This window comes from Spinacia oleracea, chromosome 4 (assembly GCF_020520425.1).
Source record: "Spinacia oleracea cultivar Varoflay chromosome 4, BTI_SOV_V1, whole genome shotgun sequence".
NCBI lineage: Eukaryota > Viridiplantae > Streptophyta > Magnoliopsida > Caryophyllales > Amaranthaceae > Spinacia > Spinacia oleracea.
The window spans coordinates 118,905,798-118,977,886 of NC_079490.1; the positions used below are offsets into that span (position 1 = coordinate 118,905,798).

Consider the following 72,089-nt stretch of genomic DNA (forward strand, 5'->3'; position numbering starts at 1 on the left):
AATAAAGAAATTTCCATGTTTAAAACCATGATCTACACTTACAAAAATCCTAGGTAGAGACATGATGCCTTACACAAACAAATTAAGCTCACATTTGTGACCATATAGCAAAGCAAGGACCTTTTCTTCACACAGGACAGGGAAAAATGAGAAATTACAATTGATACATATGAAGTATACAACTATTTTCTAATCCATTACATACATTTATACATCTGCCTACAATCGGAATATTAGGAAAACAATAATAATCTACAATGAATCAACAAATAAAGAGAACTAGCAACATAATAGCTCAGACGAAGTCTGTCACTTTACTCTGTAAACTTGTTTTCTAGATTACCCTCTTCTACTACACTAGAAACAATTTCAAATTGGAAAAGGCTAAGGACCATGAAAATTAGAGCTTTTATAGTTTAAACAGTAATGTACAATATGTAATGAGAGTTTTTTACGATTACTTCAAAAAGCAGTCAACGTATTTCAAGATTAGGCGTTCCATATAATTGCATGAGAACTAAAAGAAGAACCGTGCACCTGAATTAAAGAAAAGCATCTAAATAACAACATAAAAAATTATACATAATACTAACATCATATAACTTGCAGCTTTTTGAACAACTTCATTGTTAACCCTTGGGTAGGATTTTCTTGATGCACAGGTGCATAGGCAAAGAAGAAGTCATGAAAAAAATTGAAAAGAAGTTCGAACAAAAAAAAATTGTTGACAAACCCAGTACACATGTAAATTTAATAATGCATATAGATAATAATATCTAGCATAGATAATAATGCCTAGAATCAAATTAAACTCAAGAAGCACCAGATGTCTGGTGCCATTATTTCAAACAACTTCTCAGCAAACTGAGGACTAGTGGTTTCTATGATAAAAAAATATAAGTAATTAAAAAGAAACGCCATTGGTACTCACTTGTATATTACTAAGTTTGTGTGTGTGGGGGGGGGGGGGGGGGGGTAGCTTCTCATAACTAAAACCAAACTTCATATAATTTGGCTCTGTTTTAAGGTAAATTTAAGAACTAGTTTCATGTAACAAACAGAAAAATATGTTTGATCTATCTGTATTGATATTAACACGAGGAATAAGCCAAGTAGAAGGTTGTTGTAACATACTAGAAGATACAAGCTGCATATTTTTCCCTCTGGCACTACTACAAATCCCGCGTGTTAGAGACGCTTTTTTTTATCATATTACGACGCGTAAAAGCGTCGAGAAATTGGCCCTCGACACTTTCAAGAAGCGTCGAGAAAATTGAAGTCGAGAATATTCTCGACGCCTTTTTGCGTCTAGAACGACGACAATTTTTGCGGACCACAGTTTTTGTTCGCGACGCTTTTAAGCGTCTAGACTTTTGTTATTGGCGACGACAACATTATTTCCCGCTATCCCTATCTTTACTATTTAATTTTCCGACGCCTAAAAGCGTCGAGAAATTTGAGTTGTCTACGCTTACAAGCATCCAAAAATTTCTGTTGCCGTGAATTTTATTCTAATGAGCTTTATACACGACTCCAAAAAGCGTTCACATTTATTTGTATAAGCTGTTTTTCTCCACGTATTCGTGTATCGCATACAAGCTCTTTTTATTCTACGTACCTATTCCTGTATCGCATATATATATAATATATGTACATAATAAAATATTAACGTACCGTGTAAAGCATATAATTTAATGCAGTGTAGTTAAAGACACTTAAATAAAACAACATTTGGGGGTGATCAAAATAGAAAACATAATTGATCGAGTACAAAAGGCTGGCAAATGGGAATTCAGCTAAAGATTCTTCCCCATTTAGTATCTTTCTCAAAACTTTACTAGAGTCTGGGGCGTTGGAAGGTATACATCTTTTACTAGTTTCAGCATTCAAGGAAAATTCAAGGACTTTATCCAAAGCTGTAAAAGCAGCAGTACCAACACGAGTGGTTCTTCTGGAGCTTAACAAGGCCCTGACATAGTCCAGTACTAATGCATTCAGCACAACATCATTGCATCACTGTTTACAGATGACCCCATTTTATGTGACATAGTTGTTATTAGTATAGATGTCAGCTTGGCTTCCATGGCTTGAGCCACTGCGGCCTTGTCCACCATTAGAGTTCAACGAACCCCTTTTACTATAACTTGCAAGCAGAGATGCTCCCCTTCTAGCACAACATATTTGACAAAGTTTCTCCCACAATGAGAACACAACAAAGACCTTGAGGAATCTGCTGATGATTTCACGGTAGATATTTGCACTGCCTCCCCATTTTCAGCATGTACCGCACACACACCACCGACACAACTCTCTCCAAAACCAAAAACAACCAGAAATAAATGACATCATCGTCATTTTTCTCAAGACCAATTGATTTAGTAATTTTGTCTTCAAGAGCTACTTATCCCGCCATTGCAAGACTAGTTGTGATCCTGCACAATCTTATCATCTGTAGATCATCCAGCAACAGATTCAGATTTATAGAAGCAGGATCTGTGCCAACTGCCAATAGAGCCCTATCTCGCTCAACAGCAGAAATATTTATGCGGAGGCGTTCAATTTCCATTTTCATGGCTTCCATGTAATTTAGCCTTTGCCTCTGCCTCTGCATTAAGTAAATAAATGCTTCAGATTTCAGCCTAATAGACAATTATATAACTTTAAGAATTTTACAATCAGAAGAGAGACTTATGCGGTTATGCCTGTCTATTTTCTTCACTGAATATATATCAACATGAAAATGGTTTATCACTCTAAATAAATACTCGTGAAAGCTACTGGTGAGTAGTTAATCCCAGGACTATGACATTATTAATGTAAATAGATTGAAAATGTAGTAGTTTACTAATTTACACCTTCTGTCAAAAAGGGTATAAGTCACAATATGATCTACTGAATAGAAGTAGTCAATAAATCAATTCCGAATTGTTAACAAAGCTTCAGGCCTCACTTCCCTACTATGGGAAAAAAAATACATAAAAACTCCCTATCCTAATAATAGTTATAACGGATTAGTCTAACACCTACACGGATGCACTAGCTATCTCCTTCAGCAATTGGTCAAAATCTAAATCAGAACCCATAGAAGGCAGAATGCAGAAAGCAAAGTCAGAGTGAACAAATAAATCACATCTCATTTTCATAGAACTATTATATTATAAAGTACAAAGTATTACTAAATAGATTCTGAATATTGACACGGGTCTGCAAGAACTAATATATATACTAATGGAATAACAGATACATACCATTTGCGGACTAGTAAGGGACTTTAAGCACTCTATATACTGTTCAACGCCTTTATCAGATGGTTTCACATCCAGAGATGGGGTGGATTGAGAACCAGCCTAATCATCATTATGCTCATTCAAAGGGTTAGAGAACGGATTCAAATGAATTACATCTCCACTCAAAACATCTAACCAATCGTTGGATGAAGAGTTCGGTAGAGTCTTTGGTTGCACAATTTCACTAGATAACGAGGCACCACCAACAGCACTGGAATGAGGACCAGACAAGAAGGTATTCTGTTTCTGGCAAATGCGCGCTCAAGAAATCTTGCTCCATGGCTTTCATTTGTGAAAATGACTTTCCAAGGAAGTGACACTCCAAGAACCTCTACCTACAAAGAAATTATCATGCCACAGACAAGCAATGTAGTAAGTGTTTCTCAAACTATAATAAAGGGAGGCCAATATTAGAGAAAGAAACATCAATGATACAAAGAAGAATAAAATCAGAACACAATAGCGTGCAGTAAAGCAACGAAGTGAAAGCTCTTATAAAGCTTTCCTTACAAGCTCCTAAATTCTAGGAAGTTAGAGAAGCTAACATATGTCAGCATTGTAATAGTATAAAAAAATATTTTCTTCTTTAAAAATATTTTCTGTTGTAAGGCTTAACCTTCTTAGGTAGTATAAATTGGCTTAACCTAAATTCATATGTAACTAATTCATTTATTACAACATTCTTCTGGTTAGAGATTTTCTATCTCTATAATTCTCTCAATAAAACTAACTCATAAGCTAGTTTTGTCTTAAAGTTTTATGCATATTTTTCTTAAGATAATTCATCAAAGCTTGAACAAATTAATCCACCGTCCAAAACTTCACAGCAAAAAGCAAAGAAACCAGAGACATTTGATTAATTAACTGTAGTCCAGAGCCAAATAACAACCAACATTGACCCTATCACCCAATCACCCCAACGCTAAAATGAAATTAGATAGAATCATAGGTTATATGAAGACCGGATAAACTTAGTAGTAATATGAATAAGAGAATGAGGGAGATTTTCGTGACATTCATAAACAAAAAGATGACAATTTCTAAGAGAAACCTTCTAAAAGTTTTCTTCCATAACTTAAAAGCATATCGAAGCTTAAAATATATAGTTTAGTGAAGGTGACAGAACTTTCACATGAGAAATGTCTTCTAAGCTCGGGAAAAGGAATGCAGCATATCGCCATATTATCCCCTACAAGATATATGTGGTACATAAGATCATTGGCCAACTAGAGTCAAGTAGTAGATAGATAAACAATAATTCAAAAATCATTAGTAGTCAAAATTTAAGGAAGCCACCCTTCTACAATGAGGTCTCTCGCATCTAACGCAAATAATCTCAATGAGAGATGCAAGTCAGACAAGCAAGCATCTGTGCATAACAAAGAGTTTTTTTTTTTAAAAAAAAGGTCTTTCTTTTTGGCTTTAGGCCTACATTTGATTCAATTAACTGTAGTCCACACAGTTCACAACTTCACAATTACTTAATAGAAGCAAAAACTAAGACATAATTACCAGCAGAACTGCTTTGTACCTCACCAAGAGTTAATGGAGTTCTCCCAGAAGCAGCAGGATAGAAAGTAAGAACGACGACACGAGTAAGAAATTCCTACTCTCCCTCCCGTTCCTCAAAATCATACAACAGTGACAAGATTGATGCATCTGCACCATGAAGACGGACACCAGCTCCAGTCACAGCCATATCTTCTGAACTAACAGATCTAGGTAAAGATATTAAAATATTTGTCCCATTTTCACATTGAGGTATTGAAGCACCCTGAGAAGAATTCAAAACATTATGAGAAGAAAAACAAAAATCTTAGACATATCTACAACAGAAAGTATAGTTGCCTACAGGGAAAAAAAAACAACTCTGAATTAAAGATAAGAAAAGTAAAAAATAAAAAACTAACCTTAACTTCCAAAACCCCCCATCCTCAATCTACTATGAAATCCCAATAAAACCATTCTCACATCAACGTACTTATCTCCTTCGATTCCTAAAAGCATGAAACAATTTTTTGTTATTGTAAAATTCATTTAAATTGTCAGTTGTTTCTTCAATGTTTTGTTTTCCATAATTTGTTTTACACAGTTCATGATAAAGTAAAGTATTGTTTTATTTTAGGTAATAGATTGCAATGGTGTCGCAAGATGCAACTCTTGACAATGGTGGTATTCATGTACAAGCAGCTCTTGACTATTCAGCCTTGTCATACTGCAGGCATATGCTGAAATCTGGATTTCATGTTACTGCAATTAGACAACCAACTGTCCCTCCTAATTTATGCAAGTTTTCAGTTTTTTTCCTTTATTACTAACATTCTACATTCTGAGTTTCTGGATAACTTTTTAGTTCGAGTTCGCTCAGCAGTAAGTTGTGTTGTGTTGTTTATTTGTAGACTGTGAATAACTTTTAGCGTTGCTCATACAAGGAAGGATGTAAAGAAGCTTGTTGATGTGCTGTCCCGTTGCATAAACTTTCAAGATATTGATGTTGAAAGTACAAAGTTAGAGGCAAAGCTCTAGAATTTTTAACTCATACCCCATATTAGAGTAGATTGTTATGCATGAAAAAGAAAAAAAATAGGAGAGAAGATAATAGAATATGTTGTTAACTCAGACCCCATATTCTTTGGAAGACAACAAATTTTCTTATTGGTAAAAGATGTTAAAAAAATATATGACTTGTTATCTCGGAACAGTAGAAGTAGAGAAAACATGTTTAAACATACGGAAAAAAGGGGGAAAATAAGACATTTAAACTCCCTGGTTCCTCCCCTTCATTGTAGAAATCAGCAAACTATAATAGAAACAACAAGAAAGGGCACACTTGAACACCATTCCAACACTTCTACAAAAGCCTATAGGATTCTTGGAAAATTTCAACAGGAAACTATCACAATACCAGTCTACAGTAATTACTCCACTGACATGTAAAGATAATTATTCAGAATATAACCTATTCATAAGGATTGTCATCATCACCATGCTCGCACCCAAGTAACTAGGTATGAGATCCTAGCATCTTTTGTGAGTGGTAAACCAAGAATAAATTAAGAAGGTTGGATTGTAGGGAGTTAAAGAACACCTAGTGCCCCGCAATGACTCGGTTTTTTTGTACATATGTTGAGGATGTCGATCTCTAGAACATCTAATCGTTTATACACAGAAAACAAAAATACTCTGCATATCTAACAGATATAACAAACTATTCTACCCAATTTTAGCCCATAGCCAAACAACCAATTTCAAATTGAACTATACCAGTTGTAAGTTTCAAGTTTAATATTTCCAAAACGGAAATTTTATTCCAACTAAAAAGAATTTACTATTTAGTTTTCACATAAGTCAGAAATAACACAATCATGTTCTTTTTTATTTGGTTGATTTTCATGTTGGGAGATGTTTAATCATTTGATCATATCTTGATGTCTCATTCCTTGCAAATTAAATATCGACAGATAAATTATCAGATACCTTGCAAATTGAATATTGGCAAATTAAATATTATCAGATACCTTGCAAATTAAACAAGCCCTGTGAAACTTTCAGCAAATTGGAAATTGAAAGAAAATTGAAAGAAAGGTATAATAATACAACAATCATACCGAAATTTTCAAAGAAATTTGAAAGAAATGTATAATTTGATGAATATGAGAAATTCGTTTACCTTGGAAATTCAGCCCTTAAATTCGTTTATCTGATGGGATTTTCCGCCACAATGACTCGTGAGAGGATGAAGATGGATAAATTAGCAAACAATTGGAAATATTAGATTAAATTGACAAAAAAGAAAAACAAAAAACAGAGCAGATCGAGCAGCATATATAGGAATTGAATTGAAGGTTGACAAAGGGACGAACCTGAAGACAATGGCCGGCGAGAGGATTATGGCAGAAACCGATTTTTAGAGAAGAACGATTTACGGTTTAAACGTGGCTGGGAGGGCTGAGTAGTGGGAGCGCGATTTGGTTTTCCTCAAAACTGAAAGAAATAGCATCACGTGCTTTTCACGTGGTTTATCCACGCTTCTTGGACGCTTCAACACGTCCCCACATTGTTCGACTTCTACAAGCGTCGAGGCCACACGAAAATTTTCTTCCCCCCAAACTCACTACCTTTGGCATCGAGGACTAAGCGTCCAGAAAGGTCATGTTTTGTAGTAGTGTGGGGGAAAAATGAATGCTCAAGTTTTAATTTAAATTCAACTTTAGGTAGTCAAAATCAATGGCATTGGAGTTTACCTGCTGCTGGACGAACAGCTTGAGTCTAGGAAGAGATGCAGAGCTATCCTGGTGAGCAGTTGAGCTATGCCTGAATATGCCTGAGATACTTTCAGCAAAAGAAGCAGCTGAATTGATGTTAAAACAAGCGTCGACCCTAGTTTGATCCCCATACTGCTTCCTGAACTTTCCGTACATGCTGGAATGTATAGCACAATGAACCAAATAAATCAGCAAAGATATGACTCTTTTTCCTGGAACTTGAAGGAACATTATCACCATATCCTATTGCTATAATCTTTGATATCGTGTCTTCACCATGAAGCCAGGCACCGAAGTTGCTATACCTGATCGACATATGACAACAAGTGAAAGGATAGATTGACATATCTTTAAGGTAAAATAAAGTAGAAGAATGGCTTGATTTTGTGATCTGAATCAGAGCAGTATAAGTGTGGATAGCATGTCAAAATCCAGCAACTACAGTATAGGTTATTTTTACACATCAAATTTGCTTCTGGTAATGATCCCATGTCAATAAGAAAGAAAATTTCCCCATAACAAAATTTGTAAGAATGTTTGTTGAACACGTTCATCATAATCAGTACAAAGATTCCCCCCATTATGGCCACAGACAATTGAAGGATATGTTGTAGGTAGGGAAAAACTACCAACAAATAAGAAGGAAATGATAAAAATTAACGGTTACCAAACAAAAACCATGATAAAATCTAGAATTTAACATGAGAAAGGTTTTGAACAAGCCAGAAATGTACAGTTCATGACGATAATAAACCATTAAGACATGTAATTTTAACACATAAATAAACAATAAAAAGCTACAAAGATTAAGAGCACCAAAAAGGGCAACTAAACATAAAATAATTATGAACATAACATCTATATCAACCCAATTAAACATATTGGTTAATTGAACTAAGAGAAAACTTAAATTACGAATTGGTATTCTAGCCTATTTCAAAAAAAAAATTACAATTAGTGATAATTAGATGAACATAAAGACAGGCTAGAAATTGTTACCGTCAGACTTCTATTAAAGGACATGAAAAACTAGATGTGGAAAATTTTCGATTTGAGAGATATAATTATAGCACCCTGGAAAATTAGAACATGAGAGGAGATAAAAAAATAATTGATACATGAAGGACATATATTCTTCGAGCAAGGAAATTAACTCCATAATATGTAGATCCCAAAGTTTGGAAGCGGTAGAGCATTAGGTTGAACCCAAAAACGAGGGTTAGGGTTAAAGTTGAGAACAAACAATGAGAGTGAGAAGTTTTCTTTTTTATTATTATCATAAGTACTGACGAGACAAGCGGACTAAACAGTAGAACACGTGCAGGAAAAGTGGCCATTTACTAAGTTCTCGACGTGGAATACTGACGAGACATTAGTAGACAGTGAAAAGCGTCGCCAAAACGCGCTAATTGTTATTTTAATCTGACGGGTCAAGCCAGGTGTCGAGGGAGAATCGTCGAGAAAGCACACTATTTGTAGTAGTGTTTAAATTCATGGCTTAGAGTACTGCAAAAGAACTATACAAGGACTCTAATCATAATTAAGCCAATCAACAAATGAACTTAACACCTTCACTAATATATGTTTGTCAGACAACGTAGTTCCTAATAAGTAACGGCAGGGGCCTAGTTAGGGACGCAAACTTCATAACAGGAAGAGTACTACAAATATGCAATGTGTACCGAGTTATCGACATTACCAATCATATTTGTTACTCAAGGATTTATACATTCTGTTAAGATTTACTTTAATACTTGGTAAAATAATTCATTACTTCTGCATCAGTAAATACATATCTAAGTCAAAAGATCCCGGATATGCTTATATTGCCAAAAACAAACCAATATGTCAGACCAGAATTAGCAAGATCATTACAGTGAGCTATAGACAAAAATTTGGCATATGGCCGACCTAGTACAGAGGACCACAAAGCTAGTTCAGTACATTCAGAGCTGGGGTACACAATGGTTGTCCAAAATGTGCACCCATTCAGCTCTAAAAGTAGAGTTCCCTATCTAACTAGTACACTAAAACAACCAAATATATTAAACAATTAAACCAGTAACCTATATACCCGTTTATGTTGCATTGTCATGAATTTAGTATAAAAATTTTAGACAACATTACCGCGTAAAACTAAACTTTGTAGCATCCTTAGACAGACTTAATAGAAAAGTTGTCAACTATTAGAAAACTATGTAACCTGAAATTGAACTCACCGCGTTTCCTATACTAGAAAACTCCGTAACCTGAAATTTATAAAAGTCATCTTTTGGTCTAGGATTTCGTAATTGCAAGTACTCTGATAGTTAACAACTATGGTGTATTGTACAGTTTGCATCACATTTTAAGATGGTTCTGTAGATACCAAAAAAAAAATTGTGGTTGACCCGACCTCTTGTGGTCTATTGGATAGGAGATACATGACCAAATCAGCTTATCACGCCATCAGGAACTCCAAGGAAGAAACTTAGGGAAAGTTCTAGCACCTAACAAGCTACAAATACAAAATGCTAAACTGGAATTTTATTAACTCATTTTTCCAGTAGAGAGGATGCTTGAGCAAAAAATCATTTCTATCGGTCCTACTTAAACTGCATGCAGATTCTAAGATGAATAAAACCACAACACCTATTCACATAATGATGTAGTCTTTGAAAGTTCAATCTTCAATGACTAATGTTAATTCCTTTAAACAAAACTTCACTTAGTATGCAACCATAAAAGCATTTCAGATGCCGCTTGTAGAAAATCATAATAAAGGACATACTCCCTCCGTCCCTTAATACTCGCACCGGTTTGACCGGTGCGGAATTTAAGACAATTTAATTGACTTATTAATTTAATAGGTGTTAGTTGATAGTGGGGTATTCTTTTTAATGTAGTTAGTGGGAAATGTGTAAGGGGTGAAGATTGGTGAGTCGGGGGTGTGAATTTTTAAATGATTTTTTGTAGGAAATAGGGGTGTAGGTGGGTTAGTAGGTAAGTATGAGAAATAATATAATATTGGTAAATATTTCCATTTATAGAAGCGCTACAAGTATTAAGGGACGGCTCGAAAAGGAAAGCGGTGTGAGTATTAAGGGACGGAGGGAGTATATTCATTAGTTGGATCAGAACGACCTCATTAATCTGGAATCTAACAAGAACCCTAAAACCGACTTCTTACATTAAAAATCAGCTGCATGTAGAGAAGTTTATTGTTCACTAGATATCAGTAGCCTAATCCATCTAGGAAAACAAATTAGGATATTGGTTGCAAGGGGAAGTCTTCTTTCTTAGAGCCTTCTTACTCAATTGAAAAAGTGTATTATTATAGCTGAACAATCACAACCAAGAGAACAATGTCTTAAGCTCATCTCTTCTAAACTAAAAAACTGCCAAGTTCCGATATGAGGCATTAATCATGACATATAAGAAAATAGCAGTGACGCTATTGACAGTAGGAAAGTTTCACCAATAAGTAGTTACTGTTTTTTAGGAAGCACAGAGCCACAGACTGAGTTTCAGAGAGGAACTGAAAAACTTGGCAGTGAATGGAAACAAAAAGAAACATATATAACTAAGAAAGAACACACCAATCTTAAACTAAAGTGAGATATAGCCATGTAAAATATCATATTAATTTCTGTCAGTTTTTAATTTCTTCACACATATGAATATATAGCCATGTAACACGTCATAGTATTCTGTTGTCTTAGACCATGTTCAGCATCTGATGAATGTAGGGAGAGACAAAAAAGTCAAACTTAGCACAGAAACAACATATAACCGAGTACTATACTCCATAGTTGTTAACTTGAAACCCATCAGAACATAGGATTTAAGAGCATATACAAAGTACTATACTCTGTAGTTGTTAACTTGAAACCTATCAGAACACAGGATTTAAGATCATATACAAAGTAGTATACTCCGTACTTGTTAACTTGAAAGTTGAAACCCATCAGAATGCTAATGCTCATTAATTAACAGAATTTGCTACAGTTAAGAACATAAAGTACACAGGCTACTAATTTAACATACCAAGTACACACCCACAACTGTACTAATTAAAGTGAAGGCGCACAATTCAATTTTATTACGAAGCATCAAGATATACTTTGACAGACATACATAGAATTTAAGTGTGATAGGCAACATATTAAGCAATCCAATCAAGCCATTGTTTAGAACGAATTGAAGTGTAAGAAAAAGTAAAAAAAAAATGCAGAATCCAAGAAAAAAGAAAGGAGCAATTATGTATGCAATTCAAAGAACTTACACAAAAACAGAACATGTACCTCTAGCCCAGAAATTTCAGCAGACAATTGAGGATTATACGCTTCAACATCTCAGCAATTTCTAGCGAAATTCAGTCTTGTTCCCACCACTGTGACTCGTTGTGAAGAAGATAAAATTGAAAATATCAGATCAATGAAGAAAAAATTAAGAAAAACATAAACGGCAGAGAACATTAATTATCAGTCCACCGAATCACAATTTTTATCAACAACAAGAAATTAAAAAACACAACTCACACAATTAATCATGAACAAGAAATTTATTTTTTTAAAAAAAATAAGAAGAACATCAGAGAAGCAGAGAAACGGACAAACCTGAGCATCAATGGAGATTTCGGATTTGCAGATGGGAAGTAATTGAGTTTTAGATAATTTAATGTTTGCAATGACGGTTTCTCTCGAGCTGAGAGTTTTAGCGGAATAGGGATTGTAAGCGCTGAATTTATTTTTCTTCAGAATTTTAAGCGCTCAATTGTAATTTATTTCTTTTCTTTTTTTATTCAATTTTAGGACAACGCTCGGTAGAGTATAACACGTGCAAGGCACGCTTTTTCTCGACGTCTAAAGTCGTCGCCGAAACCCTCGACGAAGGAACGCGTCGAGAAAGCGTTGTCGTCAAAATTGTCGACTACTTTAGGCGTCGACGATACACGGAACTTAATTTCGCACCCAACGCCTACCCCCTGGCGTCGAGGCCACAGCGTCTTGAAACACCTTGTTTTGTAGTAGTGTGACAAGAGCCACGTACTGGGGGAGATTAGTTACCACTCAGAAAATCTGGTTAGGAAAGAAAGAAGATTAACAATTAAGGCTATGATATATGATATATACATGTGTGTCTACTGTAAGGCTATGATATTGTGTCTTTAAGGCTATGAGAATATTTTACCTAATTTATAATCATTCAAGCATTGTCCTCCATATTTATAACGCAGTAACGATGTCCCCATCTTATTGTCTCAATATCCAACTCCTCAACTTCCAAACAATAGATGTGAGTTTTCATCACCTGTAATTCCCTGTGATCAACTTAAGATAGCATCAAGAAGATTTTGTTTGATAAGTACGGAAAATGGAGCTGAAATAAACACAAAACAGAACATTTTTTTTTTAATTTCTTAATTTTATATCGTGTTTGATTTAGGAGACTAAAATTCATCGTTTTTTCCAACGGACATTGCGCGGTCCGGATCCTATTTTAGCAAAAGATCAATTATTTGTTCAAAGGCATCGGACTATGATGACTCACACTTTGTGGCTACGCCCAATTGGTGTTCTCCAACGAATTTTTAATCGGTTCAGTCTCTCGTTAGGAGATTGATACATCAACCCACCGGGTTGTTTAACCAGATAAGGTGGACAATCCATGTGGATATAAGGGGAAGATGTGGACATAGTTAAGATCAAGGTGGAATGAGAATGCATTTAATGAAGGTTGCAGCATTGAGGAGAATATTTCAAGTTACTAAACACATAAAAACATGGATAATTAATTATGTCGATTTTTCTTTCTTCAAAAACAATTCTCTTCGATCCCCTAATTAATTCTGAATGTTTTGGGGGAAAAAACGCTAGTACCTTCCAGAAAAAACAAAAAAAAACGCAAGTACTCTTCCACGGGAAGGGGAAAACCGAAAAACTCATGTTAAAGAGTTGTATTCTTGAGTGACGAAATTCTTTTGATGAAATTAAAGGGAGGCATTTTTTATGAAATAAAACCTTCTGTAACAATTTTGCTTTATTTTTTTATTTTTATAATGTTAATAGAAACAAAATTTTAATTGCAAATTGTTTGTTATTTAGGAAAAACAAAACGCGTATTATAATCATATATATATATATATATATATATATATATATATATATATATATATATATATATATATATATATATATATATATATACTACCTCCGTTCCTAAATGATCTTTACGGTTACTATTTGCACGGTAATTAAGGAATTTTGGTGAACATGTGATGGTGGGGTAACAAATGGAAAATGAGTGGCTATAAATTGTCCAATAATGTGAGTGGGTGGAAACTAATATTAAAGTATTGTGAGTGGGTAAGTTATGGTGGGCCAAATAAGAGTAAAATGGAATAAAGTAGGAGTGTAAAGAACTTTCAGGAACGGACTAAAACGGAAAGCGTAAAGAACTTTTAGGAACGGAGGTAGTATATATATATATATATATATATATATATATATATATATATAAAGGAGGCATATTTGCTGAAATATTAGATCGCCACCTAAGATTACTAATGGTTTCGGCCAATGAAAAATAAGATTTCTAATTTATTTTTGAATTAAAAAAATTGATTGCCACGTAGATAATTAGGTGCCATGTAGATAGTTTAATTAATTAATTGTTAATATATACCACTCCATCTAAAATCAATCACTCTAAAAATTAAAAAATAAATCTAAAATAAAATTCACCAAAATCAAACACTAATCTAAAATAAAATAAATAAAATTCAATTTAAAATCAACATTAATCGAATATTAGAGTGCCACGTAGGAAATATTATGGTTTATGCCAATGAAAAATAAGATTTCTAAATTAATTTTGAATTAAAAAATTCGAGTGCCACATAGATAAATAATTAATTGTCACGTAGAAATTTTTATCAATTAATTATTCTTAGTACGTATATACAATTTCATCCAATAACAAACACTCTCATAATTAAAAAAAAATCTAAAATGAAATTCAATGCAAAATCAAAAACTAATCTAATATACATATATAAAGGAGACATATTTGCTGAAAGATTAGAGCGCCACCTATGATTACTAATGGTTTCGGCCAATGAAAAATAAGATTTCTAATTTCTTTTTGAATTAAAAAATCAAGTGTCACGTAGATATTTAATTAGGTGTCACGTAGATATTTTAATTAATTAATTATTAATATATACAACTACATCAAAAATCAAACACTCTAATAATTAAAAAATAATCGATTGCCATAGATATTTTAATTAATTAATTAATCTAATATACATATATAAAGGAGGCATATTTGCTGAAATATTAGAGCGCCACCTAGGATTACTAATGGTTTCGGCCAATGAAAAATAAGATTTCTAATTTCTTTTTGAATTAAAAAAATCAAGTGCCACGTAGATATTTAATTAGGTGTCACGTAGATATTTTAATTAATTAATTATTAATATATACAACTCCATCGAAAATCAAACACTCTAATAATTAAAAAATAATTGATTGCCACGTAGATAATTAATTAGATGCCACATAAATATTTTAATTAATTAATTAATTACTAATATATACAACTCCATCTAAAATCAAACACTCTAATAATTAAAAAATAAATCTAAAATAAAATTCATCCAAAATTAAACAATAATCTAAAATAAAATAAATAAAATTCAATTTAAAATCAAACATTAATCCAATATTAGAGCGCCACGTAGAAAAATCTAATGGCTTCGGCCAATGGAGGAATATTTGCTGAAATATTAGAGCGCCGCCTACGATTACTAATGGTTTCGGCCAATGAAAAATAAGATTTCTAATTTCTTTTTGAATTAAAAAAATCAAGTGCCACGTAGATATTTAATTAGGTGTCACGTAGATATTTTAATTAATTAATTATTAATATATACAACTCCATCGGGAATCAAACACTCTAATAATTAAAAAATAATCGATTGGCACGTAGATAATTAATTAGGTGCCACATAGATATTTTAATTAATTAATTAATCTAATATATATATATAAAGGAGGCATATTTGCTGAAATATTAGAGCGCCACCTAGGATTAGTATTGGTTTCGGCCAATGAAAAATAAGATTTCTAATTTATTTTTAAATTATAAAAACCGAGTGCCATGTAGATAAATAATTAGGTGCCACGTAGATACTTTAATTAATTAATGATTAATATATACAACTCCATACAAAATCAAACACTCTAACAATTAAAAAATAAATCTAAAATAAAATTCATCCGAAATAAAACACCAATCTAAAAAATAAAATTCATCTAAAATTAAACACTAATCTAAAACAAATTCAATCCAAAATCAAACACTAATAATATTAGAGCACCACGTAGAAAATCAATGGTTTCGACCAATGAAAAATAAGATTTCAAAATTATTTTTGAATAAAAAATGTCGAGTGCCACGTAGATAAATAATTAGGTGATAAGTATATATTTTTATAAATTAATTATTAATATTACGCGTATACAATTTCATCCGAAGTCAAACACACTAATAATTAAAAATAAATATAAAATAAAATTTAATCCAAAATAAAAAAAACTAATCTAATATAATATATAAAATATAAAAGTTTGTATATATAAGAGTTTAATTTTAACTTAACATTTTAGTAGAATCCGTGCATCGCACGGGCTAAAATCTAGTCTAATCTAATACAAAGAATATAAAATTGGTATATACATAAGACTTTTATTTAAACATAACAATTTAATAGAATCCGTGCATCGCAGTGGCTAAAATCTAGTAAGAAAAAATAGGGACATGAAACATGTCATATCACAACTACATGTCTACATTATTCACATTAACTTATATAATTCCTCCATTCTTATTTATATAACACAACTAGTTAGTGGCCCGGACGATGCACGGAGTGTTGCACATAGTTTAATTTTTTTTTTTGTTCATTTCAAATTTATTTATAAATTTCTTTATATATGGAATTTGAGAATAATATGAATTTTATTATATATGCAGTTTAAGAATAAAATTGTTTAACAACAATTGTTGTACTAAATTTTTGAGTAACTTTTTATTTGTATAAAACTCTATTTTTTGTACTACTTTACTTACAACTTTTTTTTAAAAAAAAACTTATTACAATTTTATATTAAGTTACAAAGTCGAAACACAATTTAGATGAAAAAAAACATTTGATTGGTTTTAAAAAAGCGCAACATTTTTTTCCCTATTCTCTTCTCTGTAAATTCCATGGTTTTATGTTTGACCTAAATAAATTTTTAGTAAACATAAATATTTTGATTACTAAAAGATAGAAATTAAGAAAAAAAAAATTGTTATCATAAATTGCTACAGAGTACTCAAATACATGAATTTGGGCATTAAATTTTTATACATTCACAAGAACGTATTTTCTCCATTTTAGTTGTTTTAAAGTCACAAGTTATATCGTTGGAGTGATGGATAAAACTTAACATTAACATATAAGAGGTCACGAGTTCGAGGATGGGTAGCAACATTTTTTTCGTGAGGACGCAATCAACAATCATGTGTGTATGGCGTGGCGCTACGATGTCATTTCACTTGCCAAGTCATCGTGACACATGGAGAGATGTCATAAATTGCCTTGCAGATTTAATAATATATATAGATATAGATTGGATTTTGGACACTATACACAAGCTCGTTTGACTTCCTTTTGTGATTTATACTTGAGAAAAAACATACCCATCACTACAAGAAATAGTACTATTAACGACGGGAAATCCCGTCGCGAAAGACCAATAATCGTTGATTAACGACGGGATTTCCTGTCGCGAACCCGTCATAAAAGAGGGCCGTCGTTAATAGAAATCGCGTCGTAAATTCGTCGTAAACCCGTCGTAAACCCGTCGTAAAAGACATTTGCGACGGTTATTCCCGTCATTGTTTGGTTGTTAGCCCCGTCGCAAAAGGCTTTTGCGACGGGATTTTTGACCCGTCGTAATTAGGTTGTCGTTAAAGACACAATTTCTTGTAGTGCATGTAGGATCTTATTAGATTCGTCTCAATGAATATTTTTTAAATATTAACTTTTTATAATTTTTTCTTATATATGATTAAAACAAGATAATTCTTAACTAAACCTAAAAAAAATCTAAAGTAAAACTTATAAAATCTTAAGTAAACTTAGAAACATGTAACTAAATCTTCTGAAATCATAACTAAAACTACGAAATTAACTAAAACTTCTAAAATCATAACTAAAATCCAGAAAATCTTAACTAATTGGTTTCAATGTTAACTAATTGATTCCATTGTTTAACTATTTTGTTCGATTGTTTAACTAATTGGTTTCATTGTTTAACTAATTGGTTTCATTGCTTAACTAATTAGTTTCAATGTTTCCCTAATTGGTTTAAGTGTTTAGCTAATTGAATTTAAGTGATTAACTAATTGGTTTCATTACTTAACTAATTGGTTCAATTGTTTAACTAATTCGATCCATTGCTTAACTAATTGGTTTCATTGCTTAACTAAAAATCATAAAATCTTAACTAATTGATTTCATTGCTTAACTAATTAGTTACAATGCTTAACTAATTGGTTCAATTGTTTAACTAATTCGATCCATTGCATAACTAATTGGTTCCATTGGTTAACCAAAACTCATAAAGTCTTAACTGATTGATTACTAATTGGATTTAACTTTTAAGTGCTTAACTAATTGGTTCTAGTGCTTAACTAATTGGTTCAATTTCTTAACTAATTGGTACATTGCTTAACTAATTATTTTCAGTACTTTCTTTATATCTGTAAACCTATAGGTTTCAATGCTTAACTAATTGGTTTCATTGCTTAACTAACTGTTTCATGGCTTAATTAGTTGGTTTCATTGCTAACAAATTGGTTCCACTGCTTAACTAATTGGTTCCATTGCGTAACTAATTGGTTCCATTGCTTAACTAACTGTTTCCATTGCTTAACTAATTGGTTCCATTGCTTAACTAACTGTTTCCATTGCTTAATTAATTGAATTTCATACTTAACTAATTAAATTAGTTGGTTCCATTGTTTTAACTAATTTGTTTCATTGCTTAACTAATTTGTTGAATTATAATGTAAGTTAACAAAAATAAATATAAAATCAAGTATTTTATGTTTTATACTCCGTATTTCTTTTATATAAAAATACAAGAGAGGCAAATCAGATAACGATATTCTCGTCAGATTCACATCAATTTCACTTTTTTTTATATGGTGTATGCGAAATTTAAGTTGCAACTAACATAAGACCATTGTTTTATTTCTTTATGAGGTTGGTTACGGATGAAAAAAACAATCATATCCCATTTTAGAGAAGGAATTGTTTAAAGGATGCAAGAGTTACTGGATAGTGGAGGAAAGTTGTACCACATTGATATAGAAGAATAGGAAGAAGCAAAAAGGAAGTTATAAAACTCTTTAGATAGTTTTTTCATGCATGTAACCATCCCACATCGTTTAGGAGTATGGGGGCGACTAAACACAAAATATAAAATCAAACTATGTAACATCACACTTATACTAGAGGTGCTTATTCTGCTTAACCATGAAGCCGATCTTCAAGCCAGGTTGTTGATTCTTGGTTTTGATGATGACAAGCTTACCTTCTACTAATAGTTCGTTTTGGAGAATGTCAGGAACAGGTTAATATCTAAGAAGAACAAATGCAAAACCGAAGCAAGCTAGGGAGCTATGAAGTAATCAAGTTCAAAGTACGTGGCAAGATTAAATCAAGGATCAAAACAAGCAAATTCTATAAGTGTCGAAATGTATAAGACCAGCGTAATTTAGTGCAAGCTTAGTATGGGAACATAGTATTTTGAAGAGTCCTAGTTATATCATGAAACAAAATAAATCAGTTTTAATTTTACAAAAAAGATAAACGTCAAAGTTTTTAAACTGATTTTACAAAACTGTTTGAAGTTATACTCTTGAATTTGAGTTAACATATAACTCTCAAATACGAAAAGATTGATTTTACCTAAACGCGTTTGAAGTAGGATTTGCGAAAATCTATCTATTAAAAAGAGTCCTAAACTGTGTTGGATTTGAATCTAGGGTAAACACTTAGATTCTTATAAATACAACCTATGTTCTTTGCGAAACTTTTTATCAGACTTATTTACATCAACCGGAAGCTTTCAGGTATCACCCTTAAAGTCTTAATCTTTAAAGAAGTCTGTTCCTGTTCCCATATAGAGCAGTATTTGTTACTTGGTCTTATATCGTCTGTTAGTAGTTAATTAATTCTTATACGTTTGATTAAAGTGTTGAGTTATTGTATGATAAGCCTGAGTCAGGCTTACTTGAGCAAGAGAGAAGATCTCACGAGAGATCAGTGAGTAGGAACAGTTGAGGGACTGTTTCCATAAGGGAAGGAACAAAGAGGGTTGTTCCTAGTCATCTGCAATCAGAGGCGATTGGCAGATTGTGGCCCGAGTAGATTAGGTTTGTAAAGAAAATGAGTTGTTTTGCCTAATTAGTGAAAGTGTTTAAGTCCCCAAAGGGGCCGTGGTTTTTTCCTCTCTATTGGGCCTAGAGAGTTTTCCACGCTAAATCTTGCTTGCATATTTTACTATTTCTGTTCCTAGTAGTTTAATTTTTATAAATACGTAAAATATCAATTCACCCCCCCTCTTGAGGAACTCTGTAAAACTAACAATTGGTATCAGAGCCAGAACCCTTTAAACTGCAGGTAACGCTGACGGGAAAAACGATTCTGAAGCTATGAACACTACGGAGAAACTAGAAGAGGGATACTCAACACAACGACCTCCAATGTTTAGTGGCAAATACTATTCCTACTGGAGAAACAGGATGGAGATTTTCATTAAGGCTGAAAACTATCAAGTATGGAGAGTGATTGAAGTAGGAGACTTCCAAGTCACTAAGCTGAATACCTCTGGGGAAACTGTTCCCAAACCTGTTGCTGAATTTGACAAAGCCGATTATGAAAAGCTTGAACTCAATGCCATGGTTGTCAAAATCCTTCATTGTGGACTAGGTCCAAATGAACACAACAGAGTAATGGGCTGCAAGAACGCGAAGCAGATTTGGGATCTGCTTCAGGTTACTCATGAAGGAACAAACAAAGTTAAGAGATCGAAGATTGATCTCTTAATGCACCAATACGAGCTGTTCACCATGAAGACATCTGAAACGATTCAAGACATGATCACTCGTTTCACAAACATTATCAATGAACTAAATTCTCTTGGCAAAATCATAACTCCTGAGGAACAAGTCAGGAAGGTCCTAAGAAGTCTACCACAAGATCCCTGGATGGCTAAAGTCACAGCCCTCCAGGAAACTAAAGACTTCACCAAATTTAACCTGGAACAACTGGCTGGATCTCTCCTAACTCATGAACTGCAATTGAACGCACGACCTTCAGAGAATACCAAAAATAGAGCTCTTGCTCTAAAAACCGAAAATAATGAAAACTCTGAAGAAGATGAAGAGACAGCTCTGTTTGCTAGGAGGTTCAGAAGATTGTTTAGGAACTACAAAGATGTGGAACACAGAAGTAAACCAAATCGAAAGTTCTCTAAAACCGACACTGGATGCCATAAGTGTGGAAACTTGGAACATCGCATTAGGGAATGTCCTCTTAGGGATCAAGAACGAGGAAAAGGAAAGGAAACAGCAAAAGACAGATTCAAAGACAACAGAAACTCCTTTTCCAAAACTGAGGTAAGAAAAGCCATGATTGCTGCATGGGGAGATACTTCTTCTGATGAGGAACAGGAACAACCCAACGAAGAAATTGCTCACCCGTGTCTTGTAGCTGAACATGAAGAAGACGAATCAGACTCAGAATCTGACAAATTCCAGGCAAGTCTTGTTCATATTAAAAGTAGGCTTGAATCCATGTCTAAAGTAGAATTGTTTGACTTACTTTCTTGTCTCACTAGTGACTATGAGGATCTCCTAAAAGAAAAACTAGACTCAGACAGAAAACACCAAGACATTGTCAATAAACTCACAGAGGAGTTAGAATGGACCAGAAACTCAAACTTAGATATTGACAATCGTTTCTTTAAACTCTTCGATCAGAACCTTCATATAAAAGAAATGTGTGAAGTCTTACGCAATGAAAACTCCTGGCTAAAACAAGATCTGATTGACCTAGAAATAGCCAAAACCAAGAACCTCTATAAAGCAGAACTAGAAAAAGCTCAGTTAGAACTAGTAAAAATTCACCAAGAAAAGACCCATCTAGAAAGTGAATTGGCTAAAAGGACCAGACACAGAATAGAGGTAACACCAAAATGGATAGAAGAAGCTAGAACCAAACGCACAGAAGGTTTAGGTTTTAACCACAAAAAGCATCATCCTAGAAAAACCAGAGTAGATTTATACAGTGACATAGTATGCACCTTCTGTGGTCAAATCGGTCATTATAGAGTATCTTGCCCTAAAAACCAAAGGTACTTGGAAAAGAACATCGAATTACCAAAACTAAATGGGTAAAGAAAAGTGATTTGATTCCAAGTAAGGAACCCAAGCTATGTTGGGTTCCTAAAAACTCTAACTAAAAACTTCATGCAGGTCGAAGTGAGGGGGAACAGCACATGGTACCTAGACAGTGGTTGTTCCAAGCACATGACGGGAGACAGAAATAGATTTCTCTCACTCACGACCTACGAAGGTGGAACTGTGACTTTTGGCGATAATAAGAAAGGTAACATCATTGGCATTGGTAAGGTCGGTAAGTCAAAGTCTCACTCCATCGATAATGTGTTTTTAGTTGAGGGACTAGGTCATAGTTTATTAAGCATTTCTCAATTCCGTGACAAAGGTAATTATGCAAAATTCTTCTCAAATAAATGTCTAATCATCAATAGTAACACAGAGACAGTGATCTTAGAGGGACAGAGGAAAGGGAACACATATGTGGTTAACCTCAACTCGGTTCCTCACTCCAATCTAACCTGTCTCAGTGTTATTGAAGATGATCCTTTGTTATGGAACAAAAGATTTGGTCATGCTAGCTTTTCTCTAATGAACAAATTAAAATTGAAAAATTTAGTCACAGGTCTTCCAAATACAAAGTTTGCAAAACAATCAGTCTGTGATGCCTGTATCAAAGGAAAGCAAGTAAGAACGTCCTTTAAATCAAAGGGGGTAATCAGTACAACAAGACCACTGGAGCTGATCCACATGGATCTGTGTGGACCAATGAGGACTCAGAGCAGAAGTGGAAAGAAGTACGTACTCGTAATTGTAGACGATTTCTCAAGATACACATGGGTGATCTTCCTATCCAACAAGGAAGAGACGTTTGAAGAAATCTTGGCTTTCGCCACGAAGGTTCAACGACAAAGCAGTCATAAACTGGTCCACATCAGATCAGATCATGGTACAGAATTTCAAAATAAAAGATTTGATGATCTATGTAAAGGTTCAGGAATAGATCACAACTTCTCTGCTCCCAGAACACCTCAACAAAACGGTGTTGTAGAAAGAAAGAACCGAACTCTTGAAGACATGACAAGGACTATGTTGATTGCTAGTGGACTTCCAAAAAGTTTCTGGGCCGAAGCTCTAAATACAGCATGCTATGTGCTCAATCGAGTGCTAATTAGAGCAATCAAAAACAAAACTCCATATGAACTGTACAAAGGAAGAAAACCCTCTATAACTCATCTTAGAATCTTTGGTTGCAAGTGTTTCGTTCACAACAATGGAAAGGATCAACTGGGAAAATTTGATGCACGAAGTGATGAAGCAATATTCCTAGGATATGCCTCAAACAGTAAAGCTTATAGAGTATTCAACAAAAGGACCATGTGCATGGAAGAAAGCATACATATTATATTTGATGAAACTGACTCCCAAAACTATGTTGCAGGTACAACTTCTGATGGAAACTTCGAACTAGGACTCACTAGAGAAACAGAAGACGAAGAGATAAGGAAAAGTTCCCAATCAAAAGAACAAACTCAAGTCGAAGAAACATCTGAAGATAACATAGTTGAAGAGGAACCAGTACAGGCCGAAGATCATGCAGAAACAAATGAGCAAGTTGAACAGTCTGTTGTGGAAACAACTACACCTTTCCAACCCAGACCTTGGAAACATCAAAGCTCACATCCCCTTGACAAAATAATCAGTGATCTTGGACGTGGAACTACGACCAGATCCCAACTCAAAAACTTTTGTGCTTTCTATGTTTATTTATCCATGATTGAACCTAAAAATTACAAAGAAGCACTAACTGATTCTGATTGGATCATTGCCATGCTGGAGGAGCTTAATGAATTCGAAAGAAATAAAGTATGGCATCTTGAGCCTATACCATTGAACAATCGAGTAATAGGTCTCAAGTGGGTATTTCGAAATAAACAAGATGAACATGCTACGATTACCAGGAACAAGGCCAGATTAGTTGTCAAGGGATACAACCAACAAGAAGGAATAGACATTGAAGAAACATTTGCTCCAGTTGCCAGAATGGAAGCAATACGCATACTAATAGCATTTGCATCATATATGGGATTCAAACTCTATCAAATGGATGTAAAATGTGCCTTCCTAAACGGTATTCTCAAGGAAGAAGTCTATGTGGAACAACCTCCAGGCTTTGAGGATCCAGAATATCCCGCACATGTCTACAAACTAGATACGGCACTGTATGGACTGAAACAAGCACCAAGAGCCTGGTATGAACGTCTCTCACACTTTTTACTAGACAATAAGTTCAATCGAGGTAAGGTTGATAGAACTCTGTTCCTTAAGTCAAGAAATACAGACATATTAATTGTTCAAATCTATGTTGATGATATTATATTTGGAGCAACTAACGAAGATCTTTGCAAGGAATTCTCTGACCTAATGCAGCAAGAATTTCAAATGAGCATGATGGGAGAACTCAACTTCTTCCTAGGTCTCCAAATCAAGCAAACGGAACAAGGGATCATGATACATCAACAGAAATACATAAAAGACCTCATCAAGAAATATGGAATGGAGTCTGCTAAGAGCAACCACACTCCAATGGGAACAACCACGAGACTGGATGAGGATCAAGAAGGTAAAAGTGTAGACCAAACAAGGTACAGAGGTATGATAGGCTCCCTACTTTATCTTACAGCAAGCAGACCAGACATCGCTTCCAATCTAATCCAAAAGAATCTCACCTCACAGCTGTCAAAAGAATTCTAAGATATCTAAAAGGAACAGACGATTTGTGCCTATGGTACCCTAACTATGATCACTTTGATCTCAAAGGATATACAGATGCTGACTATGCAGGTGACCTAGTAAACAGAAAGAGCACATCAGGAATGGTTCAATTCCTAGGAGCATGTGCAGTCTCCTGGGCTTCAAAGAAACAAAACACAGTGGCATTATCCACAACAGAAGCTGAATATGTAGCTGCTGCTTCATGCTGTTCCCAAATGCTATGGATCAAACAACAACTTAGAGATTTTGGTATGAAATTAAAGTGTGCTCCTATCCTATGCGACAACACAAGTGCAATCTGCATATCAAAAGACCCAGTGCACCACTCAAGGGTCAAACACATTCACATTTGACATCACTTTTTAAAAGATTATGTGGAAAAGGAACTAGTCAAACTTGAATTCTGTCCCACAGAAGATCAAGTAGCTGACATCTTGACCAAACCACTTAACAGGGACAGACACGACAAGCTCAGGTTAGAACTTGGTATGATACGAATACAATGATACCTGTTGTCCTTAACAATTTTCTAACCTCACTGGTAAATATTTTAAAAAAAAAAAAAATATGTTTTTAATTATCTTTTTCGTTTCTGTTATGCACCATATTTTCTGAATGGACTAACAATCAGGTTCGGATTGCAAAATCCAGATGTGCATTACCACAGCCACGTCTGCACATTATTAAGGTAATCGCACTTTTTCCCAATACTTGCATTCAATTCGAGGTCTAAGTGGGAATACTAAAAATGAATGGAAAGCATTTAATTTGATTCATCGAATCTTACAAAACTCGGTACATGCATTACTATTCCATTTTCTACACTCAAACACGCTTCCCACACTCTGATTCCCAATACAAACTCTTCAACTTCCAAATCATTCCGTCTATAAAACTCACGGAACATCCCTTACTTCTCGTCAAATCCCCAAATTTAAATTTTGAAATCCCATCTTAACTCTCATAGTAAATCGCAACAGTCACCCCTATAAAATCATGACACTCTACAAACTCCAATTCCCAAACCCTACCGATCCCTCTTCTCCTACTACACTAATTTGAAGGAAATAATGCCCTTGGTCCAAGTATGCATTCTATGTTAAGTCTAATAAATGCGGTTCAGTATTAATTACCAAGTTAATAATTCAGTGAGATCAAGTGAGCTGAATGCCTAGCTAGAGGCCGCTTCAGTTCAAGTGGAATTAATGATATTAATCCACAGCTTACTCTTGACTGAACCCGTAGGGTCAAGCAAATAGTACGTAAACGGATCAAGTATTTAATGGCATTAAATACTCTATCTATGGATATTCGGAATCGACGGATCTTGGTTTCAGTGGGAGCTGAGATCGTCACAAGCAAGAAATGAATACTCCGGAAACGATGATATTGCCGGAAACGGAAATATGGATCGTATCAGAAATATAAATATTATCCACGTCGTAGATGTTGCCGGAAACGGAAACATGGTACGTATCGGAAAATATTATCGGAAATGGAAATATTGCCGGAATCGGAAATATTGCCGGAAACGGAAATATTGTCAGAATCGGAAATATTATCGGAATCGGAAAATAATTCCGAAAACGGAAATATTAAATATTTGTTCGAAACGGAAATTAATTCCGGAATCGGAAATATTAAATATTGTTCGTATCGGAAATGAATTCCGGAATCGGGAATTTAATCGGAAGCGTATCGTACGAATTAGCATCGGACGAGGCCCGCTAGACGAAGGCCCAGCACGAAGCCAGGCCATCGCCCAACGAGCCGCACGCAGCAACGCACGCCTCGACCAGGCCCAGTGCAAGGCCAGGCCCAGCCAAGGGCGCGCGCGCGCGCAGCACCGCACATGGGCTGTGCGTCTGTCGTGGGCCGCAAGGCCTGCGCGGGTGCACGGCTTGTACGATGCGTGTGCGGGAAATCCTAATCCTATTAGGATTTGTTCAAAGATTAAAATTCTAATCCTATTAGATATGCTTTGTTATTTAGAGTCCTAATAAAGTTCTAATTAGCAAATCCACATCCTAGTAGGATTACAATTCCTTTTCCATACTCCTATAAATAAGTGCCTAGGGTCACAGTTTATGGGTACGATTGAAGTATTCAAACGGTAAGTTTTTGAAATAAAAATCAGCCATACACTTGCAAACACTAGCCAAAATTCCTAGTAACCTTAAGGGCGATTCTAGTTGGTCTAACTTGAGGCGGATCCGGACGTACTGTGGACTATCTACGGAGGGACGACATTTGGAGTCCTAAAGACTTGTTCTTGTTCGGTTCGGCCGCAGCTAGGGAAGGCACGCTACAACATGTATGCATCTATTCTATGCTAAATGATTATGTGTAAATAATATGCTTTCCTGGCTTTATGGTTTTTCCGCATGATTTATGAATTGTCATATGTATCATAACCTAACAGTGGTATCAGAGCCTCTTATTATTTTCATAATCTAAATTGCATAAACTTGGTTAAATATTACAATTTTGCAAGAATTAAAAGGGGTGATTAATTTTCGTAATTGTTAATTAATTGCAAATTGCGTTTATTTAATTGTACGTACGCAGTTTTTCGGCAGTTTCTTCGTTACTCATCCAAATAGAGTGATTTTTGTGTCAATTCCGCATGTAAAAGGCATTCTAAAATTCTGACAAAAACAATATTTTTCGGCCGAACCCAGAATTCTCAAATTCGAAGCCTAACTATGACTTTTCGGAGGTTTTAGTTTTTCGAATGCAAAATTTCGTAAATTTAAGATGTTAAATTAAATATTTGCGATTCTTGTTGATAAATCTAGAATTTTTGATTGACCTACTGTATATGTTTAACAAGTTTGAATGCCTAGCCTTGTTAATTATGCAATCTAATTTGTAATTATGATTAATTTGTTGAAAATTGGAATAATTTTGAATTAATTTGATTTTCATAATTAGTTATAATTTAATTAGATACCTATGATTAAAAACCACCATAAAAATTGTAAATTTATGTTAAATTTTAAATTTTTATGACCTAGACTTGAATCCATGTTAATCGGAAATCAATTAAATAATAAATTTTCGATTTTTCGCCCTAAAATTATGAAATTAATATTATTTATTAATTTGTCATTAATTTTGAATATAAATTTTTAATTTTATGCGATTCGCTCATATAACTTGCACGCACAAAGCAATGGACGCTACGTGTTACCCTTAAGGGGTGTTGTATAGTGCGGGCATGCGACGACGAGCAAGGGAGCTCATCGCCCATGCAGTACGAATGTAGCGAGCAAGGGCATGGTGCACGAGCACAAGGCAGCAGCCCTGCCTTGTGTCGTGGGTTGTGAGCAATGGGCGCATGGGCAAGGGCGAGAGCAAGGCACGAGCAGTCGCATGTGGGCAGCAAGCATGCTGCGCCACAGCGCGCACTGCCTCGCGCAAGCATGCGGAGCCTCGCGCGCAGCGAGCGCAAGTGCTTGTTGCGACGTGCGACGAGCGCTGCGCCCAGCGATAGCGTGCAGCGTGCTTGTTGCGACGTGCGACGAGCGCTGCGCCCAGCGATGGCGTGCAGCGTGCTTGTTGCGATGTGCGACGAGCGCTGCGCCCAGCGATGGTCAGCAGCATGCTTGTTGCGACGAGCGCTGGCGCGCACCTTGCGTTGGGGAGCAGCATACTTGTTGCGACGAGCGCTGGCGCGCACCTTCCGATGGGGAGCAGCAGCGATGCGACGCAGCGCATGGGCTGCGCGCACATGGCCAGCGATGGCTGTGTGCGTGTGGCCCATGGGCGTGCGTTGCGTGGGGTTGTTGCGTTGCGATTAGATCGTTTTGAAATTTTAATTTGAAATTTTCAGTTTACGTAATTTTAATTAATTTTATAATTAATAATTTAAATTATTTTCTTGGATTTTAATTTTGAATATTGTAATTATAATAAATTTTATTTATTCTAATTATTTTACTAAAATTAAAATCATGAATTAATTTAAATATGACTGAAATTAAATTAAATTTTTGGATTCAATTATTAATTTATATGAGCTTTAAATTTTAATTAAATTTGTATGTTTCCGGTTAGACTAGAAATACATTTTTATGTTTAAAATTAGTAAAGCATATGAATTTATTGGTTTAAGTGGGAGCCCTTTTAGTCATATACTCTTGATTAGGTCTACAAATCCTTAAGGTTAAAACAACTTGATTAGAATTAATAAGGACTGAATAATTTATAGATTATTGGTGCCCTTGATTAATTGCTGCAAATGTTTATGTGATCCATAATGTGTTTTACTAACCAGCTATGTGGGCCATTCATGATAATGAATGGGTGAATGGTATATATTGTATATGTACTGTTTTGCAGGTTATGAAGTGACTAGTATGGCCCAAATAGGATAGAAAATATGGTCTGCGAACCATTAATTTGAATGTAATTGGTCTAAAGTACCAAAGTTGTTTTTCAATTCAAATATGGTATGCGTACCATCAAATAGTTGTAATTAGTTTTAATTATAGCTTATCCTATTTGAAGAAAATGGTGCCTCCCACGGAGATTTTCAAGACGGACTTTGAAGTTAAAGCTTCAAGATGAAGTTATCTTATGCATGTTTCAAGTTATTTATTGCTTTTAAATATGTCTTAAAATGCATGAGATCAAAGCTTGATTATGTTGCATGATTAAGAATTTTAGTTCACTTAAAATCTAACCAACATAGTAAGAGCCTTAAGTTCCAAACTTAAAAATTGAGTTAAAAGGTGCCATGCCAAAATATACACTTGCTTGGATATCCTTTACATCAATCTAGTAATAGTTTTCGCTCAGCGAGGTGTTACTTATTGGTCCTAAAGGGGCAAGGTACACAAATAATTGTGAGTACATGTTAGTTTTGGTGAAACTCAACGATATAAGTAAGGAGTCCTTTTATGTCGTGGCAAAATCGATAGGTTTACCTAATAAGTTCTTAGACGTACCTATCAACCAAGAATAGTTTCTAGACTATTAGCAAAAGGCTTTTGCTTACCTAAAATGTTTTAGAATTGAGTCGACAAACTGTGCTTAATTCTTCAATGGTTTTAGGGTCTTGGAATCATTTTATTCACACCTTCCGGAACACATAATTCGAATAAAATGCTAATGACTTGTTAAAATTGCATGATTGCTTTCATTTTCAAGTTATTATTGATGATAAATGTTTAGACTTTGCATGCTTCAATGTATGTTTTAATTATTGTTTATAATTAAATATCTTGCACTGCAATAAATCCTTTTAGAAAGGTAACAGTAAATTTCCTCGATTGGTAGTGAATTCAAGAACGATTCACAGAAATGAGAGAAAATGAGCAATTTAAAATGTACGTTTCTTTTAGCGACTTTTATGATTGTTTTCGAGTATCAAAGTCGAATGGCAAACCGATTGGTGCTTGTGAATTCAAAATACAATGTAGTTTTGAGATCATAAAGCATTGAGTTTAAACACTCAGCTTTACCAATGGTTAACAACCTAATATCTTTGTCCATTTAATTCTCGAATGAGTCTAGTCCCTAGACAGTCGAATAAGATTGATGCTTAGAGAACTTTAGAAGCTTCTGGTAAGATCATCTAGTTGAAACAGAATATTCAACATAAATAAAATGGTAAGAACTCTGTTGGAATGACATCGGACATGTCTAACAAAGTATAAAAGTCAACACTATAGAATTCAATTCTTAAGACTATAAGAAAGGGTACAAGAAATAGGAAAACAAGGAACAAATGAAAGGAATTTACGATTCCGTTTCTACCTATAAGTTTATGTTTAAAGAGAAGTGACCTAGCAATCAAACTTCCTTGGTATCATATACCGCTTGAGGTTCTTACTTCGGTAATAACTCAAACAATGGAAGCTAGGCTACACTAATGACCTACAAGTGGGAAATGAAGCATGGCAATGCTACATTAGTTGTAGGGTCATCTAGTTTGTTTAAGTCCTTTCAAAGGCTGGAACTTAATGGCTATTTTGTTCCATAATCAACATACCTAAATTTCTGTTTTCAAACACAGAAAGACTCACATTCAAGAAAAACAAAAACAATGTTTGTTTGTTTATTTGAATGAAATGGTCAATTACAGGTTGAGTCAATATGCTTGATTAAAACAAACAACTCTTTAAAGAACTTTACTAGGTTCAAATCAACCCCTTGATTTGAGTTCCACTAATCTTTGGCATTGTTGCTTAGACCATATCAACAAGTTAAACTTCAAAAGCTCTATTTTGATGGACTTTTGAAAGTTCATTGATTTCTAGATGAATTCAAGACGAGCTAATCTTACTTGTTGAAAGTAACAAAAGATATGAACTATTGTTAGAACGCCTAGACAATAGAGTTCAAAGCTAAAGAAAGATTTTATGACTTTATTATTTCACATGGATTTGAGTGAATATAGGTTTATTTACTCAATGTGATATAAGTTTGAATCTATTTGGCTAGTTCAAAGATTCAGAAGTATAAAATCCACTTGGTGTAGACATCAAATTTTGATCCCCAATTTTGTATGATCCTCTGTCAAGGAAAATATTTTTTTTTATATATTTTTTGCTCGAGTTTCTTTGTTCATTACCTCGGCAGTAATGGTAAGACGATTTAAGGAGTAACAACGGTAGTAATTAAAAGTCCGAAAATATTAACAATAAAACAAAGAAGTTTTATTTAAATGCCCAAAATCCTTACAATGTGTACTTCTAATCTACCAAAATAGCAAAAAATCGAAGCACAAATCGAATCGTGCGCATTTCGTGCCGGAAACCTCCAAGCTTCACTTGTTCATAATTATGAAAACCACGAGCGCCACTAGTAGCACAAATAACGCCATGAGCAAGTTCAAATACAAAGTTAGCATCCGAAAATGCTCATCGAAAGGAGAAGGAGGTGGCTGATCTTGGTTGTTGGGAGCCATGGGTGCCGTGAAAATGGAAGATTTTGATGTTTTTGGATAAGGTGGAGATAAGAAATAAGTGGTAAATGGTGAATTGGATAGGGGTAATATCCTTTTATAAAGGAGTACTCCGTATTCCGTATTGTATAATATACTTTGATTCTACCGTATAATACGTCAACACGCTAACAATAACTTAATTCAAGTTTGTTATGTGTAACGACACGCAAAAATTATGTGTCTATCCCTTATCCAATATCACTACTTAAGGTGTTTTGTGTAAATGTCTAGGGTCGTACAAATTTATATGTTACTATGAGTGTGTACCCGAAAAAGATAAAAACTCCAATTCATAGGACCTGGAATAATAACGTACCATGACCGGGTTAAAAGTTTCGCCTTAACAAACTAACAAATTTAACATTACTTACTACTAACGTAACAATACCAACATACGAGACCGACTAATTACAACAAAACAATGCAAAAATGACTTAACAAAAAAGTAAACTATTAACTAATATAAAATTAGTTACTAATTTATTAACTACCTAATTTATTAACTATCTAAACTAACCAAATTAAGATAAACCAATAAACTAACTAATAAAATAAATAGCAAAAGAAAAAAAAAATTTAAACAAACCTAATCCTAATGCCCCTAAACCAAACCCACGTACCCCCCCCCCAAATATTAAAAAAAAAAAAAGGAAAACAAAAGCAAAAAGACAAAAAATTAAAACAAACTTAATCTAACTACCTACCTAAAAGATAAACTACATTAAGACCAAAATGAAAAAATCTACACCTGTGTACATTCCTCTTCCCCTAAACTAATAAGGACAAAACAAATTTGTTTGATAAACCATTGATTTGTAAAATCATGATACATCAAATGATATATCAGGTGTGGTTAGGTGGTATGTAAAGTACATCACATGCTCTTTCACGAGCAATTAAATTGCAAAGCTGCAGAGACAATTTTCAAGTCACATTTTTTGATGAACTTGCATCCGTAAATCGGTTGAGTGATTCCTTACTGCAAATAACTGATATGATTCCCTTGTACAGTATCAATAAATGATACTTACAAATGATACTTACCAGGGTGTAAGTTTTGAGATAACGTCTTTCGATCTGTTTAGAAAAGAAGGTTCATGTATTAGACATAAATGATAAACGTACTTTTGTTTATTATGTTCTCTCTTCTGATCTTGAAACTGATATTTTACAACCACTAGTCTCCCTACTACTAATATGGGATGTATTAGGCGCTTTCAAAAAAAGAGTGGTATCCATATCGGAAAATACACCATGAAAGGAATGCTTCTAAAATAATGCTTTCCGAGAGGTACTATCTCCCAAAAGTACTATTACTATTAAGATATAGTATAATACGTCATTGTTCTAACAATGTGACGACAACCTTGTTAATATGCAGTATTAAAACGAGCCCTCGGGTAAAGAAAATAACGTATGACCAATTTTCATATGACGCCCTTTTCGTAATAATGGGCCTACATTTCTAACACCCGGCGTTTTTTTTTAACGAACAAACCTCTTTCCAAAATAATTATCTTATTTTTTATTTATTATGTCGTAAAAATACATTCTTTAGCCGACGACGCTAATGGTCTTCATTTTTTCTCTAAGACGCGTACCTTGTTTAGCCCGTTTGAGCTCAAGGACAATATAACTTATCAGTTTGGCAAATAAAACAAAAGCAGTTATAGGTCAATCAAGTCATGATTACTCAAATTTGCTTATTTATTTACAAAATCCTCCTACTAATCTATTTTTATTTCGTACAACCTTCAACTATTGTTTATTTGCAACTTAGTCCCTTTCCACCCCTATAAATACCATCATATTTTCTCACTCAAGAGGCCCAACCCCCCATCATTCTACTCTCTCTCTAAAAAAAAAAAAGGCTCTCATTCACTCACTTTCTCTAAAAAATCAGTAAAAAAGGAAAAAATATAGTTTATTCAAGTCAAAAAATAGTTTTAGTTAAAGTGAAATCAGAAAAATCAAAAAAAAAAAAATAAGTTTTTAGTTTAATTAATATCAATATTCAGAAAATCAAAAAAAGAAGTTATTTAATTTTCTTGGACATTCACTTTGCAGTCACTTTTTTTTAATTTCAATTGATCATTTGGATTAATCTCTCAAACATTGCTAGTCAGAGCCAAAGGTAATATTCTTGTTCCTTTTATTTTTGTGAATTCCAATTATTTTTTCATACATTACTAACTCTTTTCTTATGTGTGCTCTATAACCTGTTAGGGCACTATACGTGCCGGTTACCTAATTTGGAAACCAACTAGAATTTGACCGACCACGGGCGAGATTCGAGAGTGAGTGTACGTGAAGTGTGTTTTTATTTATGTATGTTGATCACCAAAAAAAAAAAATTTCTCAAAATGAAGTTAAAGTGAGAAGGTGCATAAGAAAATTCAAGAGAAAGATGGTGGAACTATAGTACTAGCCAATTTCCTCATTTTCCATTTTTTTGTCAATTTGGTTGATAATTATATAAAATATCGTCACTTTTCAAAATTCACAAAATAATTTTTTTACAGAAACTTGAAGTATTTATAAGACCACGACATTTGGAATTTTCAAAAATAAGTTTTAGAAAAATCACAATAAATCCTAAACTTCAGACTAGAAAAACTGTCTTTTTCAGGTTCCGATTTCTTATTTGGTGAAATTCGACCAGGTTAAATTATTATTTTCGAAAATCTCAAAGAATATCATAGAAAGACAAAATACTAAGATTTCTAAATTGACCTCTCTCACCTACACACGATTTTTATTCAATTTTATAGAATATTTTCAAAAACAGAAATCTAGGAAGACAGTTTCTTGAAAATGACAGTTTCAAATAAATAAGTTGTATTTTATTAAAAATATTAAATAAACTTTAAAATCTGAGATTTTTATACACACGACTCTAAAATGTTTCTAAAGTCCATTTTAAAAATAAAAACGTGATTTTGTTTTCCAACAATTAATTTATAATTTAATTTGACTTCAAGGTCTCAAAAAGGAGCAGCTTTAAAGAAAAATTATTTATAAATTATTTACTTTTTATTTTGAATCCATTTTTTAACACGTTAAATAAAAATCTTATATCTTTCCAAAAAAGTATTAAACGCTCAAATCCGAGTTCGGGAGGTCATGGTACAAAATTTAAAGTTCAACGAGATGTAATTTTCTCAACAGTTTTTTTTTTAAAGGAAAATTGGTTTTCTCTTATAAAATTCGATTTCCCCAAAATAAAATTCTATTTTTCTTAAATAATAGATTATGTATTTTTAAATACTCCAAACCCTTTACCACTTCGTTATACTTACCTAAAATCAATTTAGGTTGAGTTAAGTAAAGTGGAAAATTCTAAATAAATCAAAATATAGGTTTTGTTTACTTAGATCCCTACTTTCCAAACATCCAAAGCGAAGAAATATGAAGACTAATCAAGGCAACATGGTTCAAGGCGAAGGGATCAAGACTTGAAGCTGCTCATTAGATAGGAATTATGATTATTGTAACATTTATTTTACTTATGGCAATTGTAAACTAAAGTTCCACCATCAAATTAATAAAACAATAAAGGAATTATCTTATGCACACTTCTTAATAATAAATTATTCGAGTGTTTTTATATTAAATTGGTTAAATCACTTTGCATGCTTGATCCATATATCATTTCGCATTTTCATGAGATAAACCTAGTGACTTATGATTTATGACCTTGAATTGAATAAACGGGTCAAATTGGAAATTTAGTCATATAGGATTGTGAAGTGATTCACCCACCTATAAAACCTATCATCATCAAGTCTTGTTACCTATAATGCATCACTCTCAATCTAGTATGACATGATTTCTATTATGAAACTATTATTCAATTTTAGGCCATATCAAGTGTCCCAACTTATCTGGTCAATTTTATAAACCCAAACACATTACCTCAAAACCCATTCAAATAGTACACATTACTATCCATCCTCAATAGAGTGAAGTTCAACCCAAAATGAGCAAATCACCAAGTCTAAAACAACTTTCTTTTCAGAAACAAGTCAATCCAAAAGTCGTCAATCGGGACGCATTTTATTGTTGAATTGTCTTTCACAAAAGACTTCATGGTGTCACTAATCGGGGTGATTTCCACAACCTTGATGGAGCGATCTGATTCACAAAAGAAAGTCAGTTAAAGACCTATTACCAACCTTGTCTTGAGTTATTCAACACTCTTTTTCCCTTCACCTATTGGAATTGACCACATAGGAAGGGACACTTGTCAGAACTACGTAGGGTTTTGATCCGAGAGTGGATTCAAATCCCACAATGAACGGTACGTAGGGAAACTTTAATGCTCAAACCCACCATACATCACCAGATTTATCTCATCATATATTATATCATATTGCATCCGAGTGTGTTTGACTACTTGCAAATTATGTGACATTATGCATTAAATCAATAACATTGTGAATGATCATAACCAATTATTGTAGAAAAATAGGGACAACATATTAGTAGGAGCCTATTTTAGAACAGAGGGAGAGACGAGTTCCAGACGTTCGATCTTCCTAACTTATACCCCGGACCTTAATCTTTGATTTCAAAAGACCAGATTTCATAAGAAAAAAGCCTTTTATTTTATGGAGCCATCATTGTTTTCGGAAATTAATTTTTTATTAAATAATTATTTTCCCTTGAAAATGATGATTTCAAAAATCCGGTCCCTATCGGATAAAATAGGGTGGCGACTCCGAATTTTTAAACATTACAGGCCTAACCGTAGGCTTATGTGGGATTCTGACCGTAATCTAGGACAGTCGAAAATCGGGTCCCACAGGCTGGCGACTCCACTGGGGATTTTTGTTTTTATTTTAAAAAATAAACTTTGAGGTATAGACCCAAAAATATGTTTTACCCTCTTAGGAAACAAACAACTATCCCAATTGGTTATGATCATTCACGTGAAATGTTTAAATTTTTGTATGAATCATGTTTATGTGAAATTACGTGTGTTTGGGTTTGCTTATGTGAAATTCGGTCCGCACACACGCACTGGTACTATCATAACCTAGGCTTTGACCTGCTAATTTGCGGGGTTCAGGGAGTTTAGACAATTATAATGAATTTAAGGACGTAAACCTGTATCCGCGCGTTACTTACAACCGGCTATGCAGGACCGTCCAACCCCGTTGATCGAGGTCAATAAGTCAGATTTACTCCGAAAAGAGTGAACCTTTAGCTGTTATATACCACCGGCTGAAGTTGCAAGGATTCCTTGAGCCAAAACATCTCAATTATTCCATGCCTTCTCCCGCAACGGACATGGCGAGGTATTGCAATTACTGCCATGACTATGGACATGATATGGAATCCTGTTCGGATACAAGACATGCTATACAACAACTTATTGACGACGGAAAAATTCCAATTCCAAAGGCTTGGGTTCCCCCTACCATATCATTCAGCGATGCAGATTTGCCGGAGGTCATTGATCACAATCGACCTTTATGCATCACCTTGGGGCACGCTTGTTATTTAATCTCAGGTATTTGGATTGATGGTGGGTCAGCATTCAATGTTTGTTCAAAAGGAATTTTAAATGAAGTGGGACACGGAGACACACCTTTAGGACATTCCGACAAGATTTTAGTGGCATATGATAACACCCCAAGAAAATCAATTGGGACCATTACTTTGAAATTGGGGCACAAGAGTTGGAAATATGATGTAGAATTTCAGGTGATCGAAGCTCCTACGCAATTTCCCTTTCTACTTGGGAGGCCGTGGCTTCATGACACACGAGCTATTGCATCAACCCTTCATCAGAAAGTGAAAATCCCAACACCAAGGGGAATAATGACCATCCATAGGGATATAGCTGTTCCAAAAGTATCATTAATGTCTTGCCACATGATTGGTTCTGGAGGAGGTTCAACCTCCGAACATGCTCCGCCTAGGTTAGGAAATAAGGATGATAAAACATCATTATGGGACTTGATATCAAAATCTCAAATGTATCAAGAAGCCTTCATCGACTACCTCAAGAGAACTGCGATTGACGTCACGACCCCAGCCAAGGACCTGATAAAAATGTTCAAACTCGATTGGCAACTTGTCATGAAAGATTTGGTTGAGAAGGAATTCCTAGAAGACACCTTAGAGCATACAATGATCTGCGACAACAAGAGGTACCATGGTGTTTTGGTGGAGGGAGGATGTCCCATCAATGTATGCCCCTATAAGACCTTCGTTAAGTGGGGATGTGAACGAGAAGAACTTGAACCAGTGACCTTTGAAGATCTCGGCGATGAGTATACAAGTGGAAAAGCATGGGGTAAACTGAGCACTACTGTTGACTATAAGGGTATATCATTTACCACAGAATTCATAGTCCTCAATATCCCCTCATTCTATGACATAAAGCTCGGCTAACCGTGGATGTACAAAATCCATGCCATTCTCGCCACCCAGTCAGAGGGTTCATTATGGTCACCGTGTCCTCCTTTGTTCCCAGAAGACGGTAGCCAATCTAAGGTTTCAAATAAGGCTAAGGTCTTCGAAGTCTCCACCATCACTCAGGAGGTTCCTTCAATAGAACAGGAAGTTGTGAATCTTGACCTTTTACTGTCATATGAGAACATGGGGATAGAAGAAAAGACCATGATACCCGTAACTCTTGATTAACTGACTTACTTGGCTGACACATACCCTTCTTATGTCAAAGCACCATTGGGATCTTCGGTCTCATGGATTGATCTCCGTAAAATTTCCCGAGACGACCCGCATCGGAATAATAGACTAGACTTCACAAACGATGATTTGCCTCCACATCCATATCATAATCATGCATTGTACATAACCTTGTTACATAGCAGCGGCTACATAGATAATATTCTGGTTGATAATGGATCGACGATCAACATAACTTCACGAGACTTCCTTTACGAACTAGGTTATGAGGCAAACCAAATAACTCATTAATCGGGCTTATCTTTTGGTTTTGATAATACTCCAAGGGAGATAACGGGAACCATATTATTGAATTTGAAGTACGGACCAGTCGTGTATGAGGTGAATTTCCGTGTGATAGACTGCGAGACTTCATACAATCTCTTGTTGGGACGACCGTGATTACATGAGAATCAGATGGTTGCGTCAACATTGCACCAGAAAGTTAGAGGAATGCTATGTTTCCCATTAGGGGGATACGTGATTCCAGGAGATGTAAGAGATGGAACGACCCAATATGCCAGTACAAGTCAGTTTGGGGAGATGAATCTCGTCGAAAGCGAGGAAGGTTACTTTCCTAACAATGAGATCACAATAAGGCCAACGCCGGTAATGAAGCTGACCCGCATGTACTGGCCCATTTCGGAGTCAGAACGCGACCATCCAACTTGGATGCCAGATAAAATCAAGGCACGAAGGCTGCGTGAACGACTTGGGTGGCTTTACAATCAGGAACATGCGGTACAATGTGAAGGAATAATGACATCGGCTAATGAGGTGGCCTCCATCGTGTCAATTATGGAGCCTCATATTTTCCTACGCAAGATTGATCCCGTGACTTTAGCTTCGTGTCAGTTGGTATGCAAGGCCTGGGCATCATGGATCCTAGATCGAGAAGACAACCCCTTGTATGTTGCCAAGCGCAAAGAAGATTGGGAACAACGCCTGGAGACCGGAGAATTCGTTACTTGGCGTTACGATTAAGGATTACACGACTCTACCGGTTCAAGATGCCTCATCACCACTCACCTGTAGCCTATGCATTGCGTTCTTTATTTTTCCTATGTTAAAAAAAAAAAAAAAAAGATAGAAATTTTAGAACTACGTGCGACTTGATCCCCCCTTTCTTTTTTAATTAATTAAAAAAAAAAAAAAAAAAAAAAAAAAAAAAAAAAACCAAAATCATCATCATGTATGTTTGCATCATTTCACACCACTTTTGCAAAGGGGTACGTAGGCAGCTCACTTTGAGTTCAGTCGCAAAATAAATATTAATTTTCTTTCTTTCTTGTTATTTTTGGAACTACGTTGGGTCTGATTCCCTGTAAACACTCTTACACCATCAAGCACCTATGCACCCAGGGATACGTAGGCAGCCTTCAGGCACGACCCCTATATTTAACAATTTGTTTTTGATGCTTCAAGGAACGCAGGTAATCAAGCATCTAAAGCGGTGTCATCACTATTTTAGCAGGGACACAGGCCCCATCTCTTTATTCTCTTCCCTTACTTTATCATTCAATACTTTTGTAAGGCGGGAAATGGAAAAGTGAAAAGTGATAGTTATCTTTGAGAATTTGGTCTTGCAAAATAATAAATAACTTATCTTTCAAATAACTTATTTTTCTTCATTCTCTCTCCATTTCGCAAAAATAGTTTTCAATTTTGTTGAAAATCCTGAATTTTCGAATTTAACCCCTGAATTATGCCAAAATCATGCAAAAGGTTCTAATTCGTGCTTGAACAAACCAACCACGATAAGTAAAATACCCTTTCGACCAACATACACAAACTCCTTTTATTTATTTATTTATTTACTTCCAAAGTACGATCACAACAAGTATAAAATGTACAATTTTCAATACTGGGCGAGTAATATCTCAGGAGTTGGTGGAACTTCAAACTCCTCTGAATGACCCCATGGAAACCTTTGGCAAAAGTCTACGATAAGCATAGCCCCTTTGAGGCTTTCCTGTGGAAGATGGCGGATACTGACTTCCCACCCAGGGAATCGCATTAATTGCATTATACCGCATAATTCGCGCTCGGGAGCAGTTGTGGAGATGTCTAGCTTAGCCAAGGCTAGAGTATGGAGTTCGACGTCCACCAATACTTCCAACTGTTTCACTTGCAGTATTCTAGCTTTCTGCAAGCCTCTTTGCAAAATAGATAATACAAAAGAGGAGAGGCTTTGCCCTTGAACCTTAGAAGCAAAACCGGCCACCCAGTTCTGTCTTGGGTCCCGCACTATAAACCCACCCCTACACTTATGTGACCCATCAGACATGACAACAAACGAAAGGGTATGCGGTTTAGAACGTTTCCAAGGGCCAGAAGACGAAGCTTTAGTAAACCTATCTACCAATATAAAAAGACCCTTTTGACTTATTGACCATAAAGTCTCAGGAATGGCAAATGAGGAAAGCCTAGAAGGAGGAATCTTCCGAAGGAAGTCTTCTTTAGAACTTTGGTAGCTAGAAGGACCACCCATTGCCATTTGTAAACGATCAAGTGATGAAAATTCAAATAGACTCAACCATGGACGATTAGCCGTGCTTTGGCGCGGACCCTGCCTCTCATGTACTAGAATTCTTGTGGGGATAGCCTGTGGTGAAACATAGACCGATAAAGTGATTGACTCTGCAGCCAATTGTGTCACAGAAAAGAAACAAGTATCGTTCCAAAAAAATAACATGGGTGGAAATGAACCAGACCCAAGGAGGATACCAAAGGTCTTAATACCCAAGCCCCTAGCCACTTCTTCACCGATCTTCGAGTCAGAAAGAAGTAATACGAAGCAAGTAGGTTGGTATATTTTGGATAACATGACGAGATGACCAAGGAGACGAGATGTTGACTGATCCCTGACATCCCACATTAACAACCTAAGTGTACTACGGTTTGGAAGATTAAAGGACAAATTGGTTGATGAGCTAGAACTTTCTGTGCGATCATTCGAAAAAGGAAACTCTTGTTGGTTTATAGCGGCCAAAATAAAGTAAGACAAACTCAAGGGAAAGTATAGACAAAGAGACATGGCGAATACCATAGAATCAGCCACAAACAAAAATAGGGAATTCGAAGGGTCGCATATGCGGAAGAATTGAGAAAAATTACCCACTAAAACAGGCTTTACCAAGGGAGTGGGAGAAGTAGTAGTAGGAAGAATTTGGTTTGAAAACCCTGTAGAGGAATCAACGACAAGTCGGTCCTCTAGGGACATGGAAGCAAGAATCGCCTCACGTCCTCTATCTCGTATTTCCTGAAGGGAAGAAGCAGGATTCTCAGAGAAGAATTGGATCAACTGTCGTACCTTGGAGGACGAAGAAGCTTCAAATGGAGTATTAAGATCCATATGATTCTTTGAGGGAGAATAGCTTGAGAAGAAAGGAATTCGGTTATTCGTAAGCTTGAAGAAAATTCAAATCGAGTCTAAGTTTTTATAGGCAAACAACCATGAGGGTTCCACCTATGGCGTGTCACAAAACTCGAGACGCATAGGATCATAAAGAATCTGAAACTTGCGACATACACAATCCTTTAAACTTCCCAAAGAAGCCTAAATACCCGTAAAATCTTAAGGGTGCAATAAAAGTTTTTTTTAAATAAGTCACTTCAATAAGACACAAAGTTCCAAATCTCTCGAAATCTGATCAAAAATCGGCGTTCATCTCCTTAAGAATAAAAATAAAATCAATATCATTATGTATATCCGATGATTATTTTTTATTTTATGTTATTTTTATCTGTTTTTACTTTCCACTTTAAACATCATATTCAAGTGAGTACTTACAATGGCTATTTTTGTTTTTCTGTCAGGAGTTGCACCTGGACCCGTGCTGGATCTAGGCTCATTCGCCGCACTGCATTCCATAGCAAGAAATCTCTATCCGCAGAATTTTCTCCTTGCCCTACATCGGCAATATTCTCGTCCCCTAGTTGTAGCAATATGGCTCAGACTCCCGACAATGATCATCAGAATTCAAGCCTCCATCCGGATCCTTTATCTGAGCTTAAAGGGATGATGCAGTCCATAATAGATCGCCAAAACACCGTTGAGCAGACTGTGGTTAATTTCATAAGACAGAACGTGCAAGCTCACCCACCAGCTCCTGACTCAGAGGTCGCATCACCATTTCATCTTGAGCAAGGTAATCATGACAATGAACTCCCGACCAAACTCGAAGAGGAGATTTCTAAGTTGAAAGAAGTATTGAAAGGCATGACCCAAGCTGAGCCGTGGATGGATATCCATGGGTTGACTCTTTTTCCCAAGGCGCGCCTTCCCATTGGGTTCAAAATGCCTGTCCTCGCGCGGTTCGATGGAACAGGAAGTCCCACAAATTTCTTGAAACTTTATGTTGGTGCTATGAGTCCATGGGGAGTGGAAGAGCCATTGATGGCTCAATTATTTCAGCAATATTTGGATGGAGCTGCCTCGCATTGGTTTCTGAACTTAGAGAACTCGAAGAAATCAACCTGGGCTGATATTGTGAGAGAATTTTCGAACCAGTATAAGTACAATGAGGAGATTGATGTCACAAGAAGGGATTTGGAGACCACGGCTCAAAATGCAAATGAGACATTCTCATCTTTCATCACAAGGTGGAGAAATAAAGCGGCAAAAATGATAAATAGGCCGAATGAAGAGGAGTAGTTGCAAATGATTGTCAAGAACCTCCTCCCGGTATACCAGAAACAAATGGCTTATCAATATTTGCCATCGTTCAAGGCCTTGATTTCAACCGGATCTTTGATTGAAGATGCCATAAAAAAGGGAGATATTAAAAGAGAAGAGTTTAACAGTAATACTTCGTACAACCCAAGATACGGAGGCAATAAGAAGGTTGTTAACAACGATGCATCTCCTTCTAAACCAACGAATATGATCCATAACATCGGTACAACATCTGCGTTTCAACTTCGACCTCAACGGAATTTCACCCCTTTGAACATGAGTTACGCCCAAGCCTTCTCAAAGCTTAAAAAGGCCAACCTCGTCCAACCCTTGAACCCGAGGGGACCACCAAGGAATCCACCCCCCAACTATAACCCAAACAAGCACTGTGAATATCACCAGGGGCAGGGACATGACATTGAAAGTTGTGCGGCTTTCAAGCATCGTGTACAGGACTTGATAGATGAGGGAAAGCTTTCTGTTGGAGCCTCATCCAATAAAGTCAAAAATTCTCAACCAAACATCACAGATAATCCCCTCCCAAATCACAAGTCATCTGTTTCCATAAACATGATTTCCACCACTATCGACGATTTCGACCCAACCACGCTGATCACTAGAGATAGTCCCTGTGTGTATGAGACACTTTTGTCAGAAAATTCTAAATGTATAATGTATGATTTCTCGACTAAGGAAAAGGTTAAAATAACACCTTGCAAAGACCTCAGCTTCACTGTAATACCCCGAATTTTTAAAACTCGATTAATTATGCTTAATGATTTGTACTTAGCTTAAAATCGTTTTTAATCCTAATTTTGATCTTTATTTTAATTAACGAAGTTTACTTCACTTGAATTTTTAATATTATTACACGATTTATTATTTTTCAGATTCCATGATTTAATTTCAAAGTTACGAGCTTAAGCTATTTATTTTAGTTATTTCGTTAATTATTTCGGATTTTTAATAATTTTGAAACGTTCTTATTCTATTCGAAAACTAAATTTATTTTTTTTCGTTAACGATATTTTTATAAAAGATTATCTCGAAACTTAGTTTTAATTAAACATTTCTATTCTAATTAATTTCCTAAAAACAGAAACCAACTTTCAGAATTTTGGCCTAATCTTGTGAAATTACAAAAATGCCCTTGAAAGAGAAAAATTCCATTTCTCTTCTTCTTCCTCCTCTCCACGTATGTTCCCACTCCTTTCCTTGAATTCTGTCTACATTCATGCCTTGGAGACCAAGGACTTTTTCTTCCCATTCACTCTTCTTGACTATACAAATCAGTCATGGTACCAATTGGAATTCAACATCAGAAAATCAAAACCAATTTTCAATTCTAATTCTCCTCTCTGTTTCGAGCCATCACCACCAAGCTTCCCTCCTTCCTTTCACGGCACCACCGTGCTGCAACCACCCAACCACGCAGCCCCACTCACAGCCACCCTCACCACCATCACCGGCGCAACACCCGACCCAAACACCTCCCTTATTTCTCCTCCTCCTTCGCCGTGAACTCCCCTGCCCCTCCCCTGCTTTTTAGTTCAACTCACCTCCCCTGACTTTTCTCTTCTTCACGCCCAGTCGCCGGCATCGCCGTTAGGCCGCGCACCACCCTCCATCTCCTCTGTGCGCAGGCCACCACCACCGCACTCACCCCACCGTCCCCCTGCTCCCTCTTTCCTGCTCGCATCTCCCCTGCCTTTCCCTCCCTCTCCTCCGCGATGCGCCGCCCTGCGTCCACCACTACCTCCATCTCCTTGTCGGCACGCTCCTGCGCCGCCGTGCTGCCCCGGGCCCAACCGCCGTTCCCTTTCCTTCTCCCTTTCCTTTGCTTCGATCCCCCTCCCCTGCTTCCCCTGCTTCGTGCCTCAGTTTCGAAAAGAAACGAGTTCCAGTAATAGGAACTTTGTTCATTTATTCCCCAAATTAAGCCCAAGCCCTTTTGTTTTGGTCCAATATCCCAAAGTAAGCTCTATTCTTTTATTTAAAAACCCATGTTAATATTTCATGAAAATCAATTATTATTTACTTTAATTATATTTTAAATGATAATATCAGATTTATATTTTGATTGAAATTTGATTTAAATAATATATTTTCGTTAATTTAGGAAATTAGATAATATTTATGTAAATCGATTTATGAAATTTTGATTGAAATCTTGTTTAATAATATTTTCAATAATTTATAAAAATATATTTTTATTAAATTTATTACTTCAAAATTCACTATCTATAAATTTATTATTTATAAAATATTAGTTTATATTATTTATCGTTTTAGCTACTAATTCAATAATTCGATATTTTGAAAGAAATTGGACTAGGGGCTCAGGAAGGACGATCCATCGGACAGGAAGTATAAAAACTGCGGTTGAGGTAACGGTTATTGCTAGTACCCGCATTCCCTTCGAAATGTATTTATGAATGATGTTATGAATAATTGATGTTTTATAATGATGTTTTATGAATTGCGGGATTACAAGTATGATTTGATTGAATTGTTTTACGATAATGCAGCTTTATGCAAAGTATCGATTTAATGAATTATTATTCCTGAAAGAAATGATTTTATGAAATAACGAGATTTAATGGTTTATTGAACCACCCTGAATGATTGAGATTTTCCTGATTAATGTTCTATTGAAAGAAATGTAAACATAATAAATGAAAGTATAAGAACTGGTCAAGTTCCCCTGTTATGGAGCCCAGGCTCCCCCTGATAAGAAGCACTGGCTTCCCCTGATATGGAACCAAGGTTCCCCCTGATAAGAAGCACTGGCTTCCCCTGATATGGAACCAAGGTTCCCCCTGATAAGAAGCACTGGCTTCCCCTGATATGGAACCAAGGTTCCCCCTGATAAGAAGCACTGGCTTCCCCTGATATGGAACCAAGGTTCCCCCTGAAATGAAGCACTGGCTTCCCCTGTTATGGAGCATTGACTCCCCCTGTTATGAAGCACTGGCTTCCCCTGTTCGTAGGAGACGTCCTACCATGTTTTCCTGTAAAGTCATGACGACCAGAATAAATACTGTTAAAAGGAAAAAGAGTAATGAAATGACGTTCCTGAAATTAATGTTCCTGAAATGATGTTTTTGAAATGATGCTTCTGAAATATTGATTTATTAAATGTTTTACTATATTCTATTCTCCCTGTTTATTAAATAAAATGAATTGAAATGATGTTACGATGCTAGGGTAACTTGTTACTGAGTCTTCGGCTCACCGTTTTGTTTTCCGTTTTAGGTACTGCTGGGGACCACGGAAACGAGTAGTGGCGAGGATTTCACTATTACCAAGTTCACCTAAGTTAATGTTAAGTTGTAACAAGTTTAAGTAAAGATTCTTGATTAAGTTTCGTACTTTTATTAAGGAATTGAGAAGGATGATTATGTGAATTTTGGAGTTTAATAGCTTATGATTGATAGTTGCCTTGTAATTCCCAAGAGGGAGTTACGGCAGTAATGTCCCGACCGAATTAGGATGTTTCCGCTGCTAAGTATTCCTTAATAAGTGAATTAGAGGTCGGGGCGTTACATTCACCCTCACCAAAGATCCCTTTAGTGACATGTGTGGAACGCTGGGGTATGATGGAGCATTTTTCATTCTAGACTGCGATGAAGATGAAGATGAAGATTCCACTTCTGCTATGACTATTGTTGAAAATAATAACGTGGTCCATCCCACCACAACGAATGACTACGGGCGTCCTATATGCCTTGATGATCTCAGCGATGATGAGGTAGTAGAAGTAAGTCATTTGACCCGAGCAGGACGTCACTTCAAACCTTCTTATCTAGAAGATGACAACCCGTTAGAAGCTTTACGGAAGAAGGATAAGGGAAAAGAGTTAATGACCGAGGAAGACGGTGCAGTGGATGATGCTATCAAGCGCATGAAAGAGGTCAACGCAAATATTTCTATATGGAATTTACTCTGGCATTCGGGACCCCACAGAACCGCCGTGATTAAACACCTAGAGGAAGCTTCGATCAATCCTTCCATTACCCCAGATCAAATTGTAGGACTCATCCATGGTGTGGACCGCACTCTTATGTTCACAGATGATGATCTGCCCGAGAATCCTAATCATAACAACTCTTTGCATATCACGGTAAGATGTAATGGATGGAATATACAGAAAGTATTGGTCGACAATGGGTCTGCTATCAATGTGTGCCCTTATCGACTCCTAGCTAAACTCGGGCACTCTAAAACCGATTTATCACTGTCAAGCCAGATAGTCCGTGCGTACGACAATGCAAAACGAGAAGTTTTGGGTTGCATAGATTTATTCATTGAGTGTGGTCCTGTGGTCAGGGAAGTGAACTTCACGGTTATTGACATTCAAGCATGTTTCAATCTGCTGTTAGGACGACCTTGGTTACATGACAATAAGGCGGTGGCTTCAACGTTACATCAAAAGGTGAAATTACTTACAGATCATGGAGTAGTCACTATCCAGGGCGATTTGGCAGATGCGAATGTTTTCTCTGTCGAAAAATCCGTGCTCCAGCTAGATGAGGAAGAAGGGACTCGTTTGGATGGATTCAATATATATTGCATTCGCACCGACTCTGATCATGGGAGGATAGATATCTCTGGCGATGAGAATATGCACAACGAATCAGAAGACCCAGATGAAGATCTAGGAGAAGATGAGGAAGGACCAACACATAATGAAACGGATGAAGATGAATTAAGAACTCCAGATGTTGGGATAAACCACGAGCAACCAGAACAACCAGGTGAATCTTGGAATAGTAGCAATTCTCACGAAGATAGCATTGAAGGCTGTCATGACGGATCAAAAGATGACGACTATGATCTATATCTCAATGTTACGAGTTCCTATTTTAAAATTCGCACAAAAGCATTAGTCTCCTTCCCAGAGTACAGGTATGATGCCCGGTATCAAGAACTTCCGATATTGGAAAAAACAGATGGAACTGATGATCCAGTAATACATTTATACAAGTTTGCCAATGTTTTAATTCCCTTGGGAATTCCGGAAGAGCATCTCCCTAAGTTGTTTGATCGTAGTTTAAAAGGACCAGCGTTGTCATGGTACTGCACTCTGAACCCACTTATTAGACAAGAATGGGAAAAGGTGGCACAAGCTTTCGTTGATTGGTCTCGCGAGTTCAGGCAGACAGATACCGAGAAACACGCGTTGATTGCAACGAGACAGACAAATAATGAGACGTTTTCTCATTTCTGCTCTAGATGTTCCCAGAAAAGATCTAAGCTCCGACACTCCATTACCGATAGAGAGTTCATGCTGATAATCTTAAGGAACCTTAATGATTACTATTATCGTCGCATGGTCACGATAAGATATGGTGATCTCAGTCATATGGAACAACACGGCTTTGATATTGACAGTTACAAGCTACTTGACGAAAGACCAAAGGTGAACCCGTATACCAAGTCGTCAAGAAAAAGAGTGTTTGCTCAAATTGATGAACCTTTAAGTGTGGTGTGTAGCCGGTTACGCAAACAAGGAGTTCTCCGAATAAAAGGATATGTACATGCCTTGCCTCCACTTGAAACGAATATGGAGAAATATTGTGATTATTGCAATCAATATGGTCACATAACTGACTTATGTTATGATCTCCGGTGTGAAATTCAAGACCTCATTGATCGCGGCATTATTGATTCTGTTCATGCAAAACCCAGACAAAGGGAGATTGACTCTCAACTTACAAGACCTGGTCGAAGAGAAACCCACTTCCAACCTCTTCCATCACGACGTTGGTCGTCTCCGTTAGAAATTTTTCGAGGACTCCTTGACAAAGGAATTATCAAACCACTTCCTCGTCGCCCAGGAGCTGACCCCATTGGACCTGATCTCCATAAATATTGCCACTATCATCAACTCCATGGGCATGACACTGACAAATGCCACGCTCTTCGTCTGCGCATCAATCGGATTACTAAAATATCACACCTGAGTCATAAAGAATCAGTATCCATAAATGTTTTGTCAATTTGTTTAAATGAAGACGATCCCATTGAGCTTGTGACACGTGAACCAATCAGTGAAAAGATGGGACGACTAACTTTGGCAGAATCAAGGGATCCTCCACCCCGATATTGCAGATCGATCAACCAGTGTAAGCCCATTTGGATGGATGACGAGAACTTAGCCGTGAATAGTAACAATGAGGAAACGCCCGCGACTATTGTGACCTCCATCCAATCGATTATGGAACCACATATCTTCCTGAATAGAATTGACAAAGACACTAAGAAGGCATTTGCTCAGGTCTGCAAGACATGGGCGAGATGGTTATACGCTCTTGAATTTGATGGACATAAAGAGAAGACCGGCAAAGGTTCATCTAAGGTCTAAGACACCAGGGAAAGCAAGGAAGGAATATTGTCATGCGTTTCCCGTCTGAAAGAAGCTAAGGCGTTGTAATGAAACAAAAAAAAAACAAAAAAAAAAAAAAACAAAAGAAAGTCAAAAAAAAAAAAAAGACAAAAAACCAAAAAACACAAAAATCGTTATCCCCCATTTGAGAACTACGGGCAGCTTGATCCCCTAAAATCCCTCATTTCAAACACCCTTCATATTTCTTTTTTTCTTCCTTTGACACTTCCCACCTATATCGTTGGGGGTACGTAGGCAACTCAAATTATGAGTTCAGCTGCTTAAATAAACCAAAACAATACTTTTATTTAGTACAAAACTACGACGGGTCTGATTCTCTGCTTATCACCTGCACAAATATGAAGGAAATAATGCCTTTGGTCCAAGTATGCATTCTATGTTAAGTCTAATAAGTGCGGTTCAGTATTAATTAACAAGTTAGTAATTCAGTGAGATCAAGTGAGCTGAATGCCTAGCTAGAGGCCGCTTCAGTTCAAGTGGAATTAATGATATTAATCCACAGCTTACTCTTAACTGAACCCGTAGGGTCACACAAATAGTACGTAAACGAATCAAGTATTTAATGGCATTAAATACTCCATCTATGGATATTCGGAATCGACGGATCTTGTTTTCAGTGGGAGCTGAGATCGTCACAGGCAAGAAATGAATGCTCCGGAAACGATGATATTGCCGGAAACGGAAATATGGATCGTATCGGAAATATAAATATTATCCAAGTCGTAGATGTTGCCGGAAACGGAAACATGGTACGTATCGGAAAATATTATCGGAAATGGAAATATTGCCGGAAACGGAAATATTGTCAGAATCGGAAATATTATCGGAATCGGAAAATAATTCCGGAAACGGAAATATTAAATATTTGTTCGTATCGGAAATAAATTCCGGAATCGGGAATTTAATCGGAAGCGCGTCGTACGAATTAGCATCGGACGAGACTTGCTAGACGAAGGCCCAGCACGAAGCCAGGCCTACGCTCAGCAAGCCCAAGCGCCCAAAAACACGCTGCCAAGCCACGCCCGGTCCAGCGCAAGGCCTGGCCCAGCAATGGCCTTGGCGCGCGCGCGGGGCTGCGGCGAGTGGGCTGGCGCTGTGCGTGGGCCGCAAGGCCTGCGTGCGGTGCTAGCGTATCACTCGAAGTGTGTTACTCGAATCCTAAGGCTACCGGGATTTGTCATATGATTAAATCTAATCCTAAAAGATTTAGTTTGTTTAATTAGAGTCCTATTAGGATTATAATTAAATAAATTAGTTTCCTAATAGGATTCCAAATCCTTTTCCATAACTCTATAAATAGGTGCCTAGGGTCACATATTTACACAGAGTATTCAAGTATTCAAAGTGATTTTTGAGAGCAAAAATTCAGTCATACAATTGCCTATACTAGCCGAAAATTCTAAGTACCTTAAGGGCGATCCTAGTTGGTCAAGCTTAAGGCGGATCCGGACGTGCTGTGGACTATCTACGGAGGGACGACACTTGGAGTCCTAAAGACTTGTTCTTGTTCGGTTCGGGCGCAGCTAGGGAAGGCACGCAACAAAGTGTATGCATCTAAACTATGCTAAATGATTATGTGTAAATAATATGCTTTCCTGGCTTTATGGTTTTTCCGCATGATTTATGAATTGTCATATGTATCATAACCTAACAGTGGTATCACGAGCCTCTTATTATTTTCATAATCTAAAATTGTATGAACATGGTTAAATATTACAAATTTGCAAGAATGAAAAGGGGTGATTAATTTTCGTAATTGTTAATTAATTGCAAATTGCGTTTATTTAATTATACGTACACAGTTTTTGGGCAGTTTCTTCGTTACTCATCCAAATCGAGTGATTTTTGTGTCAATTCCGCATGTAAAAGGCATTCTAAAATTTTGACAAAAACATTATTTTTCGGCCGAACCCAGAATTCTCAAATTCGAAGCCTAACTATGACTTTTCGGAGGTTTTAGTTTTTCGAATGCAAAATTTCGTAAATTTAAGATGTTAAATTAAATATTTGCGATTCTTGTTGATAAATCTTGAATTTTTGATTGACCTACTGTATATGTTTAACAAGTTTGAATGCCTAGCCTTGTTAATTATGCAATCTAATTTGTAATTATGATTAATTTGTTGAAAATTGGAATATTAGAATTAATTTGATTTTCATAATTAGTTATAATTTAATTAGATACCTATGATAAAAAACCACCATAAAAATTGTAAATTTATGTTAAATTTTAAATTTTTATGACCTAGACTTGAATCCATGTTAATCGGAAATCAATTGAATAATAAATTTTCGATTTTTCGCCCTAAAATTATGAAATTAATATTATTTATTAATTTGTCATTAATTTTGAATATAAATTTTAAATTTTTATGCGATTCGCTCATATAACTTGCACGCACAAAGCAATGGACGCTACGTGTTACCCTTAAGGGGTGTTGTATAGTGCGGGCATGTGACGACGAGCAAGGGAGCTCGTCGCCCATGCAGTACGAATGCAATGAGCAAGGCCATGGTGCACGAGCACAAGGCAGCAGCCCTGCCTTGTGTCGTGGGCTGTGTGCGATGGGCGAATGGGCAAGGGCGATAGCAAGGCACGAGCAGTCGCGTGTGGGCAGCAAGCGAGCTGCGCCACAGCGCGCACTGCCTCGCGCAAGCGTGCAGAGCCTCGCGCGCAGCGAGCGTAAGCTCGCGTGCCACGAGTGCTGCGCCAAGCATCGATCGCTCGCGCGGAGCGAGCGCTGTTGTGCGTGCGACGAGCGATGCGCCCAGCGATGGCGTGCGAGTGCTTGTTGTGCGTGCGACGAGCGCTGCGCCCAGCGATGGCGTGCGAGTGCTTGTTGTGCGTGCGACGAGCGTTGCGCCCAGCGATGGGCTGCGGCAGCATGCTCATGCGTCGAGCGCTGGCGCGCGCAGTGAGCACCAGCTCGCGTGATGCCTTGCGATGGTGAGCAGCAGCGATGCGACGCAGCGCATGGGCTGCGCGCACATGGCCAGCGATGGCTGTGAGCGTGTGGCCCATGGGCGTGCGTTGCGTGGGATTGTTGCGTTGCGATTAGATCGTTTTGAAATTTTAATTTGAGATTTTCAGTTTACGTAATTTTAATTAATTTTAAAATTGATAATTTAAATTATTTTCTTGGATTTTAATTTTGAATATTGTAATTATAATAAATTTTATTTATTCTTATTATTTTACTAAAATTAAAATCATGAATTAATTTAAATACGACTGAAATTAAATTAAACTTTTGGATTCAATTATAAATTTATATGAGCTTTAAATTTTAATTAAATTTGTATGTTTCCGGTTAGACTAGAAATACATTTTTATGTTTAAAATTAGTAAAGCATATGAATTTATTGGTTTAAGTGGGAGCATTTTTAGTCATAAACTCTTGATTAGGTCTACAAATCTTTAAGGTTAAAACAACTTGATTAGAATTAATAAGGACTGAATAATTGGTAGATTATTGGTGCCCTTGATTAATTGCTGCAAATGTTTATGTGATGCATAATGTGTTTTACTAACCAGCTATGTGGGCCATTCATGATAATGAATGGGTGAATAGTATATATTGTATATGTACTGTTTTGCAGGTTATGAAGTGACTAGTATGGCCCAAATAGGATAGAAAATATGGTCTGCATACCATTAATTTGAATGTAATTGGTCTAAAGTACCAAAGTTGTTTTTCAATTCAAATATGGTCTGCGTACCATCAAATAGTTGTAATTAGTTATAGCTTATTCTATTTGAAGAAAATGGTGCCTCCCACGGAGATTTTCAAGACGGACTTTGAAGTTAAAGCTTCAAGATGAAGTCGGGCCATACTAGATCACATTTATCTTATGCATGTTTTAAGTTATTTATTGCTTTTAAATATGTCTTAAAATGCAAGAGCTTGATTATGTTGCATGATTAAGGATTTTAGTTCACTTAAAATCTAACCAACATAGTAAGAGCCTTAAGTTCCAAACTTAAAAAATTGAGTTAAAAGGTGCCATGCCAAAATATACACTTGCTTGGATATCCTTTACATCAATCTAGTAATAGTTTTCGCTCAGCGAGGTGTTACTTATTGGTCCTAAAGGGGCAAGGTACACAAATAATTGTGAGTACATGTTAGTTTTGGTGAAACTCAACGATATAAGTAAGGAGTCCTTTTATGTCGTGGCAAAATCGATAGGTTTACCTAATAAGTTCTTAGACGTACCTATCAACCAAGAATAGTTTCTAGACTATTAGCAAAAGGCTTTTGCTTACCTAAGATGTTTTAGGATTAAGTCGACAAACTGTGCTTAGTTCTTCAATGATTTTAGGTTCTTGGAATCATTTTATTCACACCTGCCGGAACACATAACTTGAATAAAATGCTTAATGAACATTGAATTATGCATGTATGCTAGAATTTAAGTTTATTAAGAGAAACTGTGAATGGTTATTTATTTGTTTATTCTTTTCAATTGTAGTTTTAAATATGGCAAACAACAATCAAAACATCATCATGGGTTCTGAGCTTATGGTCAAGCTGAACCTAGCAAATTTTCTTGAATGGGAAGCTAAGCTAGTTGAAATAGTCAAACTCAATGGACTTGAGTATGTACTATCACATCCCATGCCAAGCTACTATGCCAGAGACATGACCCCTGAGAGATTTTACGCCTGGGATGCGGATCTCAAAAAGGTTATGAGTCTCATGCTGAACAATATCCCTGATGATTGGGCTAGAAGGTTTGTAGCCTATGAACCTTTTACGCTCATCAAGAATCTGAGGGATATCTGTCGTGGAAGCACGGAGGACAGGGACCTGAACGTCCATGAGTTGATTGAATCAATGTCTGGTCTAAAGGTTAGTTCTCCCAACAGGTGTTATAGGATGGAAGTCCAAGAAACACATGTTCAGCTCCTTCGCACTAAACAGAGGGTAGGCGTCCCACTGAGGTTCCATGTGGATCTTATGCGTTCATACTTTGATCGCCTAAGTCTACTAGGAACACCAATAAGCGAAAGGATGGCAGTCTCTATCTTGCTCAATTCACTACACAGTGGGTTTGGTCGCTTTAAGCAACTATACCTAAGTGAACCAAGAGAAGAAACAGTTGCAGAATTTGTTCACCTTGTCAGAAAGGCTGAAATAATACTGGACTGTGAAGCCAAAGATTTACTCAAGGCTAGAAGGAGACCGTTCAAGAAAAGTGGAAAGTCCAAGGGCAATGCTAAATCAAAGCAGGACAAGTCCACATCAAGCTGTCTTTATTGTGATGGAATAGGCCATTACAAAAGAGAATGTCCAAAGCTAAAGGAAGATCAGAAGAACGGAACAGTCGTTCCATCTTCAGGTATTTTCGTTATAGACTGTATACTTGCTAATTCAACTTCTTGGGTATTAGATACAGGTTGTGGCTCACACTTATGTTCCAATCCACAGGGACTAAGAAGAAGTAGAAAGTTAAGCAAGGGTGAAGTCGACCTACGAGTGGGAAATGGAGCACGGATTGCTGCATTAGCTGTAGGAACTTATTATTTGTCGTTGCCCTCCGGGCTAGTTTTGGAACTGGAAGAGTGTTTCCATGTTCCAAGTCTTACTAAAAACATCATTTCAGTTTCTTGCTTAGATGCTAAGGGATTTTCCTTTTTAATAAAAGACAATAGTTGTTCGTTTTATTTTAAAGAGATGTTTTATGGATCTGCTAGATTAGTCAATGGACTTTATTTATTAGATCACGACAAACAAGTATATAACATAAATACCAAAAAGGCCAAAAAGGATGATTCAGATCTCACCTATCTGTGGCATTGTCGATTAGGCCATATAAACTTGAAACGCTTAGAAAGACTTCAAAAGGAAGGAATTCTAGAACCATTTGACTTAGAGGATTATGGTAAATGCGAATCATGTTTACTTGGCAAAATGACAAAGCAACCTTTCTCTAAAGTTGGAGAAAGAGCAAATGAACTATTGGGTTTAATCCATACAGATGTATGTGGACCAATGAGTACAAATGCAAGAGGTGGTTTCAGCTACTTTATCACTTTCACTGATGACTTCAGTAGATATGGTTATGTCTACCTAATGAAGCATAAGTCTGAATCCTTTGACAAATTCAAGGAATTTCAGAGTGAAGTAGAGAATCAATTAGGCAAGAAGATTAAGGCACTGCGGTCTGACAGAGGCGGTGAATATCTGAGCTATGAATTTGATGACCATCTGAAAGAATGTGGAATTCTATCAGAATTGACTCCTCCTGGAACACCACAATGGAACGGTGTGTCGGAACGGAGGAACAGAACCTTGCTAGACATGGTCAGGTCAATGATGGGTCAGGCCAAACTTCCATTAGAATTTTGGGGACATACACTAAATACAGCTGCACTCACTATAAATAGAGCTCCGTCTAAAGCTGTCGAAAAGACTCCATATGAATTATGGTTTGGAAAGCCTCCAAATGTGTCTTTTCTTAAGATTTGGGGATGTGAAGTATACGTCAAACGATTAATTTCAGACAAACTTCATCCAAAATCTGACAAATGTATCCTTGTGGGCTATCCAAAGGAAACAAAGGGGTATTACTTCTACAATACATCTGAGAACAAGGTATTTGTTGCTCGAGATGGTGTCTTTTTGGAGAAAGATCACATTTCCAAAATGACAAGTGGGAGAAAAGTAGACCTCGAAGAAATTCGAGTCGAACAACAAACTCTAGAGAATGCTCAAGATGACATTCAGGATGAAACTCAGGGATCTTTAGAAGAATCTGGTGAGAATCATGGTCAATCTAGAAATGTTACCCCGCGTAGATCGCAAAGATATAGATCTCAACCGGAAAGGTACTTAGGTATTTTGACGAACGAGAGCTATGACGTTCTATTACTTGAAAGTGATGAACCTGCGACTTACAAACAAGCTATGACGAGCCCTAGCTCCAAGCAATGGCAAGAAGCCATGCAATCTGAATTAGACTCCATGTCTGAAAACCAAGTATGGGATTTGGTCGATTTGCCAGATGGCTACCAAGCCATTGGAAGCAAATGGGTTTTCAAACTGAAAAAGGACAAGGATGGGAAACTTGAAGTTTTCAAAGCTAGATTGGTTGAAAAAGGTTACAGGCAAGTCCACGGTGTGGATTACGATGAAACCTTTTCACCAGTTGCAATGCTAAAGTCTATTCGGATAATGTTAGCAATCGCTGCATATTACGATTACGAAATATGGCAGATGGATGTCAAAACTGCTTTCTTAAACGGCGTTTTAACAGAAACTGTGTTTATGACACAGCCTGAAGGTTTTGAGGATCCAAAGAATGCTAAAAAGGTATGCAAGCTAAAGAAGTCAATCTACGGATTGAAGCAAGCATCCAGGAGCTGGAATATACGTTTTGATGAAGCAGTCAGTGACTTTGGTTTCATCAAGAACGCAGACGAATCTTGTATATACAAGAAGGTCAGTGGGAGCAAAATTTCTTTCCTAGTATTATATGTCGACGACATATTACTTATCGGAAATGACATTCCTATGTTGAACTCTGTCAAGATTTGGCTTGGGAAATGTTTTTCAATGAAAGATCTAGGAGAAGCACAGTACATATTGGGCATCAAGATTTACATAGATAGATCTAAAAAGATGATTGGACTTAGTCAAAGCACTTATATCAATAAGGTGCTTGATAGGTTCAAGATGGCGGACTCCAAGCGAGGCTACCTACCCATGTCTCATGGAATAACTCTAAGCAAGACTCAGTGCCCAAAAACACTTGATGAGCATAACGAATGAATGGGATTCCATATGCATCATTGATTGGTTCAATAATGTATGCTATGATATGTACACGCCCGGATGTTGCGTACGCACTCAGTGCTACGAGCAGATACCAGTCAGACCCAGGAGAGGCGCATTGGACTGCTGCCAAGAATATCCTGAAGTACCTGAAAAGGCACAAAGATGACTTCCTGGTCTATGGTGGAGATGATGAATTAATTGTTAAAGGCTATACGGACGCAAGTTTCCAAACCGACAAGGAAGATTTCGGATCACAGTCTGGGTTTTTCTTCTGCCTCAACGGGGGTGCAGTAAGCTGGAAAAGTGCTAAGCAAAGCACCATTGCGGATTCTACAACTGAAGCGGAGTACATTGCTGCACATGAAGCAGCAAAGGAAGCTATATGGCTAAGGAAGTTCATAGGTGAACTTGGTGTAGTCCCCTCCATTAAAGGACCAATAGCCCTGTATTGTGATAATAACGGAGCTATTGCACAGGCAAAGGAGCCTAGACACCACCAGAGAGTCAAGCATGTACTTCGTAGATTTCACCTTCTACGAGAGTTCGTTGAAAGAAAAGAAGTCGAGATAAACAAGATTGGAACTGATGACAACATATCAGATCCATTGACTAAACCTCTGCCGCAGGCGAAGCACAACTCGCACACTGCAGCTATGGAAATCAAGCATATTGGAGAATGGCTTTGATATCCCTGTTTAATGTTTTAAAGTTTTAGAGTTTAAATCTTTGTAAAACATTATTGGTTAATCATTCATTTTTCCATTTAATTTGTGGTTTATTAAATGATGAGTCCCTTCAATTTGACGATATATTCAAGATAGACTGTCAGGACCAGTCCTGTGACTAAGAAATGTCTATCAAGTGAACTTGAATGTCAAAGGTTGAAAATGGTCCCTAGTCGGAGTTTTCTATAAAATTGGACGCATAGAAAACGTTAGACGATTAGAATGCAAGATGACTAGTAGTTCTGTTTCTTGAACTATGTGGACATGGCAATGTCATAATCATTTGCATAGATACTTACTTTGGGAAGACTAGTATCGGACAAGACCTATGAAACTTTACTGTAAGAGATGAAAATCTGTCATAAGTAAATTTCATTAAAATTATTAGACACTAAATCCTCAATACCTGAGTGATTTGAGATTACTTGTTTGAGAACTGGTTGCTTTGACGTTGACCAACCGTCGCACCGTAAAAGGAGGCTATAAAGGCAACGCTCAGGTAATCACCTATCAAACGAAGTCTAATCTCAAGATCGCAAGATTGGGATTGTCCTCCCATAAATCGGGATGAGATGCTTAAAAGTTGTACAAGGCCACTCGGAGAGCTAGAAACTGTGAAATGCATGGCCGTGCTCGGATGAATCATAGGCTATGATTATCTGTCTATTTGATCAGTTGAACTCTGAAACCGAGAAACACCTCTGGACATAATAAGGATGACAACTCTTACCTTATGTTCAAGAGCAAGCATCGAGCGACAAAGGAATTAGGAAATGCACACTTGTCCCTAAGGACAAGTGGGAGACTGAAGGAAATAATGCCCTTGGTCCAAGTATGCATTCTATGTTAAGTCTAATAAGTGCGGTTCAGTATTAATTAACAAGTTAGTAATTCAGTGAGATCAAGTAAGCTGAATGCCTAGCTAGAGGCCGCTTCAGTTCAAGTGGAATTAATGATATTAATCCACAGCTTACTCTTGACTGAACCCGTAGGGTCACACAAATAGTACGTAAACGGATCAAGTATTTAATGGCATTAAATACTCCATCTATGGATATTCGGAATCGACGGATCTTGTTTTCAGTGGGAGCTGAGATCGTCACAGGCAAGAAATGAATGCTCCGGAAACGATGATATTGCCTGAAACGGAAATATGGATCGTATCGGAAATATAAATATTATCCAAGTCGTAGATGTTGCCGGAAACGGAAACATGGTACGTATCGGAAAATATTATCGGAAATGGAAATATTGCCGGAATCGGAAATATTGCCGGAAACGGAAATATTGTCAGAATCGGAAATATTATCGGAATCGGAAAATAATTCCGGAAACGGAAATATTAAATATTTGTTCGAAACGGAAATTAATTCCGGAATCGGAAATATTAAATATTGTTCGTATCGGAAATAAATTCCGGAATCGGGAATTTAATCGGAAGCGCGTCGTACGAATTAACATCGGACGAGACTTGCTAGACGAAGGCCCAGCACGAAGCCAGGCCTACGCTCAGCAAGCCCAAGCGCCCAAAAACACGCTGCCAAGCCACGCCCGGTCCAGCGCAAGGCCAGGCCCAGCAATGGCCTTGGCGCGCGCGCGGGGCTGCGACGAGTGGGCTGGCGTTGTGCGTGGGCCGCAAGGCCTGCGTGCGGTGCTAGCGTATCACTCGAAGTGTGTTACTCGAATCCTAAGGCTACCGGGATTTGTCATATGATTAAATCTAATCCTAAAAGATTTAGTTTGTTTAATTAGAGTCCTATTAGGATTATAATTAAATAAATTAGTATCCTAATAGGATTCCAAATCCTTTTCCATAACTCTCTAAATAGGTGCCTAGGGTCACATATTTACACAGAGTATTCAAGTATTCAAAGTGATTTTTGAGAGCAAAAATTCAGTCATACAATTGCCTATACTAGCCGAAAATTCTAAGTACCTTAAGGGCGATCCTAGTTGGTCAAGCTTAAGGCGGATCCGGACGTGCTGTGGACTATCTACGGAGGGACGACACTTGGAGTCCTAAAGACTTGTTCTTGTTCGGTTCGGGCGCAGCTAGGGAAGGCACGCAACAAAGTGTATGCATCTAAACTATGCTAAACGATTATGTGTAAATAATATGCTTTCCTGGCTTTATGGTTTTTCCGCATGATTTATGAATTGTCATATGTATCATAACCTAACAAAATACTCATAAGACTTTATTCAAAATGACTACACACGTGGAGATACGTAGGCAACCTTCGGGTGCGACCCTAAACAACTAACAATTTTTTTCTTTCAACAGGAAAAGAGCCCCTACCAAAGCTCTTAAGATACGGGAGAACTCTACTTGACTCACAAGGGCATGTTAGCACAAACAACATGAGTGCATAATTCTATCACGAAACACACGTTCAATACGGAAGAAATGTGTAAAAGGGATACAGGCCCTACTCTTTTATTTTATTTTCTTTTCCTTATTATTGATCTTAGGAGTAAGAAGTAATCATTCGGATACCATAAGTGGAATGGAGATGAACGCCAAAAAAAAACAGCAAAACGACGTGTTACTATCCAACAAATAAAAGAAACAACTGTGATCCTCTAACAATCACCTATCTAATCTAACAGAGTCAAATTCCAACAATCTTTCTGGTTCCGTAGAAGTATTTTCTTTTTCTTTTCAAAAGTATGACGTTATTTTTAAAAAAAAAGTCAAATCAATAAGTCGTGTACTTTCGCTTCCTGCATTCACATTCTTTTATTATTATTTCTATTTTTCTTTTTCCTATCTTCTTTCTCTCATGATTTTGACCTTGGGTATCCTGTGTTTAGGTGAAAACCTTGAAGTGCATATCACCTTGAATTGAAGCCTCAATCCCCCGCTAAATGACATACCACCCTCTACACCCAAATATTTCAAGCCAAGACCCAAAAACAAATACCTTTCAACCCCTCACCAAAGGCCTTCAATTGATGATGAAGATGGGATATATCCCAGGCGAAGGTTTAGGTCGTGACGGCAAAGGCATGAAACATCCAATCCCCATTATGGAGAAGCAAAATCGCTATGGTTTGGGGTATGATCCAAGCAAGGACCTCCACGTCATTAAGAAACCATCCCTCACATTGAATGGGAAATTTGTATTACAACACGATACCGAGCCCTACTACGAATTTCCTGAACCATGGTATGACCCAGTTAAGAAGCAGAGACTTCCAGGACTAGAAATCTTCTTTGCTGAAGCTAGAGATGAGGAATTAATCAAAAAATGGTTATACAAGGAACCTAAGCCTAAAGAGAACATTGATTGGATCGAATATTTGAAGCAAGGAGTTTTGAGGCAATTATTTACGAACTTTGGAAATGAAGGAAATCTTGATCCAATGGCGCTTACTCTACCGGTTAATACAAGAATTGAGCGTGAAGGCAATGTCCACCTCAAGAACAAAGAAGCTTACATTCCACCCGTTTTAGGTGATCCAATCCCCAAGCATCTTTCAAATCCACACCTTACCCACTCCTCCGCCTCGGAAGGTTACGAAATCGATAGTTCATCGTCTAGCCAATCATCCCTTCATACCCAGTCTTATTATTCTGAAAATGAAGACCTTGAGTGTGTTAATAAACCTAAATATATTTGCATGCAAGAAGTTAATTTTGATCATAATGAATTATCTGATAATGAATCTTTCGATGAGCCTAAGTCATGCATGATGCCCATAGAAGAGTCAATAGTTGTAAATATTGGCACTGATAGTAGTGTAAAAGAAGTAAAAATAGGATCCTCACTTTCCCCTGAGGAACAAACTGCATTCATTGCATTGCTTAGGGAGTACGTAGATGTATTTGCATGGTCATATGCAGATATGCCAGGTGTTGACCGTAACATTGCCGAACATCGCATTCCTCTTTATCCCAACAGCAAGCCGAAGCAACAAAAGCTCCGAAGGATGAAACCGGAAGTTAGTCTAAAAGTCAAAGAAGAAATCCAGAAACAACTCGACGCCAATTTTATTAAACCAATCAAACACCCTGAATGGTTGGCTAACATAGTGGTAGTTCCCAAAAAAGACGGAAGGGTCAGAGTATGTATCGACTTCAGGGATCTAAACGCTGCATCACCAAAAGATTACTTCCCTTTGCCTCACATTGACGTACTGGTGGATAGTACCGCGGGGCACGCCATGTTCTCATTTATGGACGGATTCTCGGGCTATAATTAAATACTCATGGCAGAAGACGATATGCCAAAGACGTCATTCATCACCCCATGGGGAACATTTTGTTACCAAGCAATGCCGTTCGGTTTAAAAAACGCAGGGGCCACTTATCAACGAGCTGCAACAACAATTCTACATGACCTTATTCATGATACGGTTGAAGTATACGTGGATGATATGATTGTCAAAAGCCACGATCGAGGGGAGCACATAAGTGCATTAAAGTCATTTTTTGACAGGATTAGAAAATATAATTTGAGATTGAATCCTCAAAAATGCGTATTCGGAGTTACTTCTGGAAAACTGTTGGGCTTTATTGTCAGCAAAGATGGGATCAAAGTCGATTCCGATAAAGTGAAAGCCATTCAAGAACTTCCTCCACCAAGAACGGAAAAAGAAATTCGGGGATTCCTAGGAAGAATTCAATACATTAGCAGGTTCATATCGCAACTGAGCACTCGATGCGAACCGATTTTCAAGTTGTTGAGGAAAAATGTTCCGAAAAAATGGAATGAAGAATGCCAAGCCTCATTTGACTCGATGAAGGAATATCTCTCTAACCCTCCAGTATTAATGCCACCCAAGCCGGGAGAGCCTTTGATTTTATATCTCACAGTCACAGAAACTGCCATGGGAGCGTTATTGGCTCAATACCAAGAAGGCACCAAAAGAGAAATTGCCATCTACTACCTCAGCAAAAAGTTTTTGGATTATGAAACCAGATACAATCCTTTAGAAAAAGCTTGCATCGCCCTCATATACGCCACTAAGAAGCTACGACATTATCTACGGGCTCATACAACTTTCCTTATCTCAAGACTAGATCCTATCAAGTACATCTTTGAGAAACCAATTCTCACTGAGAGATTCGCGAGATGGCATGCAATGCTTTCAGAATTTGATATTCAATGTGTAAACCAGAAATCTGTTAAAGGAAGGGCGATATCTGAAGCATTGGCTGATGGACCAATATCAGGAGATGAATTTGATGACGAGTTTCCAGATGAACATTTACTCAACATTGGGATATCTAGGTGGAAAATGTACTTTGACGGAGCATCTAATAGAAGGGGCAATGGCGCGGGTGTTTTGCTCATTGATCCTTATGGAATTCATATCCCTTTTGCTGTGAAATTGAGTTTTCCAACGACTAATAACACGGCAGAGTACGAAGCTTGCATTTATGGCGTTAAGGCAGCCTTAGCGGCAGGGGCGAAATACCTCACAGTATATGGAGATTCTAACCTCATTATCTCTCAAACAATTGGAGTATGGAGAGTCCGAGATGAGAGATTACAAATGTATACCGAGTATCTCCAATAGTTCATTCCGTACTTTGAAGATATTGACTTCAAGCATCTTCCCCGGGAGCAAAACAGTTTCACGGATGCATTAGCAAACTTAGCGGTAAATTTAACATGGGAAAACAACGTAAAAATTCGAGCTGTGACTATTGAGGAAAGTGATTCACCGGTAGTCAACCTTGAACATATGATTGCTGCATTGACTTTGCAAGATGATAAAGATGCTTGGTATGCTAATATTAAAAATTTTCTAATCACCGGTCGATATCCTGAAGAGAGTCATAAAAAAGACCAATTGGCTATCCGGCGATTGGCAGCTCACTTTGTAATACTAAAAGATAGATTGTACCGCAAGGGTTTTGATGGAACTCTACAATTGTGTGTTGACAAAAAAAAATACAAAAGATCATGGGAGAAATCCATGGTGGTGAATGCGGTCCGCACATGAATGGCAGGATGCTAGCTCGAAAAATCTTGCGAGCAGGTTATTATTGGACCACTTTAGAAAGCGACTATGTCCATTTTGTGAGGACTTGCAAGAAATGTCAATTTTTTGCAAATCTCAATCACATGCCACCTACCTCCTTACATAATCTCACTTCTCCATGGCCGTTTTCTAGTTGGGGTATAGATATCATCGGACAAATTCACCCAAAAGCCTCGAACGGACACCAATACATTTTAGTTGCTGTTGACTATTTCTCGAAATGGATTGAAGCAGCGTCATATGCAAAGCTAGGGGCAAAGCAAGTCTCTAAATTTGTGATCAACAACATCATATGTCGCTACGGAGTTCCTATTGAAATCATTTCTGACAACGGCTCTCACTTTGAAGGGCACTTAAAAGAAACTCTTGAGAAATATAAGGTTAGACATCATCAGTCTTCCCCTTATCGTCCTCAGACCAATGGAGCAGTTGAAGCCGCCAACAAAACCATTCGAACGATAATTGCAAAAATGACAGAAAAAACCCGGGAATGGCCTGACAAATTACCATATGCCCTTTGGGGGTATAGAATTTCTATTCGAACTCCAACAGGGACTACTCCGTATTCTCTAGTATATGGAATGGAACCTGTCCTTCCTGTGGAAATCGAAATTCAATCACTCCGGGTTATGAATGAAAGCGAGGTATCCGAAGATCAATGGTTCAAGGTTCGGTACGACGAGCTGGCCCTAGCAGACGAACGAAGGTTGGAGGCCCTAAACAACATCCAACTTTATCAACGACGTATCGCGCGAGCTTTCAATAAAAGAGTGCGAGATAGGGGCATTCGAGAAGGAGATTTGGTCTTGAAAGAGAATCGGGCTCCAATACATGATCCTCGTGGGAAATTCAAGCCTAACTGGCCAGGCCCATTTCTGGTCAAACACATCACCTCAGCAGGGGCAGTGAAACTGGTCGATCTTAACGGCGACGAATTCCTCCATTTTACCAACCTTGACCAGCTTAAGAAATATTACGTCTAGTATTTCGACGATCGTATGATCCATGATGTATCCTAGTATGAGTAAGATAGCTTTCAGATATATTAGTTAGAAAAGCAAGCCTCGTAATATCCTGAACTACGCTTTGACCTGATTCCCTTATCACGGGATACGTAGGCAATCCACATGGATTCGGTCAAAAATAAAGGTGAAATCCATTACATATTCACTTATCTTTTTTTTTAAGCTGAAAAGGCACTGGCCCAGCCATTGGAGAGAAGGCCAATGCGTTATCAAGGGGCAATTAGCTCACCTGATGTATGCCACTTAACTCTCAAGATCCGTTAGGCCAAAAAAGAAGGGCATAAAAGGAGAGTAATAGAAAAGAAATGAGAGAAAAAGGCCTAAGCAATAAATGGATCATAAGAAAAGAATAGAGAGAAGCCCAAAAAAAAAAAAAAAAAAGAACGTGATGTATTGTATATGTACGTCAGTACGTACATATATACATATATATATATATATATATATATATATATACGTATATATGTATATTTCTAAATTTTACCATCACAAGATATTCAAAACTTACCATGTGTAAATCTTTATAAGTCCCTTGCATTACTAAAGTAATTTAGTGTTATCATTTGTGTGAATACTTTGTTTTGCATCCATTGTCATAAGTGCATGTTTGGGCTTATCATGTGAGGATTCAATATCGGAAACTAACAAGTCACTATGGTCTTTATTAAATCGTGCAATGCAGATTTATTTTAGAAAAGAAAAAATATTCTTAATGGCTTCATTTTATTTCATCAAATTCTTGCATTACATTGGCTTTTTCCTCCAACTCCCCAAATTACCTTAGCCTAGTACTTAAACACACTACAAAGCTTGCTAGGGCAGTCCCTAAACAAGTATTACATCCATAGGAAATACAATTTCAAAACAAGAAAGATAAATAAACAAACAACCATTAGGAAGCCATTTTTTCTTATCATCACTCCTCCTTCTTTATCTTCTTGATGACCCTACTTGAAGAATCAACCTCCGTTTTAGGCCTCTTATACATTCCCACATCTCCACGACGCCACTTTTCATAGCAAGCATCAACGATTGGGTACCTTAAAACGGGAAGGAATGGAATTTTCTTTGTTCGCTCCCAAGCAATAAGCAATTGTCGTAGCGATTTATCATCGATCCAATGAGTTGTGCAGTCGTCAGTTGGAAGGTCCCAAATGAAGGTTTGCCACTGCCCGATTTGCCTAAGACACCTCCATGGATAATAGAAGGTGATCTTCTTGACACTCGGAAGAACTACACCCCTCTTATTGGCGGTACTATACACAATTTCCTTGATAACTAAATGTGGAGTCACCCATTCCTTTTCCCCTGAGAGCGCCAAACTCCACCTGTTATTATCCCTCACCTCACGATATAGATTGGAGCATCCTCTGGAAAGGATGATTTTAGGATGATAAGTAAGTGCTCTCAAAGGATTCACCAACTTAAACTTCTCCATTAGCCACAAATGAAGCACTAGCGGACTCCCTTTCATGAAAGAGAACGGTTTTTCCTTTTGTTGATCAAGGCTTAGGACTAATTCTCCCAATATTATTGGTCCTAGCCTACACCCATTAGACACTTGGGGCACATAACCAGCCACATTTTCGTCACATAGCCCAAGATCCTCTTTGAACAACAAAAGACCCATAAGAGCAATCATGCATGCTTTAACTCTAGCCGAGCCATAAGAAATAGCAAGTTCGAGATTAGTACCCTTGGCTCTAAAAGGTTCAAGAACACAATTAATAAGAATAGAATATCCATGATGGAAAGTCATACCATCATAGTGGGAATGACCTAAAACCTCACGCAGATAACCAGTTAAGGAGCTACATTTTGTCGTGATAACTAACGGCTTGTCCACCTTTTTGAAACATAGTAGACCCTCGATTTCCTCCACCATGGGAACCATCTCTTCACCATTAAAGTTAAAAACGTGTTTTTTCTCATCCCAGCACCTGGTGGATGCATAAATAAGATCATAGCAAAGAGGGAGTTTTAGAAGAGGAAGAAGGGAATCAAAGAATATCTTGGTATCGCCAGATTGCCCGTCAGCAACCTCCTTTCCCATGGAATGCAAGAAATTCTTATAATCCACTTCATTCATATCACTTAGGTTATTGGGAAATTTAGCATTCATGGCCATGATTACAAGATGTATTGAAAAGGGGGCAAGAAGAGAAGGAACTCTCAAAATGCACTCAAAGTGCTTGAATTACAAGGAGGTAAAAGATTTGATTTTCATGCTTAGCCAAGCCACGACTTATATACTAATGTTTATGTCTTCAAATCTTCTTAAATCAGAAATATTGACCCTCTCCATAAGCCATGACAATCTTACAAGAAAGCCATGCAACCAGTCAAGCCAAGCCACGTCAAATTCGTCTTTTTCTTAAAATTTTCTTTTATGATTCCCAAAAATCCTTTCCCATTCTGATCCCATATTGTAAAAGTATGTTAATGATGAGGATATATCTTCAATCCCATCTTTAATACACCATTAAAGCTTGTTAGTCCTAAACCGGGTCATGCCAGGTCGAATCTGCATGTTTTTGTCTTCCTTTCTTCCAAATTGTTTTTGCATTGAGTTTACCTTTATAAATCATTTAATATACGTTTATTAAATGAAATGAAACATTTTAAAAACTTTATTTGCTAGAACAAACACAAAATTCACCAGCTGAAACGCTATCTTAAGCCCGCTTTTGCCTGAAAGTCAAAATTTTCAAATTTTCGACCACTCTTTTATTTATTTTTATTTTTAAAATAAAAAAAAATAAAAAAAAAAAAACAATCACGGTTTCTTTTTATATGGATGTCATTTTGACTCTCAACATGATCACTAACACATCCAGTCTCATGCAAGCGTCAGACCAAATATCTGACGTTTTGCCCAAATCAGCATGTCAGAAGGTGTTTCGCTCAAAACTTGGCCTTGTACAAGTCATTTAGTCATGGATTTCCTTAATTCCTTCAATCCATTCTGAATTTATCAAGTTAAAAACCCCTCGATTTTAAATCCGAACATCAAAGTCGAGCTTTGACCAACTAAACAATTCTCGAGATTAAGCGAACTCAGCCAACTTTTCAGTTGCGACATTTCAAGCCAACTTTTCAGTTGCAATGTTTCGGGATGAATGACTCTATTCTCCTTGGACCTATCATTTGGTTTTTCAACCACACATAAGGAAATGATTAAGTAATTAATCAGTCCTTTACAAGCCGGTTTTTCAACCGCCATATTAAGTCTCACTAATTGAGATTTTCTAAGCCAGTTCTTTTCAACTGCATTGATCAAGTCTCGTTAATTTAAACATTAATTGAGATCTCTCAAGCCGGTTTCTTTTTCAACCGCAACAAACCAATGATTGGATCTCATTGTTTTGATTAAAGCCAGTTTTCTTTCAACTGCAATTAGAGCCGACAATTGGCTCGCACCTATTCGGAGTCCATTCGAGCTGGTTCTTCAACCAGTATCAAGCACTTGTTACCTCAAAACTTTCCTTCTAGATCAAAATTTTGCGTCTTTTTATCAAACATTGATCATCGTTTGTTCCAAACTCGATCAATGAGGGGAATTCTGTAGACATCAAATTTTGATCCCCAATTTTGTATGATCCTCTGTCAAGGAAAATATTTTTTTATATATATTTTTTGCTCGAGTTTCTTTGTTCATTACCTCGGCGGTAATGGTAAGACGATTTAAGGAGTAACAACGGTAGTAATTAAAAGTCCGAAAATATTAACAATAAAACAAAGACGTTTTATTTAAATGCCCAAAATCCTTACAATGTGTACTTCTAATTTACCAAAATAGCAAAAAATCGAAGCACAAATCGAATCGTGCGCATTTCGTGCCGGAAACCTCCAAGCTTCACTTGTTCATAATTATGAAAACCACGAGCGCCACTAGTAGCACAAATAACGCCATGAGCAAGTTCAAATACAAAGTTAGCATCCGAAAATGCTCATCGAAAGGAGAAGGAGGTGGCTGATCTTGGTTGTTGGGAGCCATGGGTGCCGTGAAAATGGAAGATTTTGATGTTTTTGGATAAGGTGGAGATAAGAAATAAGTGGTAAGTGGTGAATTGGATAGGGGTAATCTCCTTTTATAAAGGAGTACTCCGTATTCCGTATTGTATAATATACTTTGATTCTACCGTATAATACGTCAACACGCTAACAATAACTTAATTCAAGTTTGTTATGTGTAACGACACGCAAAAATTATGTGTCTATCCCTTATCCAATATCACTACTTAAGGTGTTTTGTGTAAATGTCTAGGGTCGTACAAATTTATATGTTACTATGAGTGTGTACCCGAAAAAGATAAAAACTCCAATTCATATGACCCGGAATAATAACGTACCATGACCGGGTTAAAAGTTTCGCCTTAACAAACTAACAAATTTAACATTACTTACTACTAACGTAACAATACCAACATACGAGACCGACTAATTACAACAAAACAATGCAAAAATGACTTAACAAAAAAGTAAACTATTAACTAATATAAAATTAGTTACTAATTTATTAACTACCTAATTTATTAACTATCTAAACTAACCAAATTAAGATAAACCAATAAACTAACTAATAAAACAAATAGCAAAAGAAAAAAAAAAAAAATTAAACAAACCTAATCCTAATGCCCCTAAACCAAACCCACGTACCCCCCCCCCCCCCCCCCCCCAAATATTAAAAAAAAAAAAAAAAAAGGAAAACAAAAGCAAAAAGACAAAAAATTAAAACAAACTTAATCTAACTACCTACCTAAAAGACAAACTACATTAAGACCAAAATGGAAAAATCTACACCTGTGTACATTCTGCTTCCCCAAAACTAATAAGGACAAAACAAATTTGTTTGATAAACCATTGATTTGTAAAATCATGATACATCAAATGATATATCAGGTGTGGTTAGGTGGTATGTGAAGTACATCACATGCTCTTTCACGAGCAATTAAATTGCAAAGCTGCAGAGATAATTTTCAAGTCACATTTTTTGATGAACTTGCATCCGTAAATCGGTTGAGTGATTCCTTACTGCAAATAACTGATATGATTCCCTTGTACAGTATCAATAAATGATACTTACAAATGATACTTACCAGGGTGTAAGTTTTGAGATAACGTCTTTCGATCTGTTTAGAAAAGAAGGTTCATGTATTAGACATAAATGATAAACGTACTTTTGTTTATTATGTTCTCTCTTCTGATCTTGAAACTGATATTTTACAACCACTAGTCTCCCTACTACTAATATGGGATGTATTAGGCGCTTTTAAAAAAAGAGTGGTATCCATATCGGAAAATACACCATGAAAGGAATGCTTCTAAAATAATGCTTCCCGAGAGGTACTATCTCCCAAAAGTACTATTACTATTAAGATATAGTATAATACGTCATTGTTCTAACAATGTGACGACAACCTTGTTAATATGCAGTATTAAAACGAGCCCTCGGGTAAAGAAAATAACGTATGATCAATTTTCATATGACGCCCTTTTCGTAATAATGGGCCTACATTTCTAACACCCGGCGTTTTTTTTTTAACGAACAAACCTTTTTCCAAAATAATTATCTTATTTTTTATCTATTATGTCGTAAAAATACATTCTTTAGCCGACGACGCTAATGGTCTTCATTTTTTCTCTAAGACGCGTACCTTTTTTAGCCCGTTTGAGCTCAAGGACAATATAACTTATCAGTTTGGCAAATAAAACAAAAGCAGTTATAGGTCAATCAAGTCATGATTACTCAAATTTGCTTATTTATTTACAAAATCCTCCTACTAATCTATATTTATTTCGTACAACCTTCAACTATTGTTTATTTGCAACTTAGTCTCTTTCCACCCCTATAAATACCATCATATTTTCTCACTCAAGAGGCCCAACCCCCCATCATTCTACTCTCTCTCTAAAAAAAAAAAAAAGGCTCTCATTCACTCACTTTCTCTAAAAAATCAGTAAAAAAGGAAAAAATATAGTTTATTCAAGTCAAAAAATAGTTTTAGTTAAAGTGAAATCAGAAAAATCAAAAAAAAAAAATAAGTTTTTAGTTTAATTTATATCAATATTTAGAAAATCAAAAAAAGAAGTTATTTAATTTTCTTAGACAATTCACTTTGCAGTCACTTTTTTTTAATTTCAATTGATCATTTGGATTAATCTCTCAAACATTGCTAGTCAGAGCCAAAGGTAATATTCTTGTTCCTTTTATTTTTGTGAAATCCAATTATTTTTTCATACATTACTAACTCTTTTCTTATGTGTGCTCTATAACCTGTTAGGGCACTATACGTGCCGGTTACCTAATTTGGAAACCAACTAGAATTTGACCGACCACGGGCGAGATTCGAGAGTGAGTGTACGTGAAGTGTGTTTTTATTTATGTATGTTGATCACCAAAAAAAATAATATTTTTCTCAAAATGAAGTTAAAGTGAGAAGGTGCATAAGAAAATTCAAGAGAAAGATGGTGGAACTATAGTACTAGCCAATTTCCTCATTTTCCATTTTTTGTCAATTTGGTTGATAATTATATAAAATATCGTCACTTTTCAAAATTCACAAAATAATTTTTTTACAGAAACTTGAAGTGTTTATAAGACCACGACATTTGGAATTTTTCAAAAATAAGTTTTAGAAAAATCACAATAAATCCTAAACTTCAGACTAGAAAAACTGTCTTTTTCAGGTTCCGATTTCTTATTTGGTGAAATTCGACCAGGTTAAATTATTATTTTCGAAAATCTCAAAGAATATCATAGAAATACAAAATACTAAGCTTTCTAAATTGACCTCTCTCACCTCCACACGATTTTTATTCAATTTTATAGAATATTTTCAAAAACAGAAATCTAGGAAGACAGTTTCTTGAAAATGACAGTTTCAAATAAATAAGTTATATTTTATTAAAAATATTAAATAAACTTTAAAATCTGAGATTTTTATACACACGACTGTAAAATGTTTCTAAAGTCCATTTTAAAAATAAAAACGTGATTTTGTTTTCCAACAATTAATTTATAATTTAATTTGACTTCAAGGTCTCAAAAAGG

General features: G+C 36.5%; 1 protein-coding gene and 1 long non-coding RNA gene across 2 annotated transcripts in view; both read left to right on the forward strand.

The window, feature by feature from the left end:
• The first annotated feature begins 20,308 nt into the window (after positions 1–20,308).
• On the forward strand, positions 20,309–22,054 carry LOC110785299 (uncharacterized). Its single transcript, XM_021989735.2, has one exon. It carries the CDS (start codon positions 20,309–20,311, stop codon positions 22,052–22,054), a length of 1,746 nt encoding a protein of 581 aa, XP_021845427.2.
• Positions 22,055–70,950: 48,896 nt separating this feature from the next.
• Positions 70,951–72,089, forward strand: part of LOC130459236 (uncharacterized) — a 1,715-nt gene continuing 576 nt past the window's right edge. The window contains exons 1-2 of the long non-coding RNA XR_008918483.1: positions 70,951–71,227; positions 71,320–72,089. The exon at positions 71,320–72,089 is cut by the window's right edge and continues 576 nt beyond it. This is a non-coding gene — a long non-coding RNA (uncharacterized lncRNA). The remainder of the gene's footprint in view (positions 71,228–71,319) is intronic.

Coding starts and splice junctions, on each gene's coding strand:
- LOC110785299 (XM_021989735.2), top strand. CDS start 20,309: ATGAACACTACGGAGAAACTAGAAGAGGGATACTCAACACAACGACCT.